At 39.7% G+C, this 72,089-nt stretch overlaps 1 protein-coding gene and 1 pseudogene across 1 annotated transcript; both read left to right on the top strand.

Annotated features, from left to right (window-relative positions):
• The first annotated feature begins 203 nt into the window (after positions 1 to 203).
• LOC140858699 (uncharacterized) lies at positions 204 to 3,893 on the top strand. Its single transcript, XM_073260011.1, has 2 exons — positions 204 to 3,123; positions 3,295 to 3,893. The coding sequence occupies exons 1-2, from the start codon at positions 204 to 206 to the stop codon at positions 3,690 to 3,692; spliced, it is 3,318 nt and encodes a 1,105-aa protein (XP_073116112.1). The 3' UTR covers positions 3,693 to 3,893.
• A 26,842-nt stretch (positions 3,894 to 30,735) lies between these two features.
• LOC109505406 (peroxidase 1-like) lies at positions 30,736 to 55,056 on the top strand (annotated as a pseudogene).
• The last annotated feature ends 17,033 nt before the right edge of the window (positions 55,057 to 72,089 follow it).

The following is a 72,089-nucleotide window of genomic DNA, read 5'->3' as shown; positions in this document are numbered from 1 at the left end:
TTGCCTGCGACCATTATACATTAATTGTCGTGTCTCGTACTCTCGTTAGTGGTAGCCTAATGACTTTCGACTGCTAGATGCCATTAACAAGAAAAAAAAAAAGGAATACTGAGTTCCATAGGCACCTCATTCTCTGTTGTCCTTACTCCTCACCCATCTCTGATCACATTTCCTTTCGAGAGAATTCTCTCATACTTTCTCTGATGGAGGTCCCTGCTCTTCTCTCATCACTGGCAGTTTTAATACTAATATCAACACCATGGCACTCCCAGCCAGTGGAGTCCTCTCCTCATAGCAACATCACAGACTTGTTTGCTCTCCTTGCCTTCAAGGACCATGTGTCTGACCCTTACGGCGTCTTGGCTAGAAGCTGGAACACTACCACCTCCTTCTGCAGCTGGACTGGAGTCTCCTGTAGCCGCCGTCGCCAGAGAGTGACTGCCCTGGTGCTCGGTGACTTCCCTCTCCGAGGTACCATCGCTCCCCATCTTGCCAACCTCTCTTTCATCTCGCGTCTGATCCTGCACAACACCAGTCTTGTGGGCCCCATTCCGGATCCTCTTGGACGGTTGCACCGCCTCCGATTTCTCGACCTAAGCGTGAATCGTCTAACAGGGGCGATCCCTGTCACCTTGAGCAATCTCACGAAGCTCAGCTTTCTTGTACTTTCACAAAACAACATCACCGGGGCAATTCCTCCAGAGCTTGCCCGCTTGACCGCTCTGCAGCAGCTGTTTCTGAAAAAAAATGACCTGAGCGGCCCGATCCCACTGTCCCTGGTCAACAACATGTCAATGCTCAACGTCCTAAACCTAGGTTATAACGCACTCTCAGGCCCCATTCCTGACAGCGTCGGCTACCTGCCCCAACTCAGGTCCCTCGTCCTCCAGTTTAACCAGCTATCTGGTCCCATCCCTCCCAGCATCTTCAATATGTCTCTGCTAGAGAGCCTTTACCTTGTACGGAACAACCTATCAGGTCCCATACCTGAAATCGGTAATCAGAGCATTGGGCTACCGCAACTTCGGCAAATCTCCCTCTCAGACAATCAACTCTCCGGGCCCATTACGTCGAGTTTCGCCACATGCACACATCTTGAGATTTTGTCCCTGTCGTTCAATCAATTGACCGGATTGATTCCGACGGAACTGGCAACCTTGTTAGAGCTCACATTATTATTTTTGGGCGTGAATAACCTCACTGGAACGATCCCAGCTGCCCTGAGCAACCTCACAAGACTGAGTCAACTCGAGCTGTTCGAAAACAGCCTGCACGGGGAAATTCCCGCAGAGATTGGCCAACTTTCTTATCTCCAGGATCTGAATTTGGCGTTGAATCGTCTGACAGGTGCAATCCCTGATTCTTTAGGCAACGCCTCCTCGCTCAATTCTGTAGAGCTGTCACATAATGCCTTGACTGGAACAGTGCCCACTACGGTTGGGAACTTGGCGGCCCTACAGTATTTTAATATAGGAGTGAACAAGTTGGGCGGAGGGCTCGAGTTCCTCGTTTCTTTGTCCAACTGCAGGAGCCTAGAGAATCTGTATATTTCAGCGAATGCGTTTGACGGAAATCTTCCTGAATCCATCGGGAACCTCTCGACACATCTTCTTATATTTGCTGCTGGCAACAACCAGATCAAGGGAAAGATACCTTCTAGTTTGGGCAATCTAAGCAGTCTCATGTCTTTTTACCTGTATGAGAACCAGATGACAGGGGTCATTCCCCCAGCAATCACCAGCTTGGAGAAGCTACAGTTGCTGGATCTTGGCTATAATAGGATCGGTGGCTCCATCCCGCAACAACTTGATGGATTAAAGAGTTTAAGCGAGCTTCATCTCGATGGGAACATGTTTTTGGGCTCGATACCTGACTGTATTGGGAACATGACTCAGCTGCGATCCCTGACACTCTCCATCAATTTGCTGTCGTTGACCATACCTTCAAGCATATGGCACCTAAGGGATGTTTTGGAACTTGATCTGTCCCATAATTCTTTGGATGGCTTCCTACCAATAGATGTGAGAAGCCTCCATGCCATCACTGAATTGGATCTCTCTGCTAACCGATTGTATGGTAAGCTCCCGGCAGCTTTGGGAAGCCTCATGACACTAGTCTATCTGGATCTATCACGCAATTCTTTCCAGGGTCCAATTCCACAGTCCCTCGGTCAGTTGATTGTTGTTCAGTCATTGAACCTGTCATCCAATTCTTTCTCTGGCGCCATTCCCAAGTCCTTGGCCAACCTCACATTGCTTCAGAACTTAAACCTCTCTTTTAATAGGTTAGAAGGCCAGGTTCCAGAAGGTGGTGTCTTCTCCAATCTCACAATCCAATCTTTGATGGGAAACGCTGCATTATGCGGGGCAACATTGCTAGGAATGTCAGCTTGCTCCCATGATGATGGTGGTGCCTCTCATTCGAGATCGACAAGGCGTCTACTGAAGTATTCCCTCCCTGTTATTGTATCTACGATGCTGTTGGCTGCTTGCTTCTACCTATTGATAACAAAGCTGAAGAGAAGGAAGGAAACTGCAATTCCAGCTGAAGTAGTACATGTGCCTGACCATAGATTGATTTCCTACAATGAACTCAGCTGTGCTACCAACAATTTCAGTGAGGCCAACCTTTTGGGAACAGGGAGTTTTGGGTCAGTGTTCGAGGGACAACTAGATGATGGGTCACTTGTAGCTATAAAAGTTCTAAACTTGCAAACCGAAGGAGCCTCTGAAAGTTTTCACACAGAATGCCGAGCATTGAGCATGGCTCGGCACCGGAACCTTGTCAAGATACTCAGCGCTACTTCTAACTTAGACTTCAAGGCTTTGGTTCTCCAGTACATGCCAAATGGCAGTCTCGAGAGATGGCTGTATTCCTACAATTACTGCTTGAGCCTCATCCAGAGAATAAACATCATGCTGGATGTGGCGATGGCACTGGAGTACCTCCACCACCACTACTTGGAAGTTGTGCTGCACTGCGACCTAAAGCCAAGCAATGTATTGCTGGATGAAGACATGGTGGCTCATGTCTCTGACTTTGGCATCGCCAAGCTGCTTCATGGCATCAGCAGGTCCATAGCATCTGCGACTGCACCTGGGACAATTGGCTATATGGCTCCAGGTACGCAAATTTCTAACCACAGTTCCTGCAGTGTACTAGCCTTCCAAAAATAAAACATCACTGAGATAACAAAAACTCCTTTCAACTATAGTAGCTTCACACACCAACGGGGGACCAAAGAAAAGACCTTACGGCTAACATTCAATTTTGGATGCATGTATTGTTTGGCAGAGTATGGATTAGATGGAAAAGTGTCAAGAAGGAGCGATGTTTATAGCTATGGTATACTATTGCTGGAAACCTTTACAAGAAAGAAGCCCACTGATGCGATGTTTGCTGGGGAGTTGAGCTTAAGACAATGGGTGAATCAGGCTTTTCCTTCCGCAGTGTTGAATGTTGTGGATGGCAACCTTCTGAGAGATGAAGCAGGTAGTAGCGCTAGCAATACCTTTTCCAGTGAAATACTAATGGAAGACTTAAGCAGAAAGCATATATGTTTTTCATCCGTTCTGGAGTTGGGCTTACTATGCTCCAAAGAATTGCCCAAAGAAAGAATATTGATGGAAGACGTTGTTGTGAGATTAAAGAACATCAAGGAGAAGTACTTGTCAAATTCATCTGGTGATTGAAGCCAATAAAGGCTTTGGCCAAACGTAAGCATACTGGTGCAACCTTGTATCAACCTTCTTTTATATATCTAAGGATGTCAGGGCATCTTCTTGGTTCTGGAATAATGTAATGGCTCCTTGCTGCTCTAATTATTTCATTGAATGACAGATGGGCGCATTAAGATGAACTTGTATCTAAATATATAATAATGAGCACATATTTCCTTCCTTTTCTTCTTTCAATCATGGTTTAAAATAAAGGTATTTTGTTAGTATGTAAATCTTTATATGGGTCTCTTGAAATAGTCACTTTTAAGAGATTTGCCATTTGCCATTGGTTGAAATATAATTTGAAAGGTCATATTCTTCAGTGTGTAAATATTTTCATAGGTTAGTTACATAAAAGACATGGCTCTAAATACAGTGTCTCATTGAAAGAATTATATGTGTTCCTTTTGAAAATGCATGTCTCTTGGTGATATGTCTTTTGAGTGTCTACAAATTAGTGGGGTCATTTAAGGATCCTGTGGTCATAATGTATGTTCCAGTGATACTTAATAAAAAGTCTTTAAGTTAGCAAATCATTATACTACAAGTATGCGCTATCCACTGTTTCCTTCTAATAAGTTTTGGTATCAGAGCGCACGTTCATGAGTGAAGGTCTTGTTGAAAAAATGGCCAGCAATTTGTTCCAACCCCAAAGTCCAAAACTCACTTACGAAGGAGAATTATGAAAATTGGTGCATTCAAATAAAAACACTTTTCAGTTCACAAGAGTTGTAGGATTTAGCAGACAAAGGTTACAATGGATCTTCGAAACGAGGAAAAGCCTTTTATGATGAAGCTCAGCAAAACAATCTTAGGGAGTCAAAGAAGAAGGATAAGAAGCTCTGTTTTTCTAATTTCAAGTAGGGGGTGAATCCACATTTGAAAAGATTGATGAAGTGACTTCCGTCAATTAGGCATCGGAAGGAGATGATTGTATGAAGCAAGTTTGTCCGTAGACATTAAGGTAGAATTTCAAAGCCTTGACACGAAGGAAACTGAAAGTATTGCAGATTATTTTTCACAGGTGTTCGTTATTATAAACCAGTTGAAAAGGAATATAATGGAGAACAACTTGAAGATGTTCAAGTTGAAAATTTGTGCTCTCTAACTCTAACATTTAAGCACATTGTTGCAGCCATTGAAGAGTCAAAGGATGTCAAGTCACTTTCCATTGATCAATTGCATCGATTTGCTCCAAGTTTATGAACAAAACTTGCAAAAGAAGACACAATCTATATCCTCAGAGCATGTTTTGGAGTCGAAGATGACTTTGGAAAGTTTGAACGGTCACAACCAAAAATTTGAAAATAAGGATCGAAGAAGTAAAGATAATAAGCATCATAGATCACAAAAATAATGGAAATTTTACAAGAAAAGGGTACTATGAAAGGAATGCTATCAAGTATGGAAATTCTAAATCCAATATCCATTGGCATAATTACAAAAAAATATAGGCACTAAAGCGTTGAATGCTAGAATAAAAAAATTAAACGGCAAAATCATTACACTGAAAGCAGAAGTCATGAAGTAGAGACAATAATCTTATGTACGCATCAAGAGAATGACAGTGATTCGATTGAAAAATGGAGCACAAGAGTATATCTGCAGTGTCTCCTATGTGACAGAATTGGAGAGCATCACCGTAAGCATTGGGCATTGTTGGAAAAATATGCAAGATTTGATGGTCCCTTTAAAAGATCAACATAAAGGGGTGATTACTAAGGTGCAAATGTCAAATAATCGGATGTTTCCTCTCAATGTAAAGACAAAAATTGAGATGTACTTTCAAGGCCAAATATGAGAGAAGATTCATGGCTATGGCATCCTTGATACAAACACTTGTATTTTTATTGGTTAGAACTTTTATCTACAAAAAATATGATTGTTGATCTAAGATTTAATTTCAATGATAACAAAATACTTGAGTGCAAATGAGGCTAATTGTGTGTTTTAGGAATGGCTGTAGCATCTCTCAGGAGCTCATAATGATCCATCAAATGTAGGAAGATATCCTTTCTAATAAATATACATAGGTTTTGACCTAAATGAGTTGACTTGAAAGTCAACCTCTGAATAACCACCGGCTTAAATAGAAGACTTATAATTTTCAAGGTTTCAAGAGCCGACCCCTAGAACTCATAAGTCAATTGTTGAACAACCATAGCCTTAAATAGAAGAACCACAATTTTGAAGGTTTTAGGAGTCGATCCCCATAACTCACGAGTTGATCCCAGTACATTAGAACAGACTAGCACTTTCTACAAATTGACCCTAGATTTTCGAAAGTTAATCCTAGAATAGTCTCAGGCCCAAGATAGAGAATATACAAAAATAACATTCTAACAAGTCGAACCCAGAGCAGCATGAGTTGACTCTAGGTAGGGGCTAGTCGATGGCCAATTCCAAACAAGTCGACCACAAGATCTTAGAAAAAAATAGAAAATTTAGAAAAGTAGCCTCTCGAGGAGTCAACCCTAACTCTTCATGAGTTGACCTATGGCAGATGCAAATCAACCCTAGCTCCAGCAAGAGTTGATCCTAGAACGATCACAGGCACAAGATAGAGGATAATCAAAATAAGAAGTGCTTCATGAGTCAACCTGTGAGCTAGACAAGTTGAACCTAGATAATGATGAGTCAACCTTTGAAGAAAAAGAATCAACCCCTCTATGACTGACAGCTTAATAGCTACTTTTTTGACAGTTTTCAACAGATAAAATTCAATCCCAATGGCTATTTTGGCTTCTACAATAGCTAGTTTGTCTTTTCTAGCCAAGAGTACATCCACATCAAGTATTGAAAGGCCTCTCATTAATTGAAGAAAAGAAGTTCAAGTTTCAAAGAGCAACCACCTTTAACTTCGTGTACTACTCTTCAATGAGATTTTTCACTTCTTGAACTTTGGCTCAACCTTTTTGTACCATTTTGTATAAGTTATATTTTTGTTACAAGTGTCTTGGGTTAGAATCTTACGGGACAAGCTAGTCCAAACTTGGAGTTGGACAAGTTGTGAAACTAAGTCTAGAGGTGATTTAGTTGAGAAGATTTTGGTTGATTTTTTTATATAAAATCAACTGGAGTGATTGTTAGCCCAAAAAATCAAGCTATAATCTTTGCTGATTATAATAACATTCCCAAGAAAAGATTTTTGGGGAGTAGACATAGGTACTGTATTTGGCACCGAACCATTATAGATCGTTGTATTTGTAATTATGCATTATCTCATTCTCTCTTATAGTATATTTGTTAGTCTAATTCTATAGTTTCTTACTACATACACTTCACTTATATACAGTAAAACTATAATTAGTGTATATAATTATTTTATTTTTTTTAAAAATCTAATTTATCCCTCCTCCTTCTTTTGGGAGGATGTATCCTTGAAAAATAGACAAGAATCCACTTCAAAGGTGGAGGATCAAGGTGAGTGAGAAAGTTGTTGGAACTACTGGTACATATGGATATTTCTAGTGATCCTATGCCAGTATCATATAGAGTTAACATATATTCTACTACATTTATCTATGATTTAAGCAAAAAGTTGTAGATATATTTTATCTAAGAAAAGTTAGTAGCAACATTCTTCAATATTCAAAGAACTTATAATGATTGTAAAAAGATAAAGCAATAAAAAATTAAAAATGCTAAGTTTAGACAAAAGTTTAGAATAGACATTAGAAGGATTTGAAAATATTGTAAGGAGAATATACTTCAGAAGAATTTAAAAAATATTATAATGAATAGGATATCCTATAATAGTTCAAAGTAGCATATTCTCCTCAATAAAATTGCTTATTGCTAAGGACAAAACTGAACAATCCATGATATAACAAGAAGCATGCCAAAAGAGAAGCATCTATTGAGGCATTCTAGGTAGAAGCAATAGCTAATGCAATGTCCAACCAAGAATATGATAGATAAGACACTATAAGAAGCATGGAGAGTGGTCATAAACCATGTGTTGATCACTTAAAAGTATTTAGATGCATAGTCTATGCTCAAGTTCTGAAAGAAAAAATGGAAGAAGTTAAATGATTGAGTCAAGAAATGTATCTTCATTGGTTACAAAAAGCTCTCAAAAGTCTACAAGCATGATTATCCAAAGACAAATAAAGTTATCATCAACCGAGATGTAGTCTTTAATGAAAGCATTGAATGGGAATAGAATGAGAAAGAAAAAGACAAAAGCAAAAGAATCATTGATAAGGAAGAGATTTTAATAATTTAAAAGTACATGATGATGGTTTGATTACATCACTAGGTCAAATGAGTACAACTCCATTAAGTAAACCTTCATCTCCAGCTAAGAACTTTTTATCATACCCCGACCCAATGACATAAGCAGAGCACATGGCAAATGGCCACACATCAATAGAGTTTGATCCTTACATGACATGTAAGGATTGCCTTCTTCGTATGTGCCAACTTAAAATCTAGGTAGTGGTATTAATATAGAAACAATACAAACTGATGCATTCTACATGCCTATTTTTCATAAAATTATTGTTTTTCTTATTCTTAATTTATTTACTGGGCTGTCTAGCTTGATATCCAATGCTCATTATTGTTACTTATCCTAAGAACTAAACTAGCATAGGGTTTTGCTTCAATAGAATAATTAGAAACAGAGTTTGATTTTCTTCACCCTCTATTAGGGTTTCTTAAAGTTTGATGTAAGACCTTGGGTATTATAGGATTATGTGAAACATTCAGTTTAGATTTTAATTTTAAATTTAAAGTTTGAACTTTAGTTATTAGATTTATTTTGCTACTTGATTATACATCATGATAAGATAGATTCCATGCTTGTGGGGAGAGTTTTCTAAAAGTATGTAGCAATTGCCTCATTTTTGGCATATGAATTTGGGTTAAAAATGTGATAAATTAGAATGGTATCAAAGCATAAATGAATAAATTATAATACATAGAGTAAAATATAGGATGGATGTAGGTGGGTACATCCTAATGATATTGGAGTGTAAGTCCGTATAATTGTTATAAATGTGGTAATTAGCTGAAGGGCTAATCAAGATGGATATACTTGAGGCAAATTGGTGACAAGACTTAAAAGTTCCCCTTTGGCTTTACCTTCAATTTGAAATTTTGAATATTTTATTTTATCATATAGAGTAGTATTTTGGTAGAAAGTTATCTAGTAAATCTAGAGAATTTTGGTAGTTTGATCAAAGTGTGCAGCAGAAGTTCTGGTGATCTGAATTATTTTTAAATTGGTTATAACAATAATTTGATTCAAAAGGTATAATGATGAAAGACTTGGTTTGACTTTTTTACATTAGAGGAGGGTTTATTAACGTAGGAAAAAAAAACCAATTGAAAATTGAAGGATGACTTAAGACAATAATCCTCCAATGGCTTGATCTCTAATGGGGGCTAGAAAATCTAGCCTCCACTGACTGTTCAATTGCCCCCACACCTTCCTTTGATCCTCACCACTATCTATTATATAACCATCATCAGAATACCCATCCCTTCCTTTTCATTCTCCTTCTACCACATAACTATTATGCCAGTTGGAATCATGGCCATAAACTTACTAGAGCAAAGGTAACAACCTCAGTTTTTCTTCTCCTCATCTTATCCTACTACACCAGAACAAAATGATGCTGCTGAAAGAAAACATTGACATATTGAAGAACTCGGGCTTGCTGCATTTTTTGAAGCTTCTATACCTATCTACTTGTTGGAACACCTTCCCCAAGTAGAGGACTACTGGAACTAGCAAGGATCAGTGAGGATTTGGCTGTTGTATGGCCAAGATCATCCAATATCTTGAAACCCTAGTGCCTCCACAAGAAACCTTAGATTTGTGCACCTTGTCTTCAAGATTGGATTGTGCACAGCACAAAGAGGTTTTTATGGAGTTCTTTCAACCTAAGAACAACCTAGAACTACTCTTTCATAGATGCTAGGGTTGGCCACAAGAAAAAATGTGAAAGAGAGAGAGTTCCTAGAGATTGGGACTCTCTAGCTGCGCACGTGAGGAAAGAAGATATGGGTGGGGGCACTGCTTCCAGGTGCATTTCCATTCCTTGGGTAGTGTGAACCAGAGGGAGAGGGAGTAGAGAAAGAGGTTAGGATTTGGGAGAAAACGATTTGATCTATCTCATTGAAACTCGAATAATCAATACAAATACAAAGGCTTTCATGGTCTAGTCTAGACACATGATTCCAAGCCCAAACCAAACAACTCTCATGCTAACTCAATATATGAAAACACACACCCAAGCCCCATGTACACCCATGGTCTCATGTGTTCTCACACCTTGGACTCAAACTTAGCCCAAAAAATAAGTTAGCGCATCAAAACCCCTAAATCCCGGGCTTTGATCCATGAAGGCTGCATACCTTCACCCTAGGGCCTAAACCAGCCCTAGAATCTCAATGATAGCTCCATGGAGTCTAAACCATGGCCCTACCTTGGCCACCAAAGTCTTAAGAGCATCACATCTGAACCTACAATCTCTATCTTGGTGCCCCATAGCCTCTGCAAAGTCTGATCTATCCATCAGATCTATTAGTACCACACATCTATGAAAGCTATCCCTGGAAAGAGTCTTCATCAATGCATCAGCTTGATTCTCTTTGATATAAAATTTGACCAACTCCACCTCACTCTCTTCTACAAGCTCTATAAGCTGGTGATATCTAATATTGATATGCATGGTCCGAGCATCATACACAGCATTCTGGATCAAGAACAGTGCACTTTGGCTATCATAGTGCACCCTGATGGCCTACTGTGCAAGCTCCATCTCCAATACCAATCTTTACAGCCACAATGCCTCTTTGGTTGCCTCCGTAATGCCAATATACTTTGCTTCAGTGGTGGATAAGGCTGTTATAGGTTGCAAAAAAGATCTCCAGGTAATTGGACCTCTATTCAGGCTAAACACAAAACCTATGGTAGACCGTCTGGTATCTACATCTCCTCCAAAATTTGCATCCACAAACCCAACTATCTAATCCCGAACCTCCTTGGACATGTTAGAGCTTCCTCAGCACCACCTTGCTGCCCATAATAGATGCTAACTCCAACTATGCCCACCAAATACCTAAAGATGCCCTTCAGTGCTTGCCAATGCTCCTTGTCAGGGTGTGCCATGAACCTGCTGACCTGGCTAACTGCATGGGTAAGATTCGACCTACAACACACTATCGTGTACATGAGGCCTATGGTATCCTCCTTCAAAGGTATATGGTATCCTCCTCATCTCTTCAACCTCCACCTCAGTCTGGGGTGACATTGACTTCGAAAGGCTGATATGACTGGCTAACGATAGTGCTGCTAGTTTCGCATCCTGCATGCTGAATCTCTCCAAAATCTTTTGAATGTAACCCCTCTGAGACAAATGCAGCACTCTCTTAGTTCTATCCCTAAAGATTTTCATGCCTAAGATCTTCATAACGGGATCCAAATCCTTCATCTCGAACTCCTGAGACAAGGCTACCTTCAAATCTTGCACTACCCTTCTGCTCTTGCATGCTATTAACATGTCGTCTATATACAAAAGCAGATACAATCTAGACTCATCCTCAAGGGTTTTGATATATATACAAGGATCAAAATCACACCTAGAAAGGCCGATACTCCTCACATATGAATTGAAGAATTTGTACTACTACCTTAGTGATTGCTTCAATCCGTACAGTGAATGCTATAGTAGACAGACCTTTCTTCTAATCTTGATTTCTCGAACCCCTTTGGCTGCTCTATGAAGATCTTCTCCTTCAAATTCTCATGGAGAAAGGCCATCTTGATGTCCATCTGCTCCAACTCCAAGTCTGGACTACTACAATGCTCAACAGCACCCTGATGGATGTATGCCTGACGATCAGGGAGAATATCTCACTGTAGTCTATGCCTTCTTTCTGAAAGTACCCTTTGGCCATCAATCTTACCTTGTATTGATACCCTCTACTCTGAAGGCCCTCCTTGTATTGGTAAATCCATTTGCATCCAATGGGTTTCTTCCCTCTCGCAGTTGCACCAACCACCAGGTCTGATTTTTTTGAAATGACTGCATCTCTTTAGTCATTGCTGGAGCCACCTATCTCTGTCAGATCTTTTCACTACCTCCTCAAAGGTGTGAGGGTCTCCATTTGCTATCACCAAGCATAGGACACCGATTCTTCAAAGCCATATTGATCCGGTTGCCTTATATCCTTTTGGGCTTGTGCAGTGCTACCCCGATTTTTGTTCTGAATCAACTTGTTCCATTGTACCCCTTGACTTCAACCTCCCATCTCAGCCCTCTCCACCTATGGAGACAACTTTAGAAGTACTCCACCTGAATATCATATCCTCCAAGTTTCCTACAAAAGGCAAAATAGAATTTGAAGCTAGCTACCAACTTTTCCTTATTGGGCCTCCTGCTGCTCCACCTGCTCCTCCATACCTCCTTGCCTCCTTAGACTGATAACTCCTCAAAGACCACATCCCTACCGATGGTGGCCTTCTTCACCAAAGGATCCATAGTTGGTACCCTTTGACTTCATGTGGATAGCCAAAAAACACCATCTTCTTCGACTTGGGGTCCAACTTGCTCCGCTCACCACATCCACATGCACATAGGTGTGCAACCAAACACCCTAAGATGACTGAGCTCCACCATCCTTCCAGACCATACCTCCCCTAAAACCTCCCATCTAGCTTGGTGTGTGATGATCGGTTCACCAAGTAATATGCTGCATTGATTGTATCCATCCAGAAGCCTTGGAAGTCCTGATTGCAGTCTCATACACCTAGCCTTCTCCAGGAGGGTTCGGTTCATCTTCTTGGCTATCCATTTTACTGAGGAGTTATCCTAACTAAAAAATATATTTTGATACTGCATTCCTTACAAAAACTCTGAAACTCTTGTTGGTGAATTCTCCACCATTATCTGATCGAAGACACTTGACACTGCAGCCTTGTTCCTTTTCAACCTCGGCTTTCCAAAGCATGAATTTCAAGAAGGCTTCTGATTTCTCCTTAAAAATACACCCACACCTTTCTTGAGAAATCATCTATCAGTGTCATAAAATACCTCCCCCATTTCTGACCAAACTGGGGCTAGACCACATAGATAGTATGTCCAAGCTCCATGATCCTGCATGCGGGCTGAGCTAATGGCAAACTTGACTCTGTTTGTTTGTCCATCTAGCATGGCTCACATACCTCTGAAAATCCACCATCCAGATCAAGGATCATCCCACTTTTGCTCATCTATCTCATACCACGATCTTCATGTGGCCCAGGCAGTAGTGCCACAAGTGGTATACATCTGCTGATCCTGTGCTGCTGCTGCTGCTCAAATCTCCTAGTTACTATAGACTCCTCCATCCTACATAGATTATTCTCTATCCTCCTCTCTCTCATCACCACCATAGCTCCCTTGGTAATGTTCAAAACACTACTCCTGAATGACTGCTGAATTTGTAGCCACTCCGATCTCTAAGTAGCCCAATGACACTAAATTCTTTTTCAGCTCTGGGATGTGCTTTACATTGGTGAGGGTCCGCACCATCCCATCGAACATCTTCATTCTAATGGTCCAATGCCAGCCATCTTTCAAAGATGATCATCTCCAAGTGTCACCCTCCTCATCAGTTTTGGTGTATGTAGCGAACCAAGATCGATTCGGGTGTCATGGTAAGAGCAGGTTGAATCCAGGGTCCAAATCTCTGTGCTACTCTCGTGACCATCTGAGACAACCAAGAGGTCATCCTCCACCTCACTATTAGCCACGCATTCAGTGAATCAGATCCACTCTTCTCCCCTTGCTTCTTCTTTCAAAATGGGCAATCTTGCTTGAAGGACCCTAACTCTTTATATTTGAAGCATTTGACTTCCCTCTTGCCCTTCCGAAACTTGGATCATCCTCTAGACTTACTCCTATCCCTGCCTCTTCCAGTCTCTCCCCCACGACCAAACCCTCATGGAGAACTTCTTTTTTGGTCAACTTTCCTGCTGTTCATTGGATCTGAGTACCGAGACAATATCTTCGTAGAACAGGATCTCCTTCCCATACAATCGCATAGTCACCAATGGATCAAATAAAGAGGATAGTGAGTACAACAGTAGAAGGCTCTTATCTTCCTCCTCCATCTTACTCTGAGATTCAGCAAATCATTGTTCAATTGATCGAACTCTGGATGTGCACCATGACATCCCCGCCTTCATGCATCCGAAGGCTGTACAGATGCTTTTTCAACATCAATTTGTTGCACATATTTTTTTCACATATAACATATGCAATTTCGATCAAAGTTTCTTTGGAGTCCTCTCCTCCAGCACTGAGTATAATACTACATCAGCCAAACAACCTCTAATGGTTGCACATGTCTATTTCTCCAAAGACATCCACTGTCGATCACTCATCCCTTCAGGCCTATCCTTCAATGTCAGATCCAATTCATGTTGGCCCAATAGGTCCTCCACCCTGACCTTCCATAGGAAAAATCTTCTTTTCCCATCAAATTTCTTGAAACCCCTCCCTGGGACCAAGACCTAGAAGCCCCCAGAGACAGCATCGCCCATTGTTGAGGGGCTGGTCATTGTAGAGGAGGTTCACCAACTATACTCTTTTGAACACATCTGACTCAAGTACTAATAGACATCAAGGAGTAGGTACCCAGGGTGGGAAAAATGTGCTCTCGACCAGAACAATGCAATTGGCACAAATATTGCCTCTACCATCATGACCATGGTCATGATATCAGAACTACATCCAACTTCAAGATAAAATTGAGGATTTCATCTGGTGGGGTTGACTAGATCATTTCATCCATGGATAAGGGTGGGGCCTAAGGAGCCACCAAGGGCACCTCACCATTTGAAACAACCTTGGTAGGAGGATCTAGTCGAGAACTGACCTGTGGCAAGCATAATCAATGCATCATTTGGGGCATGGCAGATTAGAGCTTAGAGAGTCAACCAAAAGATAAAAATCTAAAGAAGTTATCACTTTCTCTGAGAAAGATGTGAAGAGGGTCCAATTCCCATACAATGATGTGGTACTTGTATCTTTAAATATTGTAAATCATGATATATGTCGCATCTTGGTAGATAACTTAGCCAATGTATTATTTTATGATGCTTTCTCCAAAATGGATATTTCTTCAGATCGATTGGACAGACTAGATTTTCCCATAATAGGCTTCATTAGAGATGCCATATCGGTTGAAGGGGTCATTATCTTGCCAGTCACGGTCAGTCAGGAGCATCGATAGTTGACCACCTACATCGACTTCTTGGTCATCGGGGCACCCTCGATCTTTAACACTATCTTGGGGCAATGAGGGCTAAACACCCTTGTAGCCATGATGTCGACCCGCCATGTGCTAATGAAGGTCCCAACTAAGCATGGGGTTGGAGAGTCCACAGAGATTAAGCACTGGCTCAGCACTACTATACAACTACCCTTTAGAGGGCAAGATTATCTGATGCTCTTCCTATTAAAGGACCCGACATCCACGACAAACTGACCAAAGAGCAGGGAGAACTGGTGGAAGACCTGGTATCAATTCCTTTGAATGACAAAAATGATGGGAACATGGTATGGATCAGGTCGAACTTAAATGAGGTAACTTGAAACTAGCTAATTTTTTTTTTATAAGAAAATGTAGATGCCTTTGCTTGGTTAGCCATAGGTATGCCAGAGATTGACCCTGAAGTCATAATGCATCGGTTAAATATGGATTCTCTACACCAACCTATCAAGCAAAAGAAGCAAAGATTCACTCTAGAATGCTAGAAGGCTATCTCTAAAGAGATGGACAAGCTAATTGATGCCAGCTTCATCAGAGAGGTGACCTATCTGGATTGGCTTACAAATATGTCCTTGTCAAGAAGGTAAATGAAAAATGATGAATTTGTATAGACTTCACCAACTTAAAAAAAGCTTGCCCAAAGGATAGCTACCCTTGTCTCGGATCCATCAACTATTGGATGCAACATCGGGCCATAATCTCCTCACTTTTATAGATGCCTTCTCCGACTACAACCAAATATGGATGTACCTGAAGATGAGGAGAAGACCAATTTTATAACTGATTAGAGTCTTTTTTGTTATCGGATCTTGTCTTTTGGCTTGAAAAATGTAGGAGCCATCTATCAGCCACTGGTGAACAAAATCTTCAAGAAGCAAATCAGCTAGAATATGAAGATATATATGGATAATATGTTAGTCAAAAGCTGAGCCATGGAGGACCATGTCACTGACCTCAGAGAAACTTTTGCCACCCTCCACAAATACCAAATGAAGTTAAACCCATTGAAGTGTGCCTTTGGGGTTACTTCAGAAAAGTTTCTTGGCTTCATGGTCTCATGCCACGATGCCAAAGCTAATCTAAAAAAATCAAAGCAATACAAGATATGGTTCCCTCAAAGTCAATAAAAGAAGTACATCACTTTTGGGTAAGGTGGCCATCCTTAATCGATTTATTTCTTGATCGATCGAGTGGTGTCTTCCCTTTTTTAAGATTTTGAAGTAGCCACAACACTTTAAGTGGACTGAAGAATGCAGCAGGCATTCAGGAGTTGAGGAACTACCTTAGTATGGCACCACTACTGAGCAAACTAGAGTCAAGTGAAGAGTTGTACCTTAGTAGTATCACTAGTAGCAATAAGTTCAGTGCTTATCTGTAAGGAATGCAAGATTCAAAGGCCGATTTACTATATCAACAAAACCCTTCATGATGAAAGACAGATATTCGAGGCTCGAAAAGCTGATCTACACCCTCATCATCATCTTGACTTGAAAGCTCTGACTATACTTTCAAGCCCACACCATAGTACTTTTAGCTGACCAACCCATGAGCCTATCTTGCATCAATAAGATACACCAGGTTGGCTAGCAAGTAGGTGATCGAACTAACAAAGTTCGATATAAAGTTCTAACCTCATCCTTCCATCAAGGCACAAATATTGGCTGACTTCATCTTAGAATGCATAATACTTGAAGAGGACCCGAAGGAAGGGAGCCACCGAAGGAAGATCTATCCAAAAGGAGCCCAAGGAATTATGGACCATATTGGGATTTGGTGCCTTAAATTTGATCCATAGAAAAAAAATCAGATGCAGAGAAGCCTAGCATGCAGTGCATGATGCGAGGAGCCCGAAAATGTGGCTCGAAGGCAGGCCCGTAGGCCTTGCCTATGGCCCAAGCCACTGCAGCACGTGCAACCGGGCTTGCTACATGCTAGGCTAGTGTGCGAGCATCCAGATGTGCTCAGGCCAGTCGAGCACGCAGGCCAGAATGCATGTTGGAGCACGTGTGGGGGTTTTGAATCATGGTCCATGGTGGACTGTAGGAGGAGACACGGTCCATGCATCTGTCATGGACCACCCCGGTCCAAATGCAAAAAATCGCAATGCATGGGACTTGGGGGCATGTGCAGGTGATGTGGTGCATGAGGGGAGGTTGGTTCACGACCCGTTTCATGTGGTGCGGTCCATTCATGTGGTCTACATGCAGGTGTGCACAATCGACGGTTCAGAGAGCTCAAGGGCACGATTAGACGGCAGTTGGATTTTTGGACTTGATCAAGATTGTGCTTAGGGTTATAAAGTTTTGTTAGGACTTTATTTCAAATCTTTTTAAAGGCTGATGGTTTATGGAGCTAGTAGGCATCAACAGCAATGATAGAGAAGACTGAAAAGCGGCTTGAGTAAGTAGCAGATAGATCAATCAAGAGTATCCTAGAATAGCTGTGGGAGTGGTCGTGAGTGTAAGGACAGGTTGAGGCATGATGTAGCTACTGAAAGCATCACAGAAAGCATCTAGGGGCGTCATGGACCTTGGCATGGTAGGCTTGTGAAAAGATCTCCTTGGAGGAGTTATGAAAACTTTTATAAGAGTTATGGTTTTATTGAGAGAGAGGTTGGTATATGAGAGTTGAGAGTGTGTAATCTCCTCTTGTACTTATTATTTTCTCTTATAGTGAAGCTTGCATGCCCATAGAGGTAAGCCTTGGGTTGATCTATGTATTTAATTATGTCCTTTATTTTATCTCTTCTTTCTTCTATTGCGATGTCGACACCATCATCGGTATTGAGACTGGGATAGGGGATCCATATTCCACACTCATGACGGATCCTCCCCAATAAGTGATATCAGAGTTGCAACAGACCATGCATGTGGATGGATCATCAAGCACTGCCAGGTCAAGGTGAGGTTTATCTTCACCAGATCAGAAGGAACCACCCTAGAGTATGCCTTGCACTTCGACTTTCTAACCACCAATAATAAAGTAGAATATGAACCTCTTAATGTCAGATTAAAAATCACAAAAGAGCTAGGCATACAAAGTTTGAGAGTCTATAGTGACTCTCAGTTGATGGTAGGACAAGTCTGAGGGGACCATGAAGCCAAGGAGAAAAATATGAAAAGATACATGCATAAGATATAAAATCTAATCTCTATATTCACCAACTTTGATATTCCATAGGTTTCAAGGTCAGAGAACTTTCGAGCCAACCTGTTATCCAAGTTGGCAACTTCGGCACCAGAGGACCTGCCAAGGAGTCTTTTTCTGAAATAATAAAAGAACCCAGCACCGAAGGGCCCACTTCATTTTTGTAGGTGAATAGCGAACTAAGTTGGATAGATCGAGTAATCCTCTTTCTCAGAGATGGGACATTGCTATTAGATCTGAAAGAAGCTCGAAAACTCAGAAACCAAGCAACCCGCTACATCTTATATGATGATGAGTTGTACAGAAGGTTCTTTTTTTTACCACTCCTCAAGTGCCATGCCCCTCCAAGACTTATTATACCCTACATGAGATGCATAAGGGATATATGAAAATCATTTGGAGAGCAAGTCGCTAGCATACAAAGTACTTAGTAAGGTATTATTGGCCTACTATACAATAAGATGCGATCAACCTAGCCAAATAATGTGATAAGTGCCAACAGAATACAAACATTCAATACTGACCTATCGTACCACTGACTCCCATTAGCACCTTTTGGCCCTTTATATAATGGAAGATGGACATCCTTAGTCCGTTCCCTTAAGCATCAGGTTAATGAAAGTTCCTACTTGTCACCAGCAATTACTTTACCAAGTGGGTGGAAGCTAGACCTCTAACCCACATCACCAAAGTTAAGGTAAAGGACTTCATATAAAAGTCCATCATATACTAATTTGATCTCTCGTGAGTGTGATTGTAGATAATAGGATCATCAGTTCATCAGTGTCCGATTTGCTGAATTTTATCAGGACCTAGGCACTCACACGACCTTACATTAGAGGTGATTCTTAGGCCAACGGGGAGGTCAAAGTGATTAATCAAACTCTTTTACGGGTTTGAAATCCAAGCTAGATTGCACCCAGGGATCGTGGGCTGAGACCTTCACCATATACTTTGGATTTACTGAACTATGTAGAGAAATACCCATAAAAAGATCCTTTTTAGCCTCTCCTATGGATCGAAAATAGTCATCCCTATGGAGATCGGACTCTCCTCTATACAAGTTGAAAGTTACCATGACTAAAATAATCTGAAATTACTCCAAGCAAACCTAGATTTACTCGAGATCCGAGAAAAATTTGAGTCAGGATGTCATCTATCAACATAGAGTCGCATGGTACTACAATTACTGTGTTTGTGGTAAAAAATTAGGATTGGCAATCTGGTGCTACACCAGGCCGAAGTATCACAATCAAATGAATGGGGTAGCCCTCTCTTAATTGGAAAGCCCTGATCGAGTAGACGAGGTCATTAGACTCAAAACTTACCACCTGAAGCAATTGGATGGAATCCCACTGCAATGATCATGAAATTTGAACAATCTACTGATGTATTATTAATAAATGTAAATAAGCACTCTCAATAAAGTCTTTTTTTTTTAATCAACAAGCTTACAGATAAATAAAAGCCTTTACCAAACCATCCAGAATAAAAAAGACCTCGCCCGAGCCACGATGAGTGCCTTGAAGATGCTTCATTTCTGAATAAAATAGCCACAAAAAAGATGCTTCATCTTTAGATGAATATAGCCATGATGGGTTCCTCAAAGGTGCTCCATCTCTGAATGAATATAGTTAGAAGTTCTTCAAAGTGCTTCATTTCTGAGTAAAAATAGCCATGAGAAGGGCACTTCTTCTCCAGACAAATATAACCATTATGAGCTTCTCGAAGGTGCTTCATTTTCAAATAAAATAGACATGAAAAAATATTTCGTCTCCAAATGAATATGGCCACAATGGGTTCCTTGAAGGCACTTCATTTCTAAACAAAAATACCCATGACAATGGTGCTTCGTCTCCCGATGAATATAGTCAGGAGTTTCTCAAATATGCTTTATTTTCAAATAAAAATAGCATGAGAAGGATGCTCATGTTGAATGAATATAACCACAATAGTTCTCGAAGTGCTTCTGCAAAATGTATCAAATAATAGCATGAAAGGATGCTTCATGTTTAATGAATATAACCACAATAGTTCCTCGAAGGTGCTTCATTTCTGAACAAAAATAGTCTGAGAAGGATGCTTCATCTTTAGATGAATATAGCCATGATGGTGTTGGGTTAGACGTCTTGAAATTCGACCTATAGGAGCCAAGACAGAGAAACCCACACAAGAAGACCCACGGACGTGATAGGTGGGGCCTGAGGGCCTACAGCTAGCAGGGGGCCCTGACCCAGATGCAACCCAGCGCATGGGCATGCATGGGTGTGGCCCAGTGCGGGCGCGTGTGGGTCGACCGCAGGCATGACGGTCCACACATGAGGCATGGACCAGATCTGCTTCCCTTGCACTTCGCACAGTCCATGATGGACTAGCGATGTTTCCATATGGTTTCTCATGGTCTACGGTGATCTACAGTGTGTGGGAGCATGATCAAGTGGCTGGCGACACATGCAGAAGCAATCCGACGGTTAAGGGATTTTCTCGAGTTTTAATTAGAGTCCTATTTTTGATCTGGGCTCGGGTTGTGGCCTTTAAAAGGCCCTGTGGAAAATAGAGATCAGTGTGCAGCCGAGAGCTACAGCCAGGAGCAGTCGGTAGAGCAGATGCAGATAGAGTACCGATAGAGGGTCGGTGGCAGAGTAGAGAGTCAGGCAAAGAGCAGCAACGGCCATGTGAGTGGCCGTAAGGTATGATATAGCGGCTTGGATCACAGAAAGCGTCCTGGGGCTTTGAGGACCCTAGCACTAGCAGCCTATGAGAGGATCTCCTTGAAAATTTTGTGAGAGCTTTTATGAGGGTGAGTGCTTTTTGTTGAAAGAGTTTGTGTATGAGAGTTGAGAGTGGGTGTTCTCATCTTGTATTTATTTCTTTCTCATAGTTAAGCTTGCATGACCCATGGAGACAGCACTTGGGCTAATCCATGTACTTGATTGGGTGTTCTTATTTTATTTCTTCTTTCTTCCTACTACAAAGAGTAGTACCAGATCTACCCAACAAATGGTATCTGAGCTAGGTGGTGCTAGGGTGGTGTTGACCCCAACAAGTGGTATCAGAGTCAGGTGATATCAGAGTGCAGGTTGCGACAATGGTGACCAAGATTGAAGATGAAAATAGATGCAATCAAGGTTGATCAACCATGAAGGGTTGATCGATGCTTTCTTATGCAAGGAGGAGCCATCTACAATAAGGATGCTAGTAGGAGCCCAGTGCGAGATGGAGCTTCAGGTAGAGGTGGATCGGACATAAATGAAAGACTCAGGAGGATGATAAATGAGTCATCAAGAGGCCATCTCGACAAGTCTCAGATCATGCAGGACAGAGATGGGATCGAGTAATCTAGCTCGACTCCCATGTTTATGCATCCATGAGTAGCAGACATTTGTCCTAAGACATGCAGGTGAGAAGATCCAAAAACCTTCAGAGTCAGATGGAGGTTGAATGTCGAGTTGAGGTGGAGATTGTTGAATTAAGAATCTCAAAATTGACCTACAGGAGCCCAAAATGGAGAAACCCATGAGAGAAGACCCACAGATGCGAGAGGTGGGGCCCGAGGGCTTGCAGGCCAGCATGGAGCCCAGCCCATGGGTGCGGCCCACAAACGAGTGGCCCGCCGCGGGTGTGGCCCAATGCACAGGCATGCTAGCATGGCCCAGCGCGGGTGTGCCCAGTGCACGACCCCAGCCAATGCAGGCGCACACAGGCCAACTGCAGGTGCGGTCCCTTCATGCGGTCCACGCACGAGGCATGGACCAGATCTACTTCCCCTCATGTTTTGTATGGTCCACGATGGATCGATGATGTTTTTAGATGGTTTCTCATGGTCTACGGTGGTCTACAGCATGTAGGATCAGGATCAAGTGGCGATGATGCACATGGGAGCGATCTAATGGTCATGGGGTTTTCTTGAGTTTTAATCAAAGTCCTATTTCCGATCTAGGCTCAGATTGTGGCCTTTAAAAGGCCCCTGTGGGCAACAGAGATCGGTGTGCAGCCAAAGCGGCAACCAGAGTAGTCGGCAGAGTAGACATAGGTAGAGTACCAACAGAGGGTTGGTGGTAGAGCAAAGTGATAGTAATGGCCGTGTGAGTAGCTGTGAGGCATGATGCAGTAGTTTGGATCACAGGAAGCATCCAGGGACTTCAAGAACTGACATTGATAGGCCTGTGAGAGGGTCTCCTTCGAAGATTTGTGAGAGTATTTGTGAGGATCAATACTTCTTATTGGAGAGGTTTGTGTATGAGAGTTTAGAATGGATGTTCTCTTTTTGTATTTATTTTTTTCTCATAGTGAAGCTTGCATGCCCTGTGAAAGTAGCACTTGAGTTAATCCATGTACTTGATTGTATGCTCTCATTTTATTTCTTCTTTCTTTCTGCTGCGATGAGTGGTATCAGATCCTCCCCAACGAGTAGTATTAGAGCTAGGTGGTGCCAGGGTGGTATTGACCCTAATAGATGGGTTCCTCGAAGGTGCTTCATTTTCAAACAAAAATAGCTACAAGAAGGGCATTTCATCTCTAGATGAATATTATCATAATGAGTTTCTTGAAGATGCTTCATTTTTGAACGAAAATATACATGAGAAGGATGCTTCATTTTTGAATGAATACAGTCAGGAGTTCTATAAAGGTGCTTCATTTCCAATGAAAATAGCAATAAGAAGAGTGCTTCATTTTCAAACGAATATAGTTAGGAGTTTCTCGAAGTTGCTTCATTTCTAAATAAAAATAGCCACAAGAATGGTACTTTATTTTTGAACGAATATAGTTAGGAGTTTCTCAAAGATGCTTTTTTTTAATAAAAATAACCATGAGAAGGATACTTTGAATATACCCTGAAGTTCCTCGAAGATGCTTCATTTTTAAATGAAAATAGCCACAAGAAGGGCACTTCATTTCTAGATAAATATAGCGAGAAGTTCCTCGAAGTGAGAATAGAGACTCCAACGGCCAAGAAAAGCTAACCTAAGGGATAACTAACCCGAGATACTAAACAAACTGAGTCTTGGACATCCCAAATGCAACAAAAAAACCCTCAAGTTGCAAACCCATACCCAACTCAAGGGGAGGCCTACACTAAAAGAATGAAGATCTCACCAATGCATCTTCAACATCAATACATTGACCACCTTAATGAAGATAGGGTGATAAAATCATCCACAGATGTAGAAGATAAAAAATCAATCATAGAAAAAAAAAAATAGGAGCAAAATGATATTTTATTAATTCCAAAGGTTGGGATAAATGATTATAGCATTTACAAGCCAAAACTGGCAAAAAAAGTAAAGAGTACAAATCCTTAATCACCCTGAGCTTCGGATAAGGGATCAATCCTAGTCTAAGAAGGTTCTCCTTCATCTTCATTCGCTACATTAATGATGACCATAGGAAGCTCTGAGTCATCGAGAGGTAGCTCCTTAAAGAGATCAGTTTCAATCCCACGAAGGAGCCACTTAGCTAAGGACTTGCATTTCCTAAATCCAAGCTAGTGAGCCATTAAGAATGCCTTCAACACCCCATGGATGAGCCCGACTTGATTCATGGCAAACTTCACCTCCATCGATCGACTTTGCCCTCGATAAAATTGGCCGCTGCCTTGCTTGCCACCAATTTCAACTGAAGCTCCGCTGCTATTGACTTCCCCTCATTGATTGAATACTCCAATGTGGCAATTCTCTCCTATGCCATTAAAAGCTCTTTTCAAAGTCAAACAACTTTTCGATGGCACCCCATTTCACTTTTTTAGCCACCTTACCTAAATCCACAAAGTGTTCTAGGGAAGCGATCTTCTCTAAGCCATATGGAGTTTATTGCAGGATCATGCAATTCTTTTAGCAGCACCCCACTTTGCTTCCATGATATCCTTATCCAATTTTGTGCAAGCTTCAACTAAGCGCTTCTTCTTTGAGTCATATGACTTGTCCATCCACCTGATATTTTTTCTAAGGTGTTTCATTTCGTAAGAGCCTCAGTGTAGATTTTCCCTCTCTCAAAAGTCCTTCAACATGCCTTGAAAGCCTTCTTGCTAGCCTCAGCCTCCTTTTCAAGAGCCTCAATTCGAGAATTGATAGGTAGAGCCATGGCTCATGATAAGGGTTCAACACATGATAAATAATCATACAACCACAAAGACATACCAACTAGACTGCACAAGAGAGATAGCAAATACAACAAAAATAAAAAAAAAGCCTCAAATTGTAAAAGTTCTTTTATTAAATAAAAAATTCATCTTTATATGATAGATGAAATAGGAAAACAAAGATATTACAAAATTGAAGCCTAAGAGGAGGTATTAATGACCTCGAGCTGAGAAACTTCTGAAGAGTCGCAAAAACTTTTGTTGGTGCTCCAGAAACCTCTTTGACGACTTCAAGCTTTAGCTGAATGGGCAAAAATAATATTCTCAGAAGGTGTATTTATGAGCACATCTCTAAAGGCACACATGACACTTCGAATCTGGGCAAATCCATCATCTGGCATCTCTTCACAAGTTCCATCAACTTCCTGATATGATGGTTCAGCCTATCCATAAACTGCAGATGCGCCATTTTGCTCAAGAAATAGAGATATGGCACATGTCTTCAATCGACTTGATCTAACTATACTACCTTCGCCAACCCTATTCTGCTCGAACTCAGAAGTAGGGGGCATATGTTATGGGAAGAAAATTTGATGCCTTGGTCATAGCCAACTCAAGGTGGCTATAGATCCATGTATCGTCGTTGACCTATGCATAGGCCATCGACCCTTGTCCTCACACCCTCCATGCATCGGACATCGATCTAGGCTTCAGACATTGATCCTTATGCCAGCTACCGATTTATGTATCTACTGTTGAACCTCTATCTTTAATAGTATGCATGGCAAGCTGCTGATCTACATTCCCTCTGACTCTTGCTTTGACCATCATATTCGAAAGGGTTGACAAGAGACTCCCATGCACTCCCTTCAAATCGCGCAACCGCTAGAAGTAGCTGGCCAAGGGCCGGATAAGGCAACCACAACTATCTAATCTTGGAAAATCAATCCAAAATCTTAGAATGATGCATCGAAGGAGTCGAGATGGCCTCCAACTCTTTTCTTTTATGGCTTCCACCTCAATCTATAAATAGAGGTAATCAGAGGACCTCTAAGATGTGCAATTTTTTTCTCGTGCTCTCCTTCCCATATGTTTTGTGAATTTCTGACTTGAACATCGGAGGATCTCTGCTAGAACCAACTCTAATAGGAATTTATTTTGCAGGATCAATCTTCAACTTCTTGCTAACTACCGCCCAACTTCAGCCAATCCGGTCCAAGCCAAAAATCTACAGGAATTAAAACTATGCCCATTGTGCTGAGCTCCTCGTATTTGTGAGACGACGATCTTCAATCGAGAGGAAGATGGAAAGGTCATTAGGCCTGCTAGAATAAACATCAAACTCTTCACTGCTTGGATTCTAGGTTTGGCACTGCAATTTATGGCCAAGTGGCCAAAACCTCGACATAGGAAGCACCTTTGACCATTCTGATAGTTTTGTTGGAAGTGTCCAAGGTTGCTGCAGTGGAAACAGATTCCTGGTCTAAAGGACGAATGGACCGTGGCTTTGGGATCTAGTCAGACAGCCCGAGAGGAGCAAGGAGGGGGAAGAGGAGGGAGGAATAGGGGAATAGATGCGTGCACTAAACAAGGAATGGCGAGGGAGCTGAACAATGAAGGAATCTTTAAAAAGATCACTCGACTTTCTAGGGAAAGGGCAGAGGAAGAGGGGGGTGTGGGGTGTGTGGAAGATCTAGCATCTCTACTCACTTTAGTAGCGTAGGGAGTTCTAGATCCAGAGACACGGTGCTTGCCCCCCATGAGATGAGTCAAACCTCCAGGTTGGAACAAGGATCAAGATGCTCTTCTATGACTCGATTGCCAAAACTGATGTTGAAGCTGCCGGCGACCCCTAGCATCTCCAAGGTCCCATGCTATCGAGGAAAGCTACCTAGGGCTCCATTTGGGTCATCCAAACATATTTTTTTTAATAAAAAAATCAAAATATGTTCAATGAATGAATAAGCACCTTGCATAGATATCTGGGCCAATTTTTTTTTATTAATTGATTAGAAAATACTGATACATGTTGTTGCATCCAATCCCTATTACATTCATTGTCAGTAAAAAGCACCCCAAAATAAAGTCTACACTGATCAAATTATGTCGACGGAGATCCTCTGATGCTTAAGTCAATGAGTGATGAACAGTAGATGAATATTCAAAGAAGTAGAGTTCAGCTCTCAAGAGTCCTTACCAAATGCTGTTCATTTATCTCCTTTTATAGATGAGTTGTTATATCGTTTGTAATGGTTAGATATATGGGTTTCGCTTGTTTCGACATTATGTGATCATGAGATGGGTGGTTATACCCACTGATCATGTTCTGATCATTATGTACTTTCTGTGCTGGCATTTCAGGTAAGCCGACTTTATATCGGTAATTAGAATATATCGATCATATATCGACAGTTGTGAAAGTCTGAATGATCATCGATCAAACTCTGATATGCCGATGGTCATCGATCTAAATCAGTCAGATTATCATAGTTGGAGTTTGTTGATGGCTAAGGATAGTCGATTGTTGGTTGGCAAGCCAATTGATAGTCGGCAGTTTATGTTTATGAGGCTGATTGAAAATCGAAATCGGAGAGTCGACTGAATTGCCCCAACATATGTAGTTACGGGCCTATAAACAAAGCTTCAAATAGATCCAAAATGCATATCAACTAAACCATTTCCAGCTTGTGGATCTAAAGCTTGTCCATTAGCAGTAGAAATTAAAGCTAGTTCCTTCCCTTCTGTAGTGGGAAATTTCTTCTAAACTTACTTCTAATTCAATTCACACTCCAGAGGAACTGAAGCATCTCTATCTAAACACTCCCTCATATGATATTGTTGAAAATAAATAAACTTAATTATGCATGGAATCAAGAGATGTTGGTCAAAGAAACCTTTTCTATTCTCAAGAGACTTATTTCAAAAAAAGTATTGAAATTAGTAAACTAAATTAATGTTATCTTGTTATTAGCAATGACTTTTAGTGTTTTCTATGAAATGCACTTAGAATTTCTCTCCATATATAAAACCAAAGTGTCATTCATAAATATGACTCTTGATATTTTATGTAGAGGATGTTAAAGAATTGTAAAATCATCTATATAAAGGGATGTACTTAAGTCACTTGGGATTAAGAGAGTTGAAAGAGTATCAAAAAAAGCTAAAGTTCTCTTCTTACAAAGAGCTCTATCCTCTTCATTTCTTATTGAAAAATACTACAATACTCTCTCTTCCTCTATCCACCATAACAAAGTGGTATCAGAGCTATGCTAATTAGGGGGACTTTCAAATTTTCTCTTTCTCATCTTACCAACACCAACTATGAGAATTGGAGTATCCATATGAAGGCATTGCTTGGATCTCAAGATATTTGAGACATAGTTTAAAGAGGCTATGAAGAAGTCAGAGAAGGGGATACTCTTATAGTGCAACAATGAGAGGTCCTGCGGGATAAAAGAAAAAGATAAAAAGCTCTCTACTTTATCTATCAAGCCATAGATGAGTCAGCTTTTGAAAAGATTGCAACGGCCACCACCTCTAAAGAAGCATGGGAGATTCTTTAAAATACATATAAAGAAATTGAGAAAGTGAAGAAAATTTGCCTTTAAACTCTTAAAGATGAATTTGAAGCCCTACAAATAAAAAGTCTAAATTCATCTCGGATTTTTTTATAAGATTCTTGACCATTGTAAACCAATTGAGGAGAAATGGTGAGACATTTGATGACAATCGGATCATGGAGAAAATCCTACGATCCTTGGATCACAAATTTGATTATGTTGTGCTGGCCATTGAAGAGTCCAAAGACTTGGACACTATGATGGTGGATGAGCTTATGGGTTCCTTCAAGCTCATGAGCAAAGAATACTAAAGAGAAGACAAGAGCCATTGAAGCAAGTTCTATAAAGCAAGCTCTTCGTCAATGACCAGAAAGATGAGTCAAGAGGCAAAGTAGCCAAAAAGCCATGGCTGTGGTCGATGACATGGTCGTGGTAGAGGCTAGGTAGAGCCTGTGGTCATGGTGACCACAACAATATTGAGGAAGGCAACCAAAATCGTGAAGGAAGAGGAAAAGAGGTAGAGGCCGAAGGTATGACAAAGGTCAAGTTCAATATTACAATTGCAACAAGTTTGGGCATTACTCTTTTGAGTGCTACTTTAATCAATCTAATCAAGTTATGAGAAAGCAAATTATGCCAAATAAGAAGATGATGGAGATGACGTGTTTCTACTAGCATGAAAAGGAGGAGATGCTACCAATTAAAATATGTGGTATTTGGACTCCGATGCAAATAACCACATGTTCGGGCACAAAGAAATTTTCTTGAAACTTGATGAATTGGTGAATGGCCATGTTTCATTTAGAGATGCTTCTAAAGTAAAGGTGAAGGGCATTGGTAAGATACTTATTCAACTCAAAGATGGAAGCCAACAGTTTATTTTCAATGTCTATTATGTGCCTGATATAAAAATCAACATTCTTAGTGTTGAGCAACTCTTGGAGAGAGGATTTGATATGCAACTGAAGGAAGAAAACTTCTATCTAAGAAAACAAAACAAATTGATTGCTCATGCTTCTATGTCAAATAACCAATATTTATGCTAAATATAAATCATATTATTGCTAAATGTCAAGTGCATGTATGAAGGATGTTTCTTGGCTTTGGCATTTACGATTCGACATGTAAACTTCGGTGCTCTAAAACTTTTTTCAAGTAAGAGAATGGTAAAGGGCTGCCCTATATTGATACCCCTAATAATATATATGAGGGGTGTGTTCTTGACAAACACTCAAGGAGGAGCTTTCAAGAAGTCTTACAATAAAGCAAAAACATTACTTCAACTCATCCACACCGATATTTGCGGACCAATCACTCCTAGCTCATTTGGAGGTCATCATTATTTTATAACTTTTATTGATGATTTTAGTAGCAAAATATGGATGTACCTCTTGAAGAGAAGACAGAAGCATTTCAATTTTTAAGAAGTTTAAAGCTTTGGTGGAGAATTAAAGTGGCTATACCATCAAGGCATTGCGATCAGATCGTGGAGGAGAATTCACATCCTAGGAGTTTGAAATTTTTTTGCAAATCTCATGGCATTTGGAGACTCTTGACCGCACCATACTCACCTCAACAAAATAGCATTGCAAAAAGAAAAAATGGATTATACTTGACATGGTCCGAAGTATGCTTAAAACAAAAGAGATGCCGAAGGAGTTTTGGGGCGAGACTGTCAATTGTGCGGTCTACTTGCTTAATAGATGCCCTACAAAAAATTTAGAAGGGATAACACCACAAGAAGCGTGGAGTGGTTACAAGCCTAATATCTCTCATTTGAAGGTGTTTGGGTGCATAGCTTATGTACAGATTCCAGATCAAAGGAGAAGCAAGTTAGATGACAAAAGCTTGTCATGCATCTTCATCGACTATGATCCAAGATCCAAGGTCTACAAACTCTATGAACCAAAGGAGAAGAAAATCATTATAAGTCGAGATGTAGAGTTTCAAGAAGATGGCATTTGGAATTGGAACACTAACATGGTGATGATACAAGATGAAGAGCAAATCATGGAGCAAACTAGAGAACCAACACCACCTTCATCTCCTACTTCATCGGATGAAGATGATTCAACACCACTAAAGACAAGGAGCATTCAAGATTTATATAAGGTGACAACTCTCCTAAATCTTATTTGTCTTTTTGCTAGTGAAGAATTAATTTCTTTTGAAGATGCTATCAAAGATGAGAAGTAGAGGAAAGCCATGAATGAGGAGATAAAAGTCATAGAGAAGAATGAGACATGGGGACTCATTTCTCTACTAGAAGGGCTTGAACCGATTGGAGTAAAATAGATTTTTAAAGTCAAGAAGAATGCACAAGGTGAAGTAGAGAAATACAAAGCATGATTTGTGGCTAAAAGCTACAAGCAAAAAGTCGGGATTGACTACGAGGAGATCTTTGCTCCTATTGCTCAAATGAAAACCATTCGCTTAGTGATTTCTTTGGTAGCTTAAAATAAATGAAAAATTTTTCAACTTGATGTCAAATCAGCCTTTCTTAATGGCTACTTAATGAAGAGGTGTACATTGATCAACCCAAAGGTTATGTCAGAAGTGGGCAATAAGACAAAGTGTTGAAATTAAAACAGGCACTCTACGGTTTGAAGCAAGCACCTAGAGCTTGGAACTCAAGAATTGATGCATATTTCAAGGCTAATGGCTTTGTTCAATGCCCCTATGAACAAGCTCTCTATGTCAAAAAGAAGGATGGGAATATATTACTTGTTTCATTGTATGTTGATGATCTTATCTTCACCGATAATTCTACACAATTGATCAAAAAATTCAAACAAGCAATGGTGAAGGAGTTTGAAATGACTGACATGGGACTTATGTCCTATTTTCTTGGTTTAGAGGTGAATCAATTAGAAAATGAGATTTTTCTTTCCAAGAGTACTATGCAAAGAAAGTGGTTAAAAGCTTCAAGATAGAAGAATGCAATCCTATTAGCACACCAATGGATTGTGGTGCAAAATTATCCAAGAATGATGAAGACAAGGTGATTGATTCTACACTCTACAGAAGCTTGATAGGGCGTTTGAGGTACTTGACATGTACAAGATCAGATATATTATATGGTGTTGGTTTGATGATTCGATTCATGGAGGAACCAAAATCAACATATTGGAAGGTGGCTAAGAGAATCTTACATTACATTCAAGGTACTTTAAGCCTTGGTTTATTCTATTCTTATTTTAATAATTTTAACTTGAAGGTTATTTTGATAGTGATTGAGGTGGAGATATGGATGATAGAAAAAATACTTCCGGATTTATATTTTTCATGGGTGATACAGTATTCTCATGGATATCAAAGAAGCAATCGATTGTTACTCTCTGAACTTATGAAGCTGAATATATTGCAGCATCTTCATGTGTTAATTATGCAATATGGCTAAGGAACTTGCTAAAGAAAATTAATTTTGATCAAAATGAAGCTACACAAATTTATATTGATAGTAAGTCGGCAATTGCTTTAGGAAAAAATTCAATCTATCATCAAAGGAGCAAACATATAGATGTTCGCTTTCATTCAATCCGAGAGCATATGAAGAATAAAGATGTGGAGCTTATTTATGCAAAGACTTATGATCAAATTGCGAACATTTTTACTAAACCACTTGGAGTTGATCTCTTCAACAAATTTAAAGATCTACTTGGTATGAAGGATGAAAGATAATTAGTTTAAAGGAGGGTGTTGAAAATAAATAAACTTAATTGTGCATGGAATCAAGAGATGCTGGTCAAAGAAATCTTTTGTGTTCCTAAGAGACCTTGTTTCAACAGAAGGTATTGGAATTAGTAAACTAAGGGTGCGTTTGGTTACACTTTTTGATTTTTGATTTTTAATTTTGAAAAAATATTTTTATTTTTTTTTGATTTTTGCTATTGAGTAAAAGCAAAAAAGTAAAAAGTATGTTTGGTAACTATATTGCTATAAAGAAAAAAGTAATATTTGGGGATGGCAGGTGAAGAGCTCGACGAGAGAGAAGGGTTTAGGAAGGGGGTGAAGAGGTGAAGAGCTCGATGTGGGAGAAAAATTTGGACTTTTTATTTTTTGGTTTGGCATTTTAGATGTGCGGAAGCAAAAAAAGCAAAAAAACAAGTTTTAGAAAGCAAAAATTTTTGCTTTGTATATAAAGCAATTATTTTGATTATTTTGATTTTTATTTTTTGCTTTTCATGGTGTTACCAAACATTGCTTTCTAATTTTTGCTTTTTTAAAATCAAAAAGTAAAAAAAATATTTTTTTAATGGCTAACCAAACGCACTCTAAATTAATATTATCTTGTTATTAGCAATGACTTTTAGTGTTTTCTATGAAATGCACTTAGAATTCTTCTCCATGTATAAAACCAAAGTGTCATTCATAAATATGACTCTTGGTATTTTGTGTAGAGAATAGTTAAAGGATTGTAAAATCATCTATATAAAGGGATATACTTGAGTCACTTTGGATCAAGAGAGTTGAAAGAATATCAAAAAAAGCTAAAGTTCTCTTCTTGCAAAAAGCTCTATTCTCTTCGTTCTTTAATGAGAAATACTACAATACTTCTCTCTTCCTCTATCCACCATAACAGATATAACTTTTGTAAGTCCTTCTAATAACGTTTGTAAAGCACCATAACTGCTTTATTTGTACAAATGTTGAAGAGAGGTCAGCTAATACTTGGTTGTTTGGAAGCACCATAACTGCTTTATTTGTACAAATGTTGAAGAGAGGTCAGCTAATACTTGGTTGTTTGGAAGGACAACAAGTGCTCTTTGATTTTATATTTTTAGGCTAGAGGTAGAAGCCTTTATTGGATGCTAACCACTGTGTTACGGATCCTATGATTTTGGTTACTTTTATTCATATCATAATTTCGACTATCTTAAATGGATATTCGGTTTCAACCCTAACTAGTTGAATGAACTTTAAAAAAAAAGGGAAAACAGTGTCAACCAGAGCCGATGACCTTTCCCTAGGAGTAACTTAGGAGAAACGTGATGTACGATATTTGAAGGCAGGACACAACTCAGGGGATTTTGTCAACAAGAATTGACATGAAGGATCCAACAAAGCCAACTGAGATATATGTAATGCCTAAGGATGAAAAGCAGACTAAACGTAACCTCACATGCAGCTTGATAGTTGCATAGAATTCTCCGTGTTTGTTTCTTTTAAGAGTAGTTTAATTGTTCTGGTTGATCATTAATAGCTCTTATGTTAGATTCTTCGCATAGTCTGTACACTGAATTAGATTACACAGAAATTTACTAGTGATATGTTAATGCACGGTTTAATTATGAATGATCTCCCATGTGTTGTAACTTACTAATAAGCTTCGCCAAGTATAATTCAATATAGGTCTTTTTTTTTTTTGGTGATAAGTATAATTCAATATAGGTTGACCATACCTTCCCAGAAGAACATAGATAAATCCAAGAAATGTAGCACAGCTCAACTGAGCTAGGCGTAGTGGATCATGAGCTTAGAAAAATAAACTATCCATGGAATCTTTAGCTATGCAAACATGCATGGGAACTCATCTATGATAGTCTTTCTAGCAAAGGTAACATGCCACGTCCAAACATAGTGCTTCTTTATGGATGGGTAAGCTAGGATTGGTTCCACAGCAACCAAGTTAAGGAAAGAACTAATGACTTCAGATGCTATCTGTAAGCATATCTTTACCCACACAAAGTGTACTGATCAATATGTTAAATTTCTAATACAAGTTTAATGTTGTTTTCCTTTAAAAAAGTAACGCTTATAAACAATTAAGAGTATTGAAAAATCCACCAAGCAAACACCTAAAGTTCCACCTCCTAAAATGAACTGCTGCACACGTTCAGTCATGCTCTATAACTCCAACACATGACTGTAACGTACCAATGGTTCATCCGTTGAGATCAAATGACTAATTAGTGGTTTGCGCTTGTCATTGTACCGTAAACCATGACCCTTCTAATTAAATAGAAATTATAACGGCATGATAAATATGTGCTGCTTTATTTAAGCAATTTGATTCATTTTTATGTTATGAAAACAGTAGAGCACATGAACTGATCATCTTTTTCATTCACGTTCAAGTCTCTCACCCCCCTCCCCCTCCGCCACCTTTCCCGGTGCATGGATGAGTTGTGCTAAGTTCACGTCTAATGTTTAGGTATTGGTGTACCGACACGGATATATGATGCCAACTTAAACGTTGGAGGAGTGGTTGTGCCAATTAAGCACCAGCCATCCATGTCACCAGATTCCTCCTAACATAGTTAAGTCAACCCTTTTGCCCAAATGTTTAAATTTTCTTCCTCACTGAACTTCTCTTATAAAATCATACCTCAATTATTAACACAAGACTCTTCAAAGCATTGCAGAAGAAAACCAAATGAAATTGCAAAGAAGACATGCATTCCAAAGTACTAGTGTGTGGATGACCAGACACCATATGAGCCCTTCAAAGTCCTACACTTCAGCATCACAGAGTTCTATTATGACCTTTGCACTTAAGATGGCCTCAAAAACTTTGTCCTAATGCCGAATTTATCGTTCGCCAGGAGATGACTCGGGTCATTTCAGTTGCTCCAAGTCTTGCTGGTCCTCTATTAAGGATGCATTTCCATGATTGTTTTGTGAGGGTAAGTTACCAAACCTGTTGCAACAAACGTTCTTGCACATCATTCAAGAGATGAAAGAAGAGGTGTTCTTAATATAAATGATTGGCATGCAGGGATGTGATGGCTCAGTTCTACTGAACTCTACTCAAGAGCAATGTAGCTGAGAAAGATGCTCCTCCAAATCAAAGCCTTCGGGTTTTGAGGTGATTGACCATATTAAGGCTGGATTGGAGAAAGCTTGTCCAAACACAGTCTCCTGTGCCGACATCATTGCACTGGTTGCTAGGGATGCAGTGTTCTTGGTAAGAAATGCCATGCATATTGTGATGAAAAGAAATGCCATGGATTAATTCAATTCTACAGCTTATCTGCCTTATTTAACCAAAAAATCATCTGCTACCAGACTGTTAGGTATAAAATATCCCCCAGCCGAAGTTCAAATGGGCCGACCCTTCCAGGGCTCTTCCGGCTTCCGACCTTGTGGGCATCTTTCTGAACTCCCTCGACCGTCCGAGCTTCCATAATACCATCCGGACTTCTCCGACATTGAGCTCCTCCATTCATGTACCGGGCTGCTCCAAATGCTCTTTGGGCTTCAATATCAGCCGATTTTCTGCAGTGATCGACTATTCTCCGAATCTCTTCCAGACTTCTTCCAGCCACGATCGACTCTACTCCGAACTTCTTCCGGACTTCGTCAATGGCCAGCTTCCCCAACAGCAGGACTTCTACAGTAACTAGACTCCATCTAAGTTTCTACGGCGGTCGACCGCCTTCTGATTTCATCCGAGCTCTTACGAGAGTCGGATCTCTACTCCAAACTTCTATTGCAGGTGGACTTCATCCGAACTCCTATCAGGCCGGGCTCCATCGAACTTCTACAGTGGGTGGATCACAGACGAGCTTCTACAACGAACAGGCTCCACCAGCAGGATCTCTACTCCGAACTTCTTCTGGACTTCATCAATGTCCGAGCTTCTCCAACGGTGGGACTTCTACAGTAAGCAGTCTACTCCGAACTTCTATGACAACCGGTCTCCATCCGGGCTTCTACGGTAAGCGGCCTCCTTCCGGACTCCTACAGGAACCGGACTCCGTCCGAACTTCTACAGCGGTTGGGTTCCGGGTGAACTTCTACAATGGACATGCTCCAGCAGTCAGATTTCTATAGTGACCGACTGTCTCTGATGTCTTCCATACCTCTCCGGCCATCAACCCTCGACAGCGCCAGCTGACCTTCCACAGATCCATCCGATCTCCTCCAGCGGACGAACTTCCACAATGCCTTCCGAATTACGCTATCAGCCGACCTTCTGTCGGATTCCTCGTTTAATCGACCTCTCCGACGAACAATCTTAAGACGAGCTTCCACATCAGGCAAATCCCAGACGGACTTCTCTGGCAATCGAATTTCTATCGAACTTCACTAACGGAAAGTCTCCATCCGAGCTTCTACAATAGATGACTCCCATTTGTAGCATCAGCGCCCAAGACATCCGACAACAATAGACTCATCAGCAACCTCGAAAATATCTGAGCTTCTCCCGGATGGCTGAGACAGAGAGCCATACCGCTCCATCAGACGTCCCAGCCGAGCTTCAGCCGTCAGACACGAACTCTCTGGTAAGTCACGACAATAGCCACTACCCCACTCCACTCTCGGTAACAGATTCCATATGGCCCCCCACTACTCTCTGGCAAGTCGCGACAACAGACACCACTCCACTCTCCGTAACAAACTCCACGTGACCCTGAACGGCCCCCTGATGCCACTACTCTCTGTAACAAACTCCGCGTGGCCCCGAACGGCCCACTACCAGGTGGTTACAGACGTCGCTGTCAATCAGTTACGCTCTCCGTCTATAAAAAGGACCCCCAGATATGTTCTTCTCAAGCTCTAAACTCTATCTCGAAACTCTGCTAAAATTTTCATTCGAGCACTCTATTTCTGTTGAGGCAGAGTACTGACTTGAGCGTCGGAGGGTCTTGCCGGAGCACCCCAACTCTGATTTAGACTTTCCTTGCAGGTTCCGACGGCGGAGCGACCCCCCCGACTCCGGCTTCTCCGACGTCGGCAAAATTCTGCACCAACAGAATTGGCGCTAGAGGAAGGGCCCCTGTGTCTTCGCAGTACCCTTGTTCTTAAAGGATGCTCAACAGGACTATCTCCGATCATCTTCTCCGACATCTTCTTCTCCTTCTCCTACCAGATCTCCACCTGATGCCTCCCCGAAAGGCATCCACCAGGCGATGCATGGCCTCCACGGCCAGATCTCAGCGAGCTTCGCAGGCTCCGGCCTCGTCTCCAGTTTTTCAGGCTCCTCCTCCTCCGGCAACGGCAGTCGGCATGGAGCAGTTCAACTTGCTGGTTCAGCAGGTCAGGGCCTCACCGAAGTAGTGCAGGCCATGCAGCAGCAGCCACAGGCATCAGTGCGACTGGAAGGAGCATCGTCGGAGTTTCAGAATCCGACGACCAAGCGGGCCACTTGGGCCAGTTGCCCAGTCTTCCCTGGAAAGGGGAAGTAGAAGGCGGAGAGCCCTCCGTCCGGTCATGATTCCACCCCTGGAGAGTCCCAACCTCCGTTCCACCAGAAGACCCTTGAGACTCACAGTCGAGAGGACCTCCTGGATCAAAGATTTCAAGAGATGAACCGACGGATTGAAGAAATCCGTCGTGCTCCCACTGCTTATAGTGAGGACATCTGCACTGACCCTCCTTTCTCTTAGATGATTATGCAGGAACCAATCCCGTCGAACTTCAAGCTCCCCCAATTCGAGAGCTACGACAGGACCTCAGATCCGGTTGACCACCTGGAGGCCTTCCGAACAATGATGCTGCTCCATGGCACACCAGACGCTATCCTGTGCCAAGCTTTCCCATCTACCTTAAAGGGAGTAACAAGAAATTGATACTTGGCACTGAAGTCAGGTACTATCTTCTCCTTTGATCAGATGAGCCACCAGTTCGTTGCTCATTTCGTCAGCAGCTGGCGTCTCCGGAGAGGTTCGGAGTTCCTCATCAACATCAAGCAAAAGGAGGGAGAACCATCCGAACTTACGTCAACTGTTTTAACACCACCGCGTTGGAGGTCCGGAACTTGGACCAATCGGTTGCAATGGCCGCCCTGAAGAGCGGTCTTCAAAAGAATGATCTTCTATTCTCCCTGAAAAAGAAGTATCCCAGGGACTTCGCTGATCTACTAGCTCGGACCGAAGGATATGTCCGAGCAGAGGAAGCCTTCAAGCTGAAGGACAAGAAGGCCATGAAGGAGCGGCAGGCGAATGACTTCAGTAAGCTCGTAGTTGAAAAAGGGCCGAATGAAGCTCGGCCACATTCTCGAACTCCCTCCGAATACAAGCGTGTCTAGACTCCTCCCCGGGCTCGTAGGCAGAGAAGCTCAGACCGCAGAGTTCGGCGGGGCTCTTGTTGGAAAATGTGTCCCAAAAGCCAATCATCAAGCTGTTGACAGTTGAGCAATCAAGTATTGTAATTGATTTGTTAATAAATAAAATATATTTTTGATATTTTCATCATAAGTTTTCATCTTCTAATGAACTCCGTTGTTATGATGAAGTCCTTAGGACTATTTAAGTTCGATAAAGAGAGGATTTATCGATTAGTCCTTAAAACTGTTCACGATCAAATGATAAGCTGTTAATAAGAATGACAGCTTCTATCGAGTATAGGTCGCTGTAGGCCATATGGGTTGGTTGTCCTCTTAACCAAGGAGTGTGGAGACACTGGTATGGCATACAGGTGAGATGTAAGGGTACATCATCATTGAATGTGGCCAACTCCAGAGCATTCTGCTATCGAGAATGTCTCTGATGGGATATAGGTATAAGTGTCCCTTAGATCTGAGATCGCCTCAGTGACTTGCAAGCAACTCACTGTGCTTTGGTACTGGACTAACTAAATTTTTAATTCAGTAATGGAAGACTTCTGGGCATAGTCAAGTACTTGCGAAGTCAGAGTGTGATCGAGATGAGATTGACCACTCTAAGAGTTGGAGAAGAATGAGTCACTATATTTCAATTTAGTAAAATCTTGGCCAGAATAATCCATCAGATGGATTTGATATTTTGAAATACAATGTGGACAACCTGATCAGAGTTGATAGTTGAACTCTGAGATGTCCTATGATCATTTTGGTCAAGGGGATGAATTATATGGAAACTATATCCGCATGGGTTCTAAGGATGTTGTTCTACATATTCGACCTATCCGATCGTCGGGTACCATTGTTAGATGGTCATTTCGATTGGTACAAAAATTTATTCCTGTGCTATCGACTTAGGTTCGGATCTATGAGGTCACACATATTAGAGTTCATGATCCGATCGGATGGTTGATCAACGATTAAGAATCGTTCTAGGATTAAATGATTAATACGATTGACATTTAATCCAGTGCAAGTGTTGCAGGAGGATCGATTAGCAATTCGATTGCTAATTGGCTTAATTTGATTAAGCCAATGGGCTGAGATTAAGTCTGATTAAATATGATTTAATTAGATTTGATTTGGGCTTGATTGGATCAAGTCCAATTAGTTTATTGGATAAGCCAATTGCAAGGAAAAACTAGTCCTAGTTCAATTAGGATTGGGTCAACCTAATTTCTAATTTGATTAGAAAATTAAATCAGATTTAAATCTAATTTAATCTGATTAAATCAGATTCTTAATTGGATTAAGACCTATTTTAGTTGGGTTGATCTAATTTTGGTTTGATTTGGTTTAAGAAACCAAATTAAAACAAGTCATAAGATAGAATCCTAGTAAGACTAGGATTCCACCTTGCGCCACATAACCCCCCCACGCCCTCTCTCTTATTCCACGTCAATCTCCTCTTATTTTGTGTGACAAAAGCCCTCTCCCAGGTCTCTCCCACATCTACAAAAGGTTTTCTCTCTTTTTTCTTACATGAAAGGTGGTCTGGATCAAATCAAAGAGGAATAAGTTTGGATTTTGAATTCTATGAGATAGAGTTTTAAAAATCCAAAACTCTTTCAATTTTGCACCAAATTTATCCATTTTTTTTTTGAGATTTTCATGACTTTTAGGGTACATATTGTGCACCCTTTTCTGGTGGTCCATGCATGAAAATAAGGAGGAGGTGCTCAAGAGTTGGGCGCCCCTTATCTTGCCATGTTTGGATAAGCCTTGATTAGGTATTTGACCTAGACAAGGACTCTATCATATCTCTCTCTATAAAATGAGTTTCTTTATGAAATTTTTAGTAAAGATAGAAATTTTAGATACCTTTAGGCCATCCAAAAATCAAAGAGAAAGACCTTTGGATCATGGAGATATAATAGATACAAGATAGGGTGTCTAGAGAGAGAAACGAGAAGAAGAAGAGGATCTTCTTCTAGGGTTGTTTGTTTTTATCTCTTCCCTTCTTCCATCTTGAGTTTTCTGAGAGCATCTCAGATCTAAAACTCCTCCTCCTACTTCTCATCTTTGGAAGAGCCCAAATCAAGAAGAAGGAGGCACCTGATCAACCATCAAAGAAGGATCAGCGCAGTACTAGCATACTGTGCTGATTTCCTGAAGCAGGACTTCTGGTCGAGATTCGTGGGCTCGTGTGGATGACTCCTAGAGGCCAGATACGTGTGTGACTTGCAACATCATCCTCAAGCCCGGATCAGCGAGGTTAGAACATCTAACTTGCAAGGTAATAGATCTGATTATTGTTTAACACATACATTAGATGTAGTATAGAAACATGTTGATATAATCAACATGTAGTTCATGCTATATATATTTTAATTTTTAATTTAATACTATATAATAATCATATAATAGGATCTTAGATCTAGAGATTCTCTAATTTTAGAAAATAAATTTTGATTTATTTTAGTCTTCCACTGCATGATCTTGAAAAAGTTTCAAGATCTAACCCTGAAACCCTAGATCTGGTTCCTTCAATTGGTATCAGAGCCTAGGTTCTTCATTACATGATTATTTATACATGCTTAGATTATTTCTTAGATTAGATCTAATTTATAATCTGATTATTAAATCTAAAATAAAATCTTTGTTAATAATTTTTGTGCAAAGAAATTATTTAAAGTTGAAATTGTTTCAATTACATGAACCTGTTTAGATTAGATCTAAAGTAGTTTCATATTTATTTCACTTGCATCTTGATTATGAATCAAACATGCAATATGGTTGGTAGAATCATATTATAAAATTATTTTATAAATATAAAAATTATTTTTTGAAAAGCCGAACCCAATCCTCAGTCCAAAACTTAATTAAGAATTAAGAAGTTGTTTTGATTAGGTTCTAGGATTGTGAATTGAAGAACCTAAGACACAAACCATAACACATTGGGTTAATGGGTTAGTGGAAATTAGGTTCATTAATTGGGTTAGACCTATGGTTAGATTAAAGATGACTTAATTAGAGAATTGACTAAATCTAATCAATTGTTGTCTTAGATTAGGTCAAGGATGTTCTAGATCAATTACAATAATTGTAGTTGGTCAAGTCCATGTCTTTAACAAGAACCAAATGGACTTGATTCTTGGCTAAGCGGTCTAGCACGAACTGTTAGGTTGATCTAATCGAAACTAATTAAACCAGTTGGTGTCTAAGGTAAACCAGACCGGTGGTTTTTAATTGGGAGCCCGTTTACCTGGCCATTTCTGATGGTGTCTAAGGCAAGCTTTGGCCGACCCTCCCACTGATCGAACTTACCTAGCCTCTTGGTGAAATTATGTTTTGATCGGATCACTTGACTATTCAAGCTGACCCATGTTAGCTAGGTAAATCAGTGTGACTGATTTAGGTGCTCCTAGACCAGTCCTTTTAATAGTCTCCCTTAAACTGACTTGGTGAAGCCAGTGGGAGGATCATGATATGCTGGTTCATCTGACCTCATCTAAATCTCTAAAATTATTAGGTCCTTAAAATGATAAAGTTATGGAGATAACTGAGTCATAGCCTCCCATTAAGGTGTTTGATAATGAGTCCATTAACTCAATAATCATTGCAGACCCAAAGGCCTGGTGATTGTTGACTAATGGAATTATCACTCATCATATGACGACTTGGAAGGGTCTCTCTAATGGTGGTTAGGTGAGCCAACCAAAGTTGGGCTTAATCATTCGTTGGTTAGATGCACAAAGTATGGTCATGTTAATGGTTGGACCTAACCGGATCCTTACAGTGGAGGCCAAAGCCTACTGATTAGGTTTTTGGAGCAAAATTAAAATTACTAGAAATTGTTTAGAGAAACAATTGGTTATGAACCTACCCTTAGATGTACATGGGTTGGCCAACTAAAGTTGGGCTTGTGTGCAGTCTAAGTGGATTCTAGTACCCACTAAGGAATTAGGGTAATTCCTCGAATTGAAGGTAGAGGCTACCAATTCGAATAAAATAGTGGGAGAAACCTTTTGATTAAAGTCCAAATCTTTAGGTTTAATGAATCAATTACTAATTAGGTTATGGTTTTCCTTTGTGCATATATAGCCACTTCCCTATCGCTCCGATCATTGTTGGACAATAATAAGTTGGTGGGACCCAACTTCGGTAGCTGCTACCGAAAGTTGAAAATAGTCTTGGAGCATGAATGGATCCTATATATGATAATGGATCCTGCACCTAAGGAGCCAGCTGCCAATGCACGTGAAACAGTCAGAGACACTTACCAGAAGTGGCTCAGTGATCGGACCACGGTGCGCTGTATCATGCTGGCTGCCATGAGCGATGAGTTTAGTCGCAGATTCGAGATGCTCAACCAAAGGACATGCTTCAAGTATTGGAGGATGCCTTTGGCACACCCGATGACGTAGAGAGGCACAAGACTAGTTGTGCCATCTTCAACGTCAAAATACGGGATGGTGCCTCTGTCACTGATCATGTATTGTACATGATCGAGCTGATGGAATGATTGAGCAAGCTGGCTTTCCCTTACATGAGCAGCTTGGAAAGATGCAATACTGAACTCGCTGCCCAAGTCTTATCTCCCATTCCTCACTCATTATAGAATGATAAAGCCTAAAGTAAACTACCATGGGTTACTGGGGTTGCTTCAGAACTTTGAGAAGGATCACCAACTCCACAAGGAGTTGGTGAACTTAGTGGAAGATTCATCTTCTGGTTCTCGACCCTTTAAGAAAGGGAAGAAGAACAAGAAGAAGAAAGTGAAGAAGGTGCAAGTTCAGGCTGGGACATCTATGCAGGACCAGACCAAAAAGATCAAACCGATAAGAGTCAAGCTGAATGCTTTTTTTGCAAGAAGCGGGGCACTAGAAGCGGAACTGTCCCCAGTACATTGCCTCCTTGGACCCGAACAGGCAGAGAAAGCAGCAAGTTGTTGCTAGGCAAGGTATTTATATGATAACTCCTTGTAATTTTTCTATTTGTGATATAACTGACTGGGTATTGGATACCGATAGCCCTTACCATATTTGCAATTCATTGCAGGGGTTGCAGGTCAGTAGGAGATTTGAGCAAGGTGAGAGGTTCTTGAACATTGGAGATGGAAGACCAGTTCCAGTTCTAGCATTAGGAATCTTGAAACTTGTATTTGAATCCCATATCGTTGTTCTTAATGATTGTCATTTCTGTAGGCCTTCTGGCCAAAAATGATTATGAAATTTCAATAAAGAAATAAATTTGTAATGTCATTGAGAATGGTATTACTATTTTTTATGGCTAGTTGAACAATGGTGTGTATATGTTATCACAACCTGTTAATATAGTCTATTCAACTGGCAAGCACCCTAGATTAGATAGTGTGTCAGATATCTACTTATGTACTGTAGGCTAGGTCATATAAACAAGAACAGAATAAACAGGTTGACTCAAGAGGAATCCTCAAAGTCAGTGATTGTGAATCACTTCCAACCTGTGAGTCCTGTCTTCTTGGTAAAATGACCAAGTCACCTTTTATGGAAAAGGTGAGAGAGCTACTGAGCTCTTGAGCCTAGTACATACTGATGTATGCGGGCCCATGAGCACAAGTGCTAGAGGTGAATATTTCTACTTCATAACTTTCATAGATGACCTATCCAGATATGGATATGTCTATCTGATGAAATATAAGTCGGATTCATTTGAAATGTTCAAACGATTTCGAAGTGAAGTAGAAAAACAAACTGGGAAGAGTATTAAAACTCTTCGATCTGACTGAGGAGAATACCTTTCTAGTGATTTCTCACATATCTAGGAGAGAATGGGATTCTCTCCCAATGGACTCCTCCAGGAATACCACAGCATAATGGTGTGTCTGAAAGAGAAATCGGACTCTGTTAGACATGGTCGATCCATGATGGTTTTGCTAGCTTGCCGATATCCTTCTAAGGATATGCACTCGAATCGGCCTGTTATCTGTTAAATAGGGTTCCAAGTAAGTCTATAATTAAGACTCCATATGAGATATGGATAGAGCGTAAGCCAGCACTTTCACACCTTAGGGTCTGGGGGTGCCCGGCCTATGTCAAACGATTAGTCACAGACAAACTTGGACCTAGGTCTGAAAATGCACATTCATTGGGTACCCAAAGAGACGAAAGGATATTTTTTCTACCATGCTGATGAACAAAAGGTGTTGTCAGCCTTAAGGCAATCTTTTTAGAAAAGAGTTCCTTGGTGAAAGAACCATTACCTCAAAGGTTGAACTTGATGAAGTTCAACAGGTAGAAGACCGACACCAATAGCTGAACCTGAGTCGGATTTGATTCGATCAGATCCGGAGCCCAATGTACCTGCACCATTAAGGCGATCCGGTAGAGTACCGCATCAGTCGGACAGATACTAATTTTTTGGTTCGGAACGGTGATCCCATCGAACTCGATGAGAACGATGAGGATCCGATCACCTATATGGATGCAATGCAGAGATCTGATTCTGAGAAATAGCTTGAAGCCATAAAATCGAAATGGATCCATGAAGTCAACGATGTATGGACATTGGTTGACCCACCTGAAGGGGTTAAACCCATTGGGTGTAAATGGTCTTTAAAAGGAAGAGGGCGCAGACGAAAGGTAGAGACCTATAAAGCCCGTCTGGTTGCCAAGGGATATCATCAACATTATGGTATTGACTATGACGAGAATTTTCTCCTGTGGCAATGTTCAAATCCATTCGGATAATGCTTGCAATAGCTGTCCATCTGGATTATGAGATCTGGCAGATAGATGTAAAGACAGCTTTCCTGAATGGAGAGCTGACCGAAGAGGTGTATATGATACAACCTGAGGGGTTTACATCCACAGATGAGTCCAAGGTGTGCAAGCTTCAGAGATCCATTTATGGATTGAAGCAAGCTTCTCGGAGTTGGAACATGCTTTTGATAAGGTGATCAAAACGTATGGCTTCGTTAAGAATGGAGAAGAGCCCTGCATCTATAAATGGGCAAATGGTCCAGTTGTGGTATTCCTTGTCTTGTACATGGATGACATTCTCTTAATCGAGAATGACATCCCGCACTACAGGGAATAAAAGTTTGGTTGTCATCACAGTTCTCCATGAAGGACTTGGGTGAAGCATCCTACATTCTAGGGATGAAGATCTATAGGGATAGATCTAAAAAGATGCTTGGGTTATCCCAGTCCACGTACATAGACACTGTGCTGAAGAGGTTCAGCATGGAGAATTTCAAGAAGGGCTATCTACCGATAGGCCATGAAATTTTTCTCTTTAAGAAGGATTGTCCGACAAGTCCTGAAGAGAGAGAGCGTATGAGTAGAGTCCCATATGCTTCGGCCGTGAGATCTATCATGTACGCCATGACATGTACAACACCAGATGTGGCATACTCACTAGGAGTAGTGAGTAGATACCAATCTGATCCTAGAGAAAATCACTGAAAAGTGGTTAAAGCTATCCTTAAGTATTTGAGAAATACTAAGGACAATGGTTGGTTTATGGCGAGTCAGATCTGAAACTTGTGGGGTTCACAGACTCCAGCTTTCAATCTGATCATGATGACAGTAGAAGCGTGTTGGGTTATATCTTTACTCTGAATGGTGGAGCCATCTGCTGGAAGAGTTTCAAGCAGCATATTGTGGCAGACTCTGTTTGTGAAGTGGAGTACATCGCAGCATCGGATGCCGTGAAGGAAGCTGTGTGACTGAAAAATTCATCACTGAGCTAGAGTAGCACCCTCCCTCGATGGTCCAGTCTTGCTCTATGCGACAGCACTGGTGCCATAGCTCAGGTGAAGAACCCAAAGCACACCAGCGGACGAAGCACATTTTGCACCGCTTCCATCTAATCTGGAGATCGTGGATCGAGGTGATGTCGACCTTCAGAAGATGACAGAAAGGAGAACCTGACCGACCCCTTCACTAAAGCCTGACAATAAAGGAGTTCGACAACCACAAGTCGAAGATGGGTATTAGATACTGTGCCGAGTGGCTTTAGACAAGTGGGGTTGTTGAAAAATGTATCCCAAAAGCCAATCGTCAAGCTGTTGACGGTTGAGCAATCAAGTATTGTAATTGATTTGTTAATAAATAAAATATATTTTTGACATTTTCATCTTAAGTCTTCATCTTCTAATGAATTCGTTGTTATGATGAAGTCCTTAGGACTATTTAAGTTTGATAAAGAGAGGATTTATCGATTAGTCCTTAAAACTATTCACGACAAATGATAAGCTGTTAATAAGGACGACAGCTTCTATCGAGTATAGGTTGCTGTAGGCCATATGGGTTGGTTGTCCTCTTAATCAAAGAGTGTGGAGACACTGGTATGGCATACAGGTGAGATGTAAGGGTATATCGTCATTGAACGTGACCAACTCCAGAGCATTCTGCTGTCGAGAATGTCTCTGATGGGATATAGGTATAAGTGTCTCTTAGACCTGAGATCGCCTCAGTGACTTGCAAACAACTCACTGTGCTTTGTACTGGACTAACTGAATTTTTAATTCAGCAACAGAAGGCTTCTGGCACAGTCAAGTACTTACGAAGTCAAAGTGTGATTGAGATGGGATTGACCACTCCAAGTGTTGGAGAAGAATGAGTCACTGTATTTCAATTTAGCAAAACTTGGCCAGTGTAATCCATCAGATGGATTTGATATTTTGAAATACAATGTGGACAACCTAATCAGAGTTGACAGTTGAACTCTGAGATGTCCTATGATCATTTTGGTCAAGGGGATGAATTATATGGAAACTATATCCCATGGTTTTAAGGATGTTGTTCTACACATTCGACCTATCCGATCGTCGAATACCATTGCTAGATGGTCACTTCGATTGGTATAAAAATTTATTTCTATACTATCGCTTAGGTTCGGACCTATGAGGTCACACACATTAGAGTTCATGATCCGATCGGATGGTTGATCAATGATTAAGAATCATTCTAGGGTTAAATGATCAACGATTAAGCTCGTGTGGATGACTCCTAGAGATCGGATGTATGTGCGGCTTGTAACATCATCCTCAAGTCGGATCAGTGAGGTTAGAACGTCTAACTTGTAAGGTAATAGATCTGATCTATTATTTAATACATACATTAGATGTAGTATAAAAATATGTTGATATGATCAACATGTAGTTCATGCTCTATATATTTTAATTTCTGATTTAATGCTATGTAATAATCATGTAATAGGATCTTAGATCTAGAGATTCTTTGGTTTTATAAAATAAATTTTGATTTATTTTAGTCTTTCACTGCATGATATTGAAAAAGTTTCAAGATCTAACCCTGAAACCCTAGATTTGGTTCCTTCAGCTCTCCCCCAGGAAGATTTCACAGCTACATCCCTCTCAATGCATCGAAAACCCAAGTGCTGATGGAGGTCAGGGAGTAGCTGTCGAGATCGGAAAGGATGCACACACACTCCGGGAAGCGCAATCCTAACAAGTTCTGTCTCTATCATCGTGACCACGGTCAGACATGGAGGAGTGCATTCAGCTCCAGACGAGATCGAGGAGCTCATCAGATGAGGTGGCTCGATAGATTCATTTGACGTCGGCCTGAAGGTAGGGAAGATCGGCTGAGGGCCCTGCCACAATCGAAGCCGCCAGGAGGGAAGACAGCCTGAAGATCGGCCTCCAATAGGGATCATCAACTCCATCTCTGGAGGACCTCGACGGGGAGCAAGCCTTCCATGATATGGGATTCAAAAAATCTATGAATGTATTACCAACAACTTTGCCCTAAATGAAAATTTCTTTCATATCTGCATATCTTTTCTTTTGGCATGAGCTTGTAACGACAGGGAGTAGCTCCTTCAGACAATCGAAACACGACCATGTTAGGAATAGGAGGAGAACCTCGTCTTAACATGAGCAAAGTCGAAGGCTCGATTATTTAGAGATCGGATGGGGGGAGAGGCCCTTGCAACGGCCCTTATATGCCCCACAGCTATGTTAGGAACAGGAGGAGAACCTCATCCTAACATGAGCAAAGTCGAAGGCCCAGTTACTTTAAGACCGGATGGGGGAGAGGCCCTTGCAACGGCCCTTATGTGCCCTCACAGCCATGTTAGGAACAAAAGGAGAACCTCATCCTAACATGAGCAAAGTCGAAGGTCCGATTATTTTAAGACCGGATGGGGGAGAGGCCCTTGCAACGCCCTTATGTGCCCCACAGCCATGTTAGGAACAGGAGGAGAATCTCGTCCTAACATGAGCAAAGTCGAAGGTCTGATTATTTTAAGACCAGATGGGGGGAGAGGCCCTCACAACGGCCTTATGTGCCCCCACAGTCATATTAGGAACAGGAGGAGAACCTCATCCTAACATGAGCAAAGTCGAAGGCCCAGTTATTTAGAGACCGGATGGGGGGAGAGACCCTTACAATGGCCTTACATGCCCCCACAGCCTTGTTAGGAACAGAAGGAGAACCTCATCCTAACATGAGCTGAAATCGACTATGTCGGGAACAGGAGGAGAACCTCATCCTGACATAAATGAAGATCCGATCGTTCAAGATCGGATAAGGAGAAAAGCCTCCTCAATGGCTCCTCTACACTCCTACAACCCCGTTAAGAGCAGAGGAAAATCCTTACTCGAACACAAAAAAAAAAAGGAAGAGAGAAAGAGAAAGGACGAGCTATACCAGCGATAAGAAAAAAATAAACTACATCAAAGACACAAGGAACCTCGTCTCAATGAGGAAGGAGGCTCTAGTCAAAGACCCTCAGTCTCTAAGAGAGAACCAACACTTGCAGGAGAAAATCGACTTCCTCAAGGTAACAAAAAGTTGAATCCCCAAGCTCGAGCATCGAGAGGAAGCATCAAACTCGAGTGGCCTCGAAAAGACCTTCGGTCATGAACAAAAGGGCAAATCAACACGGCGACGATCAAAAATCTTCAAACAATGTCGATATCGAACAAGACAAAAGATAAAAAAAGTTTGATAAATGAAACTTAATACAAGAACGGACAAGGTAATGAAATTTTTTTTTTCATTTCATTAGTAAAGTATACATTACAAAGCCTTTGAAGGCCACAAACGAAAAACGACAAGAAAAGGAAAGAATACATAGAATAAAAGGTAAAGAAGCTCTAAGGAAGCTCGGCTTCTTCAGACTTCGAACTCTCGGTTCCAGCCATCATCGAGAATTGCCTTAAGTTTTTGACTTCTTCTTTCAGTTCTTTCTTTCTTAACAGCATCTCCCGATATATTTGGTGGAACCGCCGACTCTCGCCCTCTGACTCCCGAAGCCTCTTCCTCAGAACTTCGGATTCCGCCTCAGCATCCTTGACCACCTGCTACTCGTGGACTAGCTGAATCTTCAGCCGTTGCAGTTCGGCCTTCTCCTGCCCAAGGGCCACGGACAGTTCTTCCATGGTCCCCCTCAAGGAGAGGAGCTTGTCGGAGCTTTGTGCAGAGATGGCCTAGACTCTCTCAGACAGCTGTCTCTGAAGGCAGACAACCTCGTCGGTCGTCGTCTTGAGCTTCCTTCGGTAGTCGTCTACTTTCCACACCAGCCGACTCGGTAGGCGTTGTAGTTCGCCTCGACGTCCTGCAGCTGCTTCTGAAGGTCGGAGAACTTCTTCGACCAGTCTCGATCGCAGTCAGCCTGAGTTGTGAGCCAGGATGAGCTCCCTTCTAACTGGCCGATCTTCTCCCGTGCAGCCGCCAACTCGACCTCAAGAGAGCTGATCCTGGAAGCCTGAGTCCAGGATCGGTCGTTGGCATGTTTTCGGAGTTCCTCAAGCTCCTTCACGAAGTCAGCCTTCCTTCGGGTGTAGTCCATGAAGCCCTTCTTGTGGAGGTGCCGAAAGTGAGCAGCCTCCGTAGTGACTTTCGAATGGATCTTCCTCAGTTGGTGAAGTTCGTCATCTAGCTTCTTGGATTTCTTCGTCAGGCGACGAACTTTCCTTCTGAGGTCCCGGCCATCGACTTCAGAGGAATCCCTCGTGGTAAGGGAAGAGCTTCGGTGGGGCACTATCATTGGAAGACAAGAGCGCCACAACACAAATCAGTGACAGAAAACAAAAGAGAAGAAAGGGAATGTAGAGTAAAAAAGAGGAGCCCTCTGTAAAGAAGAATCCGATTTCATTGATTAAGTTATTCTTAAGTACAAGAGAACGAAAAAAGTTGCAAAAAAAAAAGAGAATACAAATTTAGAGGTTTCGGACCTCTGGGCAGAAGTGGGGGAGCTCGGCACCTCCGGAAGCTTGGTCGCGACAGCTATGGCAGTCGAGGAAGTCTCGACTGGAGGAAGACCGGCAGTAGCCTCAGAAGGTCTGGCTTCATCATCAGACGCCTCATCCAGAAAGCCGAGGTCCAGCCCGAAAAATTTTCGATCACCTTCTCTTGGCAAAGCTCAAAGCCCTTGATGAAGGCGGCCTGGCCGAACTCGACCTTCAGATCCCTCATCTCGGAGGAGGTTTTGAACTCCTCCACCGCCCAGACCATTGCCTCCGAAACCAAGGTCGGGACCTGCGCCTTCAACTTGGAGACCTCGATCTCTGCTTTCTTTCTTTCCTCTTCTAAGGTGGCCCTCAAGTCTGTCGAGGTCTGTTCCTCCTTCTGCAGTGCCTCTTGGAGACTCGCGACTTCGGTGATCTTCTCCTTGAGGTGGGGGCCTCAGCCAGGAGACCTTCCTCCACCTAGGCGGCCTCCTTCCTAGCATTGTTCATCGCCTCGATATTGGCGATGAGCTGGTGTCCAATCTACAAGAGCGGCCTGAGAGTCAATATAAAAACTGAGAAATAAGCCAAGCAAAGAGGCGAGAAGAAGAAAGGAGTAAATTGACCTACCTCGAGAAAGGACCCAGAGAGTCCCAGACCCACTGCTCAGGATCGGCGTGAACGATCTTGTGGACGACCTCGGGCAGGATACACCCATCGACCAATCTCTTTATTATATCCCTATTGTTAAAGAGATTTTCCCCCAGATCTTCTTCGGAGCCATTGTCCTCCTCGATGGCAGCCCTGCTACTGCGGCTCTTGCGGGCCAGTGTCTTCTTTCTCCTTCTCCATTCGGCCCCGGTGCCTCCTCGGACCGGGCCTCTGGAGCAAGAACCTTGGCCGGGGGTCTTCTTAAAGAGGCCCGGGGGACTGCGAGCTCGACGTCGGAGGGAGAGTCGACGGCAATGGCCGCCTGGGCGGGTGCGGCCGAGCTAGTCTCTTCTGCCCTTGCTCTCTTCGCCGCCCCGAGGATGCTGTGCCTTTCCTTTTATGGGTCTTGAGACCCTGGGCTAGCATTCGAGCTGCGTTAGCATCCATATCTGCAGTGAATGAGGATCGATATAGCTTAACAAAAGAACAGAAAGAAGGGGGAAGCAAAAAATATATATATATATATACCGGCAGGGTTGAGAGGGCTTAGGCCGATGTTGAACAAGAGTTGTTCCTTCAGGAGGTTGGAGAGAAGAGGGGTTAGATAAGCCTCGAGTTTATTGGAGGCCTCAAGGTCATCCTGTCCCAGGCTAGAAGCCCGACGGATGAAATCCCTCAGGAAGCCCCAGGGAGGCAACCCCAGCTCCAAGGACGGGCATCGGACTAGAAGAACCTCTCCTTCCAGTTGTGGATAGAAGTGGGGGCACTTTTCAGCAACCCCTTTCTACTGAACTGAGGGAAGAAGTACCACCAGTCCTTTATCGAGGGATGACACTTGAAGGTATAGAAATTTTTAAACAAAGAAAGAGTCGGCCGAACTTCAACTAAACTAGAGAGGGAAAGAAATCCTATCAGAAATCTAAAGGAGTTCGACGCTACAGAAACTAAAAAATATTTAAGAAGCGGAAGAAAGCAATAACAAAAGGTGGAAGCGAAAGTCGAAGCCCGACGCGGAAAGCTTCTTGGTATAAACAGAAGCAGCCGGGGGGAGGAGCGCTAGCCCGATCAGTCGGCTCGGGAAGCTCCAGCTCGTACTCTGGAGGAACCCCGTACTGAATCCTAATCAGTGAGAGTTCCTTCGAAGTCAGAGAGCTGGGAATGGTGTCTGGTACAAAGATCGGACAAGGTTTATCTATAGAACTAAGATTTTGGGGAGCTGGAGCGGACGAACTCCTAGAACTGCTAGAGGAGGAAGTGCTGGAGGATATTTTGGATCGAGCAAAAACCCTAAAAACCCCGAAAAAATTGAAAAAATAAGAAATAGGATGTTCGTGGAAAACCGAATAGGTAGAATGTAACAGAAGAAAAATAGAAGAAGAACAGCAAGAGAAAGAACAAAGAGGGGAGTTCTGGAACTAACCTAGACTGGTCCGAAGGATGCAGAGATGCAGAGATGGGGACAACTCGAAGAACGCCTAAGGCCGAAAAGAATGCTGAGGAAGGACAGAACTCTCAGGAAGAATGAGGGATCAAGAAACTTTCAGACAAAGTGAGACCCCTGAAGGAGGGGGGCAGGTTTAAATAGGCGACGAGGTCCGATGGAATAATGATCACGGATCTCCTCTGGCCGATCTACAACCGTCACGTATCCCACTCATCATGGCAGGTGGTTGAAAGTGGCCGACTGTTGATAGAACCATTATTGCACCATACCTTGAGCAACGCTCCAGCGAAAATCTCGAAAAAATCTTTTGGACCGCCTCGATTCGAAAAGGCTCCAGCACCAGCGCGTCAAACGCCAAAATATCTGGAAACAACCAAGTACGAAAATCGAGGGAGGCAACTTCGACTGTGAAAATTTTTCTATACTTCATTCAAACCTGAACTCAAAAGTAGGGGACTGGTGTTGGGTATAAAATACCCCCCAGCCGAAGTTCGAAAAGGGCCGACCCTTCCAGGGCTCTTCCAGCTTCCGACCTTGTGTGGCGTCTTTCTGAACTCCCTCGACCGTCTGAGCTTCATAATACCATTCGGACTTCTCTGACATTGAGCTCCTCCATTCATGTACCGGACTGCTCCAAATGCTCTTTGGGCTTCAATATCAGTCGATTTTCTGCAGTGATCGACTATTCTCCGAATCTCTTCCAGACTTCTTCCAGCCACGATCGACTCTACTCCGAACTTCTTTCGGACTTCGTCAATGGCCGAGCTTCCCAACAGCAGGACTTCTATAGTAACCAGACTCCATCCAAGTTTCTACGACGGTCGACCACCTTCTGAATTTCATCCGAGCTCCTACGAGAGTCGGATCTCTACTCCAAACTTCTATTGCAGGTGGACTTCATCCGAACTCCTACCAGGGCCGGGCTCCGTCCAAACTTCTATAGTGGATGGATCACAGATGAGCTTCTACAATGAACAGGCTCCACCAGCAGGATCTCTACTCCAAACTTCTTCGGACTTCATCAATGTCTGAGCTTCTCCAACGGCGGGACTTCTACAGTAAGTAGTCTACTCCAAACTTCTATGACAATTGGTCTCCATCCGGACTTCTACGGTAAGCGGCCTCCTTCCGGACTCCTACAGGAACCGGACTCCGTCCGAACTTCTACAGCGGTTGGGTTCGGGCGAACTTCTACAACGGACGTGCTCCAGCAGTCGGATTTCTACAGTGACCGACTGTCTCTGATGTCTTCCGTACCTCTCCGGCCATCAACCCTCGACAGCACCAGCCGACCTTCCACAGATCCATCCGGTCTCCTCCAGCGGACGAACTTCCACAACGCCTTCCGAATTACGTTATCAGCCGACCTTCTGTCGGATTCCTCGTGCAATCGGACTTCTCCGACGGACAATCTTAAGACGAGCTTCCACATCAGCCAAATCCCAGACGGACTTCTCTGGCAATCGAATTTCTACCAAACTTCACCAACGAAAAGTCCCCGTCCGAGCTTCTACAACAGATGACTCCCGTCTGTAGCATCAACGCCCAAAGCATCCGACAACAGTAGACTCGTCAGCAACCTCGAAAATATTCGAGCTTCTCCCGGATGACTGAGACAGAGAGCCATACCGCTCCATCAGACATCCCAGCCGAGCTTCAGCCGTCAGGTCCGAACTCTCTGGCAAGTCACGATAATGGCCACTACCCCACTCCACTCTCTGTAACAGGTTCCACGCGGCCCCACTACTCTCTGGCAAGTCGCGACAACGGACACCACTCCACTCTCCGTAACAAACTCCACGTGGCTCTGAACGCCCCCTGACGCCACTACTCTCCGTAACAAACTCCGCGTGGCCCCGAACGGCCCACTACCAGGCGGTTACAGACGTCGCTGTCAATCAATTACGCTCTCCGTCTATAAAAAGGGATCCCCAGATATGTTTTTCTCTAAGCTCTAAACTCTATCTCGAAACTCTGCTAAAATTTTCATTCGAGCACTCCATTTCTGTTGAGGCAGAGTACTGACTTGAGCATCGGAAGATTTTGTCGGAGCACCTCTAACTCCGATTTAGACTTCTCTTGCAGGTCCCGGTGGAGACGCGACCCCCCGACTCCAGCTTCTCCGGCATCGGTGGAATTCTGCATCAACACAAACTAAAGGACTATTCTGGCCATTCCTGACAGGATGGAGAGATGGCCGCATATCAATTGCCCAGGAGACCAGGCAACTTCCAACTGCCAACTCCACCATTTCTTCACTGATATCATCTTTTGCATCCAAGGGTCTCAGCGTCAAAGACCTAATAGTTCTATCAGGTACATATGATTTAATTTACTTTCTGGGAAAATAAAAGTTCGATTCACCTATAACTTATAATTTTGTTGTCCTCATTGTTTGCATAACTTATGTTTCCCATGTTAAGCCAATTCATCATCAGATACCAATATCAAACGAAAATTACGCTTAATTGGCAAACCTTTGATGTTGCTAATAATAAAAACTTGACTCCTTGATATGCCAGAACTCAAGGAGTCTTAAATCTACTCTAACACTAGGAGTTGGAGAACATTGTGGATTAGATTTGAAGTTTTATATAAACAACTTATGATCATCAATATAACTGGGCTCCTTCCTAACCAGGTGGGCACACATTGGGCACCTCGCATTGCACAGCCCTCCAAAAGCGCATAAACAACTACACTGGCAGGGGTGCCACAGACCCCAAACTTGCCCCAGACCCCAAACTTGATAGCCACTACATACCCAAGTTGAGGGCCAAGTGCGCACCCAATGATAATACGACCCTTGTCAAAGAGAAGAGGGCTTTTCAAGTCGGATGCAGCTCTTCATCAGAACAGCCAGACCAGAGCCTATGTTCTGCGTCAAGCTGGTGGTGCCTATGCATCAGAGTTCTTCAATGATTTCGGGGACTCCATGATCAACATGGGTAACATCCAAGTCCTTGCAGGCACGCAGGGTAGATCAGGAAGACGTGTGCTTTTGTTAACTAGCTAGCCAGGCTTGATATTTGATCCCGTGGAAGATTATTAGGATATTGGGACTGCTGCGTTATGTTTGTTTAAGAGATCCAGTGATGTAACAATGAGAGTTTCTAGTGTCTTTGTATTTCTTTGATTCTTAAGTGGAAGGGTAATAATGTACTGCGTCCCTCTTCTTTGATTCCTTTTCGTCCTTATAATTTTGGATGAGTTATTGTAATCAAAAGTTTGATGATGTAGTGGTTTGAGATGCCACGGTCGTTCTGGCACGATCCATGTCACAGGAATAACACGATGGTATACGTTGTTCATCTTAAATGGATGTCGTTTCCGTGTTTCAAACACCTAACACTTGGATCATCATGAAACAACTTGACCGTACTAAAGCACGCCGTCCTATTAAAATGTGGGTGCCAATGGAATAGTTGGAAAAGTTACTAAAAGTTGCAGCACTGGAGTTTAAATCCTGCCTGTGCTATCATAAAAAGGTGGGGTTCTCCCCTTCTCAATTTAGAAAAGGGAGGAAAAAATTCTTAATCCACTATTCATAGACATTATAAATATGTAGATAATTTTTGTATGAGACTTGTACCTTGAAGATATGTGAGTACTATAGAACAAATAAAGGGTTTTGCTAGGACACTCTTTTAATATAATTTTATTTAAAGATAAGAGATCTTGATCATCCATTTCATAAGGATGTTTGAGAAAATTGCATTATTAATAGGTCGGCACCGACTAGCTACAGGTCGGTAGCTCCTCTCTGTATTATTTTTTTGCACCTTACGAGACCAATCCACCTCCACCACCTCAACACCGTTGCTGTGATCATCATCGATGATGACGACCTAGCCACTCCTCCTATCATCGATGACAACCCAATCTGCCTTCCCTCCTATTTTGTTCTTCCAAAATTGTTCCAAACCCCATGTTTTTTCCCAAACCTCCCCCTCAGCCCCAAAAGATCAACATCTCTCCTTTATTTGCATATTTTTCCTCTTCCTCTTGTATGCTATCTCTTCTTCTCTTCTCCATCTTTAGTTTGAGCATCTTCTTTACTCCCACAGTCTCCAAACTCTTGCAAGATCCCCTCTTTTCATGTTTGCCCTGTTGGGATTTTGGCCCTTTTTGCTTATATTCTTATAGGGCCACAAAAGCTGTTAGCATGATTCTAGATGATCATATGATTTGAGAGATCATATGATCTACATAATATTTTTCTTTGTTTATGTGATCCTATAGTATTTTTTTTGTTAACATTATTCTGTATCATTTTTCTTTGCTAGCCTAATTCTATATCAGTTATTATTATTTTCATTTATGGAGTCTATACACCAGTATAAATAACTTTTAAGATTCATCAAATAAAATTGAAATAGAGATTACAAAGTCTCTTATCTCTATTTTTTTTTTATTTTTTTCTCTTCTTCCACATATATTTTAACATGCATTAGAGCCATGATCAACTAATATGCCACCATCATCTCTTTCGTGTTGTAATCTATTTGATTAAATCCAACCAAATGTGGGCCACACTAACATGCATTAAGCTTTGTTCTATATATCACTACAAGAAAAAAAATTTTTGCAACGGAATTATTTGCGACGGCTGATTTATCATCGCAAAAAATTATTTGCGACGGCAAGAAACCTTTGCGAATAAGATATAAATTTTAATTGCTATTTGCAATGGCAATCAAATCCCGTAGTAAAAAGTAGAGTTTTTATGACGGCAATGGACCGTGGTAAATAATCTATGATTTTTACGACGACAATGGACCATGGTAAATAATCCATGATTTTTATGACGGCAGTGCATCGTAGGTAATATATTTAATTTTTTTTCTTTTACGATGGTATTTTATCGTGGTAAAAAATCAGTTACAACATTCCGCCTAAGCTTTTCAATATCTCGCCTAAGCTTTTTTTTTTATTATTGCGACGGCATTTTGTCGTGGTAAAAAAACTTAAAACACTTTCCCCATCCCGCACTCGATCTCTCTGGCTTCCCCTCTCCCACTGTCACCTCCACTTCAAAACCCTACTGCCCCTCCCCCCTCCTCTGCTCCAAATGTCCCCCCTCCTCCGCTCCAAAACCATATCCCGATCCATCTCCCCGGCATGCCGATCTCCCCGGCATGCCCCTCCCCCCCACCTCCTCCACTCCAAAACTCCCCTCCCCTCCTCCACTCCAAAACCCTACACCGATCCATCTCCCCAGCGTGCTCTTCTCCCCCCTCCTCCGCTCCAAAACCCCGATCGATCTCCCCAGCGTGCCCCCCGATCTCCCTAGCGTGCCCCCCTCCTCCGATCTCCCCAACGTGCCCCAACCGGCATCTAAGCTTCCTCCTTAGTGCCCTCCACCCTCACCCCTCCTCCATCTCTAGCGGCAGCCTGACGGTGGTTTGGCCTCTCCTCTTCGATGCAAAAGATATCAGGAAGTAGGATCTCTCCCTCCACGTCCATCGGACTCCTCCATCGTCGGTCAGGTATGATCCCTCCCTCTTCTTCTCAATCTCTCTCTCTTTATTCCCGATCCCTCCCTCTTCTTCCCAATCTCTCTCTTCATTCCCGATCCCTCCTTTTCTTCCCAATCTCTCTGTTCATTCCCGATCTCTCCCTCTTCTTCCCGATCTCTCTCTTCATTCCCGATCTCTCTCTTCATGTTTTAGAGTATGACACAGAATCTTGTTTAAATTTTGTAGAAGTATAATAGATAAACATTCATACATATACAGACATATTCCTTTGACTTCTAGCATCCTTAAACATGATTTCTTGGAATTTTACTTGTTTGAAGTGTTGATTGTAGTGATTAGATACCAGGGTGTCCCATAATGATAGGAAGTTGGACCTGGAGAATGGGCGAATTGGCCATTTTATTGTGGATTATTCTTCTAAGTTCCCAAGTCTTTCTCCCATTACTCAAATCCTCAACCATAACCTTAGACTTGAGAGTGGCATCCAACTTGGTCTGAGCAAGAGAAACTATCAAACAAGCACTCCCCACCCAATTGTTTTTTTAAAAAAGACAACCACTGACTAACAGCCCACAAATTAAACAATGCAGTGGGTCCACTTTAGCTACAATGGGAGAATATGGCCATGTAAATGGCAGAGTTCAATCATATTATTGGCAGGAAATGTGATGCTGTACATAATGGATCATACTATCCTCACTCATGGGGGTACCTTTGTCCTCCTCTCCAGTTGATTTGGATGTTACAAGCTTAGGATCCACTCCAAGGATGGACAATGATCTGTGACTAGTCGAATGACTATAGCACATATTATATTGTTTATTTGACTGTTAAATTATTATCCTTAAAGAGTACCCAGAGAACCTGATTCTAACTACTATTAGCTCATAAAAAATCCACTGTGATTGTCCTTCCTATGTCCTTCATATGGGTTTCTACCAACCAAACATCCCTTGAGACAATGATCCTATAAATGGGGTAATGCAGCAACACGAGCATAGTAATTTGATGATTATTAAAAGGATAGAGTCAATGGGCTCTATCCAATCATGATTGTTGTGCAATCATAAGCATATGTAATTGGAAGATAAACCCTCTCCAATCCAAGTGAGGAGTGAAGATGATTTTTTAGTAATAGCTTCCAAGTCAAGCAGGGCATGTACTGTCAATATAAAACATAGATGTACATGACTTATAAAGACTTAATATATCCTTAGTAGCGCATGTAAAAAATCATATGCACCAAGATTTAATATATCCTACTTCAGGTTTACTTAGTGTTTTACTCTTCTTTTATTTTAGGAGACCATCTTCACATTATTAAGAAGTTTGTATCTTTTTCGATATTTATCCTCGTAAATTTTATTTTTTGTAAATTTTATTTTTTTCTGATATTTATAAAAAAATTATTGTATATGATTTTCAGATAATACATAATGATAATAGTATCAGTGGATAGTAGTTATGGATAAAAGTTGGATTGATTTGCAAGAAAGGATTTTACCTACATATATTGAGGGGGTCAATAAATTTTTGGACTTTGCATATGCTATTCAGGCAGACGATGCAAAGATTTATTGTCTGTGTAAGAAGTGTAAAAATCATTTTCTTGAAGACCGACATATGGTGAAACAACATATTATTACAAAAGGTGTCTTGACGACATATAAGATTTGAACTTATCATAGAGAGACGTATTATTCTACTAGGTCTAATCAAGTCTTTGGAAGTAGAGATTTTTTGATATAAAAGATGATATGGTTGGAATGATATAAGAGACAACTGAAATCTTAATGTCAGAGGATAATATAGAATTTAATCATTTAATGGAGAATGAGGGTCATGAGGGATCTAATCAAGAAATAAAAATTTTTTTAGACTTCTTGAAGGTGCAAAATGTCATTTTATCCAATTGCACGAAATTCACCTTATTGTCATTTATTGTTCGATTACTTATTTGAAAGTGCTAAATGGATAGACAGATAAATCATTTATATTATTATTAGAAATGTTGAATGATGTATTTTCAAAAGGGTACGCTTGCCAAATTCATATTATCAAGCAAACAAAATCACCATAAATTTGGATTTTATATGAGACATGGATGCATGTCTCAATAATTGATGTTGTTTAGAGGCAAAGATGAAGGACATAATAAATGTCAAATATGTCAGAGTTCTAGATGCAAGTAATTTACAGGATATTCAAATGATGATAATACTAAGAATAGTTGGATTACTGCAAAATAAATACAATACTTTCTATTAAAGTCGATGTTAAAAATTTTTTATGTCATCAAAAACTGCAGAGTTAATGAGATGGCATGAGAGGAATGAACAAAAGATGGTGTTCAAAGACACTCTGCAGACTCAATTGCCTAAAAAACTTTGATGAACGGAATCCATCCTTCACTGCAGATTGTTGAAATATTAGACTTGATTTAGCAGCTGATAGATTTAATCCATTTAAATCAATATCTATAGCTCATAGTACTTGGCCTATTATTCTAATGCCATATAATTTACCACCATGGATGTCTATGAAATAACTTTCTTTATTCTTTCTATGCTTATTGATGGGCCAAAAGGATGGGCAATAAGATTGATGTTTATCTACAACCATTGATTGAGGAACTAAATGAATTATGGAGAAAGGGATACTTATATATGATGCATCAAAAAGAGATGTTTCAACTTTATGCTGCATTATTATGATAATCAGTGATTTTTCTGCATATGCAAATTTATCTGGATGGAGTACAAAAGGTGAACTTGCATTTCTTCTTGTTACAATCAAATAGAATCAACATGGTTGTCACATATTCAAAAATTTTGTTATAGAGGGCATCAACGGTTCTTACTGAATACCCATAGATTTCGAAGAGATAGAATATCTTTTAATGATCAAGAAGAATACAGAAGGAGGTCTGTTAAATTATCAGTTCTGATATACTAAATCAATTGAATGGAGTGCTCACAGAATATAAAAAGGAAGATCTTGTAAAGAAAAAAATTAAAAAAAATCAAAAAGACACTTCAGATGAAAAAAGGTCTGGATGGAAAAAAAAGAGTATATTTTTTGATTTATCATATTAAAATATAATTTGATTCGATATAATCTTGATGTCATGCACATTGAGAAGAATGTATGTGATAATATACTTTAGACAATATTGAGGGTTCAGAAAAATCTAAGGATAATTTAAATTCTCGATATGATATGTAAGAAATGGATATAAGGAAAGTATTACATCCACAACAACGAGTGTCTAGTAAGGTTTATTTACCTCCAGCTTATTTTATAATGTCCAAAATGATAAAATATCTTCTTAAAAGTGCTAAAAAATATCAGTTCCTGATGGTTATGCATCTAATATCAGTCGCTGTGTACATTTAAAGGAGCGTAGTATTTGGAGATTAAAAAGTCATGACAATCATATTTTGATGCAACAGTTATTTTCTATAGCTATACGCAAAGTATTATCTAAGGATGTGGTTGAGGTATTAATTGAGCTAACAAATTTTTTTAGACAATTATGTTCAAAGGTGAACAAGATGGCTGATCTAGAGTATATTCAAGATTGTATTGCTTTAACATTTTGCCATCTTGAGAAGATCTTTCCACCTTATTTTTTGATATAATGGAGCATTTACCTATACATTTAGCAGAAGAGGCACTAATTACTGGAGCAGTGCAATTTAGGTGGATGTATCCTATTGAAAGGTAATATTATTTGTATAAAATAATATTGTCATACTCTTTCAATTTTGATTTTTGTTATATAAATTTTATCTAATTTGTATCTATATAGGTATCTACTTACGCTAAACTTTATATGCGTAATCGAGCTCATCCGGAAGGCTCAATTGCCAAAGGATGCCTGATGGAAAAGTGTATGAATTTTTGTTCAAGATATTTACAAGATGTTGAAACTAGATCAAATCGATCGATTCAGAATAATGATGGTGGAAATAATTCAGATCGTCCCATTGAAAAGGAGCCAAAATATATATTGATGAAGTCACATGGGAGCAAGCTCATTATTATGTGCTGTAAAATATTGATGCCATAACTCCTATTCAATGTAAGTTTTATGATCAACTTGTAAGATACTAACAAATTTATATTTATTAAAGATATTTTTATAATATTTATAGGAAGCACATTGAATATTTAAGAAGACAAATACCTCGTTCATCAGATGATCAAATTGAAAAGGTCCATGTATCAACTTTTCACACATGGTTGAAGGAGCATGTAAGTAATCATATTTAATTTTTTCTAGCAACTGAAATTCAAAATTTTTATTTATCATTTAATTTTTATATAATTTGAAAGTTTATGTATTAAATTGAATATAGGTAAGAATATCTAAATTTAGTACTCAGATGAAATTCAGTATTTTCTAGAGGTCCAAACCAATTTGTACGACATTATGGTGGATATATCATCAATGGCTTTCGATTTTGCAAACTTGATAAGGATAATAAGAGAACCACTCAAAGCCATAGTATTGTTGTCAAGGCACATACAAGTGTTGGAGATATAATCTATTACGAAAGATTGATAGATATTATCAAGATTCGATATACCAATGATATGCAATTTGTACTATTTAAATGTGATTGGATTGATAATACCAAGGGGAAGAAGATAGATAAGTTTAAGATGATACTTGTCAATTTTAGTCATCTTTTATATAATGACAATGATATTTCAAATGAACCATTCATTCTAGCAAGTCAAGCAGAACAAGTATGCTATATTTCAGATCCTATAGAATCAAGATAGAGTGTTGTTCTCAAGATGACAGTTAGAGATTTGTTTGACATATACTCAAAGGATGTTCAAATAATGTTAAATTAGTACCTCAAGCAGAGCCTTTAAACGAGCAGCATTTAGATGGATAATATATACTCGTGATGATGATGTTCATTGGGTGAGGGAAGGTATAGATGGAACAACTGTAGATGATATAGATCCATTGATGATGATGTTGAGATAGATGAAGATGAATGACCATTGTTAATTATGAAAATTTGCATGTAAGTTATTTTATTTATTTGTTAGTTAAATTTCGTATCTCTTTTATATTTTTATGGCTGCTTTTTATGTTTATTTTTATGTTTATTTTTTATATTTATTTTTTATTAGTTAATATTGATCATTTGTTAGTTAAGATGAAGATGATATTTACTTTTTATGTTTTACGTATAGGATGGCTCCAAAGAGGACGTGTCGTGTATCCATGTTGGATAGATTACAGGCTTATTCATTATCTCAGTCCAATCATGATGAGTCACAGTAATAATCACTTTCAGTACATAATATCACCACATAGACAGCAATCAGAGATCACATTATCTCAGCCACAGTCATCAGATGTTACCAGGTAAAATCACTTATTTACTTATGTAAATTAAAATCATTATACTATCTTATCTTATTATTATATTTGGATACTAATTAGGTAATTCGAGTCAGTCAACTTCTAGATGAAGAGGTCGAGGCACAGCTCATGGTATTAAGTTTTCGGGCATGGGTCAGAAGTTTTCTTTGGTATTTGATGCTCATATGCAATCTTGTGGGTCCAATGCAAGTAAGTTCAAGAGTCAATTAGGAGTAATAGCAAAAAATAGGATATATGTTCTATTGACATATGCATCTTGGACATAAATGTCCAGCATATTCTAGATCACATTTGAAAAGAGGTGCAGGTAAAATATATTTATAAATTTTATTTTATAATTATGTATTTAATTCTAGATTATATTTGGAAGGAGATACAAAATTGAAGGAATTTCAAATTACTGGTTGCCCATGTTTTTAATATAGTAGTATAATTTTTTCAATGGTTATATTTTTAATGTAGTAGCATTCAAGAAAATTATATTAAATATTTATTGTTAAACATAGGAAGAAATCTGTATATGAAATAACTCTTATCTTTTATATTCATACATTTTATATGATTAGTAACTTTGTTAAATTTTAATTTTATAGGATAACACAGATGCCCTAGTGAATATAGAAAAAATTGTTTAAGGTCGGTTGGTGAGATATGGAGGAATTAAAATCTTATATCAAGCATCATTACTATGATGAGCACCAGAAGAAAAAAATCTTATCTCTAGACCTCCTCTACGTGTGAAAGCTGATCAGTGAGAGATACTTATTCGTTATTGGGGACAAGAAGATGTCCAGGTACTTATTCTTTTGTGATTAGTTTCTTTTCATATAATAAAATTATATATTATATTTTTAATTATATTAATAACTTTTGTAGGCACAGTGTGCATGAAACAAAATTAACAAGAAGATATTGGGAGGCTTGCATAAGACAGGGAGAACTTCATTTTCTGTTATTAAAGCAAATGTATATTTAGAATATTATAAGTTTATATTAAATATAACTTTAGTATAAATTCTTATATATATTTGGATTATTTATATTAATAGATGGAAGCAAAGGGATTAGAAACAGATCAACTAAGCATGTTTATTAGAACATATACTTCAAAGCAGGGTGTCATTGATGCGGATGCGCAAGTGTATTGTAAGTGCATAACTTAAATTCTCTTTACATAAAGTATATTTTACATATTGATGTCAATATTATAATTTTTTCTTACAAGAGGAGATGAAACGATGACTTGAGGAGGTACCTAAGGACGAGCGCACACTATAACTAAAAGATTGTATCTTTGTGGAGGTGATGGGAGAAGATGGACATGGACGAATACGTACTTGGAGTTCGAGCATGACAAAGCGACATTTGCATCAGCAATCTTTTCAGACACCATCAGAGGAGACATTAGGAGAAGTTGAGATGAGCTTCAGACTGAGTTTGATAATAAGATTTTCTATTTGGAGGCACAGCTCTATCAGATGTGTGCTCAGATGGCAAGTGGATATTTTGCGCACAGCCCAGTAGGTACTCCTCGTTCGGTGCCATCTAGTAGTGGACAGGTATGATTTATTTATTTAGTTAGATTTATATTGTACATTAATTGATAGTTATTTATAATTAATTTTACATCTTTAACTTTTTATAATATATAGGTTCCAGATGCATCTAGTGCTCACCTAACACATGCATCGAAAAATGAGAGATTCATCCAAATGCCTGATGAGGTTTGTGATGACATTCTTGTTATTATGAATCCAAATCAATGAAAGTAGCATAACAATGAGATAATAGTCAGTCTACAGTTTGAATTTCATCAAAAAATCAAGCAGCAAATTTGGTTACCATATGAATTATAAAGAAGAAGACTGATTTCCAACATCCAACTACAAATTCATAGAAGTTTTTGATGAACTGCAAATTTATAGAATTGAGATCTAAATATTAACCTTCAAGACAAATTATACATCAAACTGATGAACAACAACATTACCCTCCACCCAAGATGACTATTCTTGATCATCTATATATAGTACCCTTTTGTGATTCTTGGATAACAAATTCTATATATGGGATAACATCGGAGGTCAGGATTGGACCATTGGTTCACACTGTTGTGATTCTTGGATGGGTTTTCTTGTTTTCGTCGATTAGTTTGGGGTTGAGGTAGCTGGATTGGTTTTGGATGGGGTTTTTTTGGATTCTCGCTGACTGCTGCCTTTCGTGGTTGATTTGGAAAGAATTTATAGTTCGATAATGAAATTGATGTTTTTCTTGGGGAGTTTCAGTTTGTTTTTGCCAGGTTTACGGCCTTTCTTGAATTAGAGGACTGCTATACTGTGGAAATACACTAGCGAGTGCGATCACATCTCACGAAGAAATTGGTTTGTGTTGATAATCTTGGTAGTGTTCTACTTGCTTTTTTAGGCATGTTCGATGGGGCTTTATTTGGAAAACATTGGTTTCAATTACATTGACAAATGCTGATATGGAAAATATTTAGTTCAATAGAATTAGTTCTTTGCCGGGACTGAATTAATGTATTTCGTATGATTTCGTTTTGTCGAACAATAATGTCGGTCTTGGGAAGCACTGCAGGGTCCTTCAGAAGTTTGTTCTGTTGTGATTGATGATTAATTTTCTTGTTTCTCGCAACTTCTATTGGGGTTTTAATTGAGCTGGGTTACTTAGTTCTTGATGCTGGCTTTGTTGACACTTAGCTTTTTTTGGTGTTATTTTAGAAGGAATTTGTAGTGTGCTTATGACATTAATGGTTTTGGGGAGGGTTTCTATTTGTTTCTGCTGGGTGTTGCTACATTTCTTGAATTTGAGCACTGCTATTGTCAAATATGCCAGTAAAGACAATCATATCTCACAAAAGGGTACCATATATAGAAAAATTTATTAATATATTTATTAATTTATTAAGATAATATATGCAAATTCGGAATTCCTGATCCATGAGCTAATATATTAATATTATGCTTTTCATAATTCCATCCTACATCTAATTAAAATAGATGGATTTCTAAATTCTAGTTTTAATGTTTATTCCTGGTCAACAGGATTAACATGATCTAAGGTTACGGATTATGTTGGCCGTTAACCACATAAAAATATGTCATTGTGTTCTTCATCTCTCTCATTATAACAAAATAGATTATTAACGATAAAAATTTTTCATCACTAATAACCTATTTTCGTCGCTAATACTTATTAGCGACGAAATTTTCATCGCTAATATTTCGTTATCAATAATCGCATCGTTGATAATATTTTACGACAAAAAAAATTTCATTGCAAATAATCATTTATTTATGATGAAAAATTTTCATCATTAAAAAATTTATTTTTTTGAAAACTATTTACGATGAAAAATTTTAATTATAAAAAAAAATATTTGTGATAAAATTTAACGTCACTAATAAATAATAGATTAATAGTGACGAAAATATTTTCGTCACTATTAATTTAATTAAAAATTTTTACGAAAATCAAATTTTTAAAAATTTTTAGCGACAAAAAATTTTCATCACAAATAAGATTTTTTTGACAAAAATTTTTCGTCGCTATTAATTTAATTAAAAATATTTATAAAAATTAAATTTATAAAAATATTAGTGATGAAAATTTTTCATCGCAAATGTGCTTATTAGTGACGAAAATATTTTTATCACTATTAATTTAATATAAAATTTTAATATTTTTAAATTTATTAAAAAATTTATTTACGATCAATTTTTTGTTGTAGTAAAATCTTTTTAGCGACCAATATTTCGTCGGAAATAATTTATAAATATTTTTTTTAAAAATAATTTATGAATATATATTTTTAATTTATATTTATAATATTTTTTATAAATTAAAAATAAAAAATTTACACAATAAATCTATAAATAAATTTTATTATTTTATTATATTAAATTAAAATTATAAGAAGATTGAAATAAAAATAAAAAATTACATAAAGAGGCCATCAAGTGTCGGCATCTGCAGAAGGAGAACGAGCTGGAGAAGGGAAGCACTCAAAAGAGCTCGGACCGGCCAGCTACTGCCTCATCAGATGTACCGTCTGCTCCATCTGCGCCATCTACTCCATCATCTGGATTTAGAGCCGTTGATGCTTGTTGACGCGTGCAGCCAACTCATGGGCTCGCTGTTGATCATCAGTAGCCTGTCTCTGCACCTCCGTCAACCGAGCATCACAGGCAATATGGATGCCAGCCCTAGACGAGCGTGAGGATGAGGGAGTAGTAATTCCATACCCTAGACTCCTAACATAATAGAATCTCATACCAAGCACTTGATCACTGATCTCGTCATCTGTGAGTGCGGTCGAGCCTCAGGAGTAGGTTGGGATCTCATGTCTGTCATACGGTCCTAAAAATTAAAGTTATAGTTATTTTAATTTTATAATAAAAATTAACTATAAATAAAAAAAATAATTGAAAAAACTTACAAAAAGCTTCTAGCTCTCCGTTATCCACTCCCCTGACTGTCGCTGGTGGATCTGCTGGTAGATATCGATTCTACCAGGAAGCTCGTCACTCTCATATCTCTCTATAATTTGAGAATAATTAATTAAAAAATTTTAAATAGCTAAAAAATTATATACTAATTAAAAATTACTTACCATCTGCTCCATTTGACGAGCGAACGACCTCGAACCCCCATAATATGGTACGATCTGTCTCGTCCGATTCATGACGTTCTGGACACATCTTCTCTGTACAGTTACCAGTCAAATTAGTAGATAAAAATTTAATTTAAGAATAAATAATTCAATAATTAAAATCTAAAAAAAAATGATGTGTAACTGATATGTCAGATCCTCGTAATGCCGGCATATGACAGTTCAATCATCCATAGTAATGCTGTCATAGGGCTGCTGTCGTGTTGCCTCCTCCTTATGATCCTGCATCATATGGTACCAATGCTGATGAATGTGGTGGAATAATCCTTGAAATGCAAAAATAAATGAGCATCCATGGCTCGTCGCGCACGATCCTCCTCAAAATCAATAATATCAAAAACACCCTACTAATAATAAATATTAGAAGAATACCAAGGCTGACAAACACATTTTATTCATCAGCAAGATAGAAATAATATCCCTTGGTTTCTTTGGATATCCTATAAAAATATATTTATCAATCTGGCTTCGAGTTTATCCATTTTTAAAAATTTGACGTAAGTCGGACATCTCCAAACCATAAGATAAGAGAGCCCTGGCTTATGTTCCATCCATATCTCATATGGTATTTTACTTATAGATTTACTAGAAACCCTATTAAGCACATAACAAGCCGACTCGAGTGCATATCTCCAAAGGAATATCGACAGACTAGAAAAGCCCATCAAGAATCGAACCATGTCCAACAGGATTCGATTTCTCCTTTCTGATACATCATTATATTGTGGTATTCTAGGAGGTGTCTATTGAGAGAGAATCTCATTCTCCTTAAGATATATTAAAATTCATCAGAAAGATATTCATCTCCTCGATCTGATCGAAGAATTTTGATATTCCTTCTAGTTTGTTTTTCTACCTCATTATAGAATCGTTTGAATATTTCAAATGATTCGGATTTATATTTATCAAGTAGATATACCCATACCTAGATAGTCATCTGTAACATAATGAAATAGTGGTATCCTCATCTGACACTAGTGCTCATGGATCCACATACATCAGTATGTACCAGGCCCAGAACATCACTAGCTCATTCACCTTTTTCAGTAAAAGTGACTTGGTCATCTTTTTAAGTAGACAAGACTCATAGGTTGGTAATAATTCACAATCATTGTCATCAATAATTTTTTCTTAAGCTAACCTGTTCATCCTGCTCTTGTTGATATGACCTAACCTATAATGCTAAAGATAGGCATCCGTGACATCGACTATTCTAGGATGTTTATTTGACATGTACACTAATTTAGTCATGATACAACATAAATATCATTGTTCAACTATCCACGCATTATAGTAATAATATTTAAAATGATACCACAAAAACTTTTTTTTATTGAAATTTTATAATTCACTTTGGCCAAAAGGCCTATGGAAATGACAGTCAAAAAAAATTGAGACATTAATGACATTCATTAAGAATAATAAAATGAGAATTGAATACAAGCTTGATAATTCTTAAAGGTAAAATTGGAACTGATCTTCCATCTCCAATGTTCAGAAATCTCTCGTCATTTTCAAATCTCCTACTGATCTAAAGATCCTAAAATAAATTGCAAATATTAATAGGGCTACTGGTATCCAATACTCAAGTCATTGTATCAAAAATTAAAAAGTTACAAAGTGTTATCATATAATTATCTTATCCAGCAATTGATTGCTTCTTCTTCTTCGGCTATTGGATCAAAGAAAGCTAAATATTGAGGATAGTTTTTCTTTCAGTGACCCTGCTTCTTACAATAGAAGCACTCTGTCTGACTTTGGTCAGCCTTAAACTTGAGCTTTAGGATCTGACTCCCAGCACTTTATACCTTTTATTTTTATTTTTTTTTTCTTAAAGGATGATACCATCTGAAGAAGATCCTCCATTACATTCACATCTCCTTGTAGAGCTGGTGATCCTTCTCAAAAGTTTGTAGCAACCCCAACAGATCGTGGTAGTTGACTACAGACTTCATCATTCTAAAATGACTAAAAAACAGCAGGTAGGATTTGGGTAGAAAGTTCAGAATCACATCCTTCTCCAGCTATTCATGCAAAAGAAAGTCTAACTTGCTCAGACGCTCGATCTGTTCGATCATGTACAATACATGATCGGTGACCGATGCTTCCTCCCTTATCCGAGCATCGAAAATGGTACAACTAGTCTTGTGCTGCTCAACATCGTCGAGAGTACCAAAAGACTCTCTTAACATCTTGAGCATATCCTCTAGCTGAGCCTCTTCAAACTTTTAGCTGAACTTATCGTTCATGGAAGCTCGCATTATACAACGAACCATGGTGCAGTCATTGAGCCACTTCAAGTAAGTATCTCGAACTGCACCACGAGCATTAGAAGCGGGATCTTTAGGTGCTGGATCTCTAATAACGTACAAGATCCGCTTGTGCTCTAGGATGATTTTTAGTTTTCAATATCAGTTATGAAAATTAGATCTTATCAACTTCTCACTATCCAATAGTGATTAGAGTGACAAGTTTGAGGCCATATCTGCACAAAAAAAAAATTAAATCTAATCAGTATATGATTAATTAAGCCTAAAGATATAGATTTTAGTCTAAAATTTTTTCACTATTTTATATAAATTGGTAGCCTTACCTCCAATTTGAGGAATTACTTTAATTTTTTAGTGGGTACTAGAATCCATACAGACTGCACACGAGCCGACTTTGGCTGGCTCACCCATGTGCATCCATGGGTAGGTTCATTAATCAATTATTTCATCAAATAATTTTTAGTAATTGATTTAGCCCCATGTAACTTTTCAGTTGACTTTGGTCTTCTCTGCAAGCCTTGATTAGGTCCAACCATTAATATGATCATACTTAAGAATCTAACTACCAAATGATCAGGTCCGATTTTGATCGGCTAACCTAACCATTGATAGAGAGAGTCGACTAAGTCATCATATTATAATCTCAATAGTAGATGAGCACTAGACCTTTGGGCCTCCAATGGTCATCATACTAATGGACCTATTATCACCCAACTTAATAGGAGGCTATGATTTAGTTATCAACATAACTATCTTACTTTAAGGACCTAATAATTTAGAAGATTTAATTTATGAATTAAGAGAAAAAAAGAAAAGAGATCAACCAGCAAACATAATCCTCCCACTGACTTCACCAAGTCATTGAATTGGATTAAGGTCATGCTAGTCGAACAGACATCTAGATCAGTCACACTGATCAAACTTAATGGCATGGATCAACTTGAATCACTTAGCGATCTAATCAAGATAATCCATCAAATTGATCAGATAAGTGAGATCGATGGGAGGGTCTACTAAGCTTGCCTTAGACACTATCGAAATAGCCAGATAAATCACTTCCAATTAAAAACTATCGATCGAAATGCCAAACTTATCTTAGACACCAATTGGTTAATTAGTTTCAATTTGACAAACCTAATGATTCAGGTTCAACTACTAGCCACAATCAAGGTTCATTTAGTCTAATCAAAGATATAGACTTGACCACCTACAACTATTTTATTGAAAAAATTTTGATTTAATCTAATTCAACAATTGGCTAGATTTAATCAATTTCTCTATATGGTCCATTAACTCTTTGATTCTAATCTTAGGTCTAACCTAATTAAGAGGACCTGATTTGAGCTAACCCATACCTCATGTTTTATATAATGTCATTAGATCTTAAATCATAATTCTAGATCTAATCAATTCTACACTTAATTCTTAATTAAGTTTAGCATCAACATGATTTAGATTTTGAAACTATTTCTCATATAAACTTTTTACATTAAATTATGAAATCTTTTAGATCACGTCTAAATTTTAATGAGTTTAAATCAAAACTATTTTGATTATTAAGATTAGATGTAACTACTTTTTTTGCAACTTGCATCACATACAATAAATCTTAGGATTTCGAGATTAAAATTTTGCAAGAAAGTAAGCTTTTCTTTTTATTTTCTTCTTCATGGAACCTCACAGTGGCACCCCTATATGCCATAAGAGCACCCATTAAATGAAAGGAGAGAGTCATGTAATCCTACTTGCTCCTATGATCGGACGGTCCAGTGATTATCCAATCCGAATATTTTGCTACTCATATCATCTAATCTAACATGTAAGGACTGATCAAAAATCAGATCTAAAAATAAAATATATTTAGATCTAATCTAAATAATAAATAATTAGATCTAATAACATATAATCGATCTAAAAGCATATGAAATCATATCATAAGGAACATATCATAAGAACAAGGCTCTGATACTATTTGAAGGAAAAGTAGGACAGTACTATGCATATAATTTTAAAATTTTTTATAATAAATTTATTAGATTAAATAAATATTTTAATCTATTTTATATGTATAAGATCTAATCTAGACTTCATGCAAAAACTATAATATGATTTAACGTGAACATAAGATCAGAAAATAAAAATCTGCATCGATCTAATTGATGCTGCAGTCTAGATCTAACTCTTAGATCTACCAAAACT

Source organism: Elaeis guineensis, chromosome 6 (genome assembly GCF_000442705.2).
Source record: "Elaeis guineensis isolate ETL-2024a chromosome 6, EG11, whole genome shotgun sequence".
Classification (NCBI taxonomy): Eukaryota; Viridiplantae; Streptophyta; class Magnoliopsida; order Arecales; family Arecaceae; genus Elaeis; species Elaeis guineensis.
The sequence above is the reverse complement of the archived record's forward strand: the minus strand, read 5'-3'. Positions and strand labels throughout refer to the sequence as shown.

Bases quoted from the DNA above. Each gene is read 5' to 3' on its own strand.
- LOC140858699 (XM_073260011.1), top strand. From the start codon at position 204: ATGGAGGTCCCTGCTCTTCTCTCATCACTGGCAGTTTTAATACTAATA. The intron at 3,124-3,294 runs GTACGCAAATTT...ATTGTTTGGCAG, and splicing joins AATTGGCTATATGGCTCCAG to AGTATGGATTAGATGGAAAA.